The 71141-nt window shown below is 30.6% G+C and overlaps 8 protein-coding genes and 1 long non-coding RNA gene across 12 annotated transcripts in view; 5 read left to right on the top strand and 4 right to left on the bottom strand.

Moving 5' to 3' along the window:
* LOC118034943 (uncharacterized) overlaps positions 1-733 on the bottom strand; it is a 1930-nt gene extending 1197 nt beyond the window's left edge. The window contains exon 1 of the mRNA XM_035040401.2: positions 1-733. This exon is cut by the window's left edge and continues 1197 nt beyond it. The gene's annotated coding sequence lies outside the window, so the exon portion shown is untranslated.
* A 295-nt stretch (positions 734-1028) lies between these two features.
* On the bottom strand, positions 1029-4488 carry LOC118034936 (BTB/POZ domain-containing protein POB1). The gene is made up of 6 exons (XM_035040390.2): positions 4129-4488; positions 3214-3369; positions 2969-3090; positions 2825-2888; positions 2320-2599; positions 1029-2041 (listed from the first exon to the last, which is right to left on the bottom strand). The coding sequence occupies exons 1-6, from the start codon at positions 4376-4378 to the stop codon at positions 1228-1230; spliced, it is 1686 nt and encodes a 561-aa protein (XP_034896281.1). The 5' UTR covers positions 4379-4488; the 3' UTR covers positions 1029-1227.
* Positions 4489-21678: 17190 nt separating this feature from the next.
* Positions 21679-24095, top strand: LOC118034921 (uncharacterized). The gene is made up of 7 exons (XM_035040367.2): positions 21679-22024; positions 22113-22297; positions 22419-22521; positions 22871-22987; positions 23068-23238; positions 23535-23658; positions 23737-24095. The coding sequence occupies exons 1-7, from the start codon at positions 21767-21769 to the stop codon at positions 23889-23891; spliced, it is 1113 nt and encodes a 370-aa protein (XP_034896258.1). The 5' UTR covers positions 21679-21766; the 3' UTR covers positions 23892-24095.
* LOC118034929 (uncharacterized) lies at positions 23589-24991 on the bottom strand. 2 transcript variants are annotated; one of them, XR_012169331.1, is made up of 4 exons: positions 24681-24991; positions 24337-24469; positions 24124-24242; positions 23589-24034 (listed from the first exon to the last, which is right to left on the bottom strand). XR_012169331.1 is itself a non-coding variant. In XM_035040379.2 (3 exons), the coding sequence occupies exons 1-3, from the start codon at positions 24845-24847 to the stop codon at positions 24186-24188; spliced, it is 357 nt and encodes a 118-aa protein (XP_034896270.1). In that variant the 5' UTR covers positions 24848-24991; the 3' UTR covers positions 24030-24185. The 2 variants fall into 2 exon arrangements, 1 of the variants encoding a protein (XP_034896270.1); XM_035040379.2 differs by having other exon boundaries at positions 24030-24242.
* A 4583-nt stretch (positions 24992-29574) lies between these two features.
* LOC118034899 (uncharacterized protein At5g41620) lies at positions 29575-33899 on the bottom strand. 3 transcript variants are annotated; one of them, XM_035040340.2, is made up of 3 exons: positions 33087-33899; positions 32047-32172; positions 29575-31368 (listed from the first exon to the last, which is right to left on the bottom strand). In XM_035040340.2, exons 1-3 carry the CDS (start codon positions 33528-33530, stop codon positions 29860-29862), a joined length of 2079 nt encoding a protein of 692 aa, XP_034896231.1. In that variant the 5' UTR covers positions 33531-33899; the 3' UTR covers positions 29575-29859. The 3 variants fall into 3 exon arrangements, with proteins under 3 accessions (XP_034896231.1, XP_034896247.1, XP_034896239.1); XM_035040356.2 differs by having other exon boundaries at positions 32047-32168; positions 33087-33227; XM_035040348.2 differs by lacking the exon at positions 33087-33899 and having other exon boundaries at positions 32047-33072.
* A 10818-nt stretch (positions 33900-44717) lies between these two features.
* Positions 44718-50681, top strand: LOC118034889 (cation/H(+) antiporter 18). Its single transcript, XM_035040328.2, has 4 exons — positions 44718-44995; positions 46217-46426; positions 48041-49042; positions 49155-50681. The coding sequence occupies exons 2-4, from the start codon at positions 46220-46222 to the stop codon at positions 50358-50360; spliced, it is 2415 nt and encodes an 804-aa protein (XP_034896219.1). The 5' UTR covers positions 44718-44995; positions 46217-46219; the 3' UTR covers positions 50361-50681.
* Positions 50682-51417: 736 nt separating this feature from the next.
* On the top strand, positions 51418-53476 carry LOC118034881 (uncharacterized). Its single transcript, XR_012169469.1, has 3 exons — positions 51418-51501; positions 51590-51840; positions 52558-53476. It is a non-coding gene; the product is annotated as an uncharacterized lncRNA (long non-coding RNA).
* Positions 53477-54576: 1100 nt separating this feature from the next.
* Positions 54577-55386, top strand: LOC118034861 (disease resistance response protein 206). The gene has a single exon (XM_035040297.2). It carries the CDS (start codon positions 54610-54612, stop codon positions 55204-55206), a length of 597 nt encoding a protein of 198 aa, XP_034896188.1. The 5' UTR covers positions 54577-54609; the 3' UTR covers positions 55207-55386.
* A 9741-nt stretch (positions 55387-65127) lies between these two features.
* On the top strand, positions 65128-65903 carry LOC118034870 (disease resistance response protein 206). Its single transcript, XM_035040305.2, has one exon. The coding sequence runs from the start codon at positions 65235-65237 to the stop codon at positions 65784-65786; it is 552 nt and encodes a 183-aa protein (XP_034896196.1). The 5' UTR covers positions 65128-65234; the 3' UTR covers positions 65787-65903.
* The last annotated feature ends 5238 nt before the right edge of the window (positions 65904-71141 follow it).

Genomic DNA, 71141 nt, shown 5'->3' with positions numbered 1-71141 from the left:
ATGATGCCTTTTCAAAGCACGCTTATAGCGGGACCCTGTAGGAAGGTCTAAAAAGTCAATTTAGTTTGACTTCAAGCCACTGCAATCCAATACGTTGAGGTGAGTATGTTTTCTAAAATTTAGCTCATGTGGTTACCACCCTTGGAGGCTTGACACGAGAGAGAAGTGGGTTTGTTCCTATGTTATATCAGTCAATGTTAAAATCGAAGCAGAGATTCGAGAGAGTACTTTTTTAAAAAAATACGTGAATTGAGGTGCGGATGAATCGTCAGAAACTCTAGCAAAAGAAGGCTTTAATCTTGATATGAAAAGGCTGCATCGATCATACCTCGTTGCTTTAAGAAATTGCTTTTTTTGTTAGACTAATCATTTTTTGGTGGATAAAAAAAATAAAAGAGAGTAACACGTGGATTTGTATTAGCTATAAAAGCATTCCCTGATTGCTCTCCTCACTGTGGAAGCAACTTGGCATGTGGAATTTGATGCAAAAGCCCGCCCTGTAATTGATTGATAAAGCAATTATAGCGACCTAGTTGTCCCAATTTAAACGTGTCATGCCCCATAAGTGAGAAAAAGCAAGAGTTTTTTTCTTTTTACATGAACTGGAGGGGTCAAGCTTATTATAGCCGGGTACCTTTGAATTTCTGGGTTCTGTTTAACGATGGCTGACGGCAAAGCAGCGTCTTTGTTCTGCTTTTACACGGCATTGACATAGAAATTCTAGATGGGTGCCAAATGCCAAAGTAGCTAAAGCACGTCCTATATGTAAGTACATAGATATATTATATATACACTCACAAAAGATCTTCATGATCATCACAGGAGATTAGCTTGATTGCTATGTTGTTTCCACTCGAATGATATATAAGACTCCTTCCTCACCCTGAATATTTGAAAATTCCCTGTTAAAATCATGAGCTCAAATGCATCTAGGTCACCAACAAAAGTATCCAAGTCAATATGATCTAAGCTCTAACATCCCCCCTCCTCCCCTGTTTTTCCTCCCCTCAGCAGAAAGGAAATGAGCATGAAAAAAATAAAAAAATAATTGCTCGATCAGTAACTACAATTCATCTAGCGAGGGTCAAAATAGCATCTTCGAATGTTGACATATTACTTTCACCATCACAACGTGGCATGACTGGAATGAATATATCAAATAACAGCAGCCTGGAAAACCCAAAATCAACCTGAGCCTCCAAAAAGCCATGTTTTGGAGATAAAAACTCATTGCCTTATGGTAAGCTCAGCCCTGAGATGGAGGATGCCATTAATAAAATTATTGCTGTCATCTTCTATAAATGCTTTCCAGTGTACACCAAACAGGTTTCGATACCCAACTGCCTTCCCACCTGTGAAAGTGTAGTTTCCTTTGTACTTGCTCACATACTCCTCAGTTTGCTTTGACCTGGCTGCAAACTCATAGTCGACAGCAAAGCTCACTGAACCTTTTTCTTGCATTCCCAGAAAAAGTCCAAAGCAGTGGTACGTGCCCTGTTGGTCCATGTTGCAGTGAGCAGACAAGAAAAATCCCTGTCCACCCAGGTGAAATGCTTGTGAGTACACCCGGCCAGTTGGAAATAGTTGTGCACACTCCTCCCGCTTCAAGTCCAGGTAGACCACACACTGCTGATGAGGAAGTTCAAGCTCAACCACCTTGACTGGTCGATACTTGTATGCCCGCTCCACAAAGCGACGATTGACAGCATTTGGCTCCTCTGCTGCAATAGCACGCTGCCTATGTGATGTTTCAGCCTTGAAAAACAAGGCCTCAAGCACAACCCTGGATGCAAGTTCTGGGTGAAACTCATTGCAATTTAAAACCTTCTTCAGTTTTCGACAGGTCATATAAGGGAAACGGATTAATCGAACTAGTTGTTTGGCAAGAACTTCTTTTCGCTCTTCCAATTTTGGATAATGAGTACGAGCCCACTTAAGCACTAAGTCGTAAAGAGTATCCTCTGAAGCTGCCTGGAGATCATCACTGGATAGCACTGCCTCAATACCAGCCAAAGGCAATTTAAGCACCTCTTCCTGAAACCTAATCAGAAATGAAGCTCAACAGAATGTCTCAATAATTCAGGACATAAATGACAAAGAAGCTTAAATGCATTTTCCACATATTCCACGAGAAATTAGTGCTGCAAGCAGCTGAAAAAAATAAGCTCAAATATTTCTTGTTAAGCAAAATTTGTAGGCAATGCCAAAATCAATTCTTTATCACAGAACATTGGCATTAAATTACAAGGATAATTTCAAATAATAACAGGCATGCCATCAATTACAATGAAAAATGAGCGGCAAATAAAAGAGGCTTACTTTGATATTTCTTTGTATTTTACAGCAAGAAACTGCTTCGCTGCATCTGTCAGGGGCTGAACTGCTTCTGCCATTAAAATACTTGAAGGAAGGTCCAAGTAGAGCAAAGCAGATTCACAGGTCATTGGAATGCTGCGCAATAACCTGCTGCAATATCTCATACATGATGCAACCTTGAATTTGTCAGCAGCCAAGAGCACATCCAGCAAAGCAGTAGCTCGGGTTGCCGATAAGGTATTACAGTACATAAAATTAAGGAGGTCCAATAAGGCCTCTTCTTCTGTTCCAGCAGAGCAAATAGGGGAAGAAGAAAACAGCGTCAAGTCAACTTCATTTACGTAACATTGGAATAAAGAAATAATGACAACAATGATGGCTCATAAATGTGTAGAGGTGCAGAACTAACACTGGAAAAATTATATAAATTTTTTTTTTAGAAAACAAATAGCCATCAACAGGCAGTAGTAACCAGAAGTAGCAAATAATCTAAGGCTACTGTATTTACCAGAGGCATGTATCTGTACAGTTACGTCTCGCTGCTCTGACTCCTTTATCCCATTTAAAAATAACTACAAGAAACAACATAGGAAGTTTATAAGGCACAAAGTTCAGTCAATAAAAGTAGCAAAAACAAGGCACAGCTTCTCACCTTGTGAAAAAACAGACTCTTGGCTGCCAATATTGCAGAGCTAATATATATACACTTAACTCTTAGAACTGTTGAACAATCCATGCTCCAGGATGAGTCACTGCTTGGACCAGCAGCATCACCTACACAATTAAAACAGCCAATCATACAAACAGAATGATGTTTTAACAGGGCAATCGCTAAAGTTTACATGCAAGTGACCATGAAAGAAAAGATTATAGAATAAAACAAAATAAGAAAAATACCACGTTGATTAAAATCCAATTGAGCATCTGTAGGAGACCCCTCTGTCATGACTACAGCTTCTACATCTTGATTTTCAAAAGCCACATTATTCTCTGTGTCTGGAATATTAAAATTCAGTACCTGCTCGTCCTTGTTTTGCCCCACAACTTCCACAGCTAAAGGCCACAAAGTGTAAACCAGTTTCTAAATCAGTAAAACCAATATCAACATGGACAATAATTAAATTATTTTATTATAAAAAAGAAAATCAAAGAACCCAATATGGTTAAATATTGGAACTTTAAAGTAAACTGACAGTTCCAAATGCAACAACTTCATCACTGTTTATACATAAAAGACATTATGAGTATGTTTCTTATTGTGGTACAGTGAGGTTTTTAAAAGTACTTTTCAATTGAAAATACATCAAAATGATATATTTTTTTTTTATTTTTTACATCAGCACATCAAAATCATCTAAAAACACCTAAAGAACATCAATTTGATGCTTTTTCAGAGAAAAACAGTTTGAAAAAAAAGTTGTAAAGCAAAAACAAACACTCAGGTAACATCAAAATCCCATTACTTAAAAAAAAAAAGTGATAACTCTAAATTATCCAATGACACTTAAAAACGCTAAAGACCAACAATTATATCCTAAATTTCCTTACTTTGGAAACATAACGTTCAAATTCACATAAAAATTCAAAAAAAAAAATCATTTTGTAATGCCAACAATTAGACATTAAAGTAAAACTAATGGTTCCCGATCAACAAAAAAAAAACTACTTCTAATCCAGTTAACACATTAAAACAAAATTCTACAACTTTGGCAATACTAATTTCCAAAGATCATCAATCCAAATATCTCCCAATTATTCAAATTCACATAAAAAAAAAGTTCAAAAAGAAAAAAATAAAAAACAAGTACTGACCTTTATCTTTCATAATATCCTCTCTTCTTCTCTTTCGGTTACGGGCCCACTCAGTGATGCTAGAACAACCATCACCGACTGATTTTGCATCTGGCAAATCAGCAACGATCTCAATCTTTAAGACCCTATCGGAGAAATTACTGTCATTGAAAGCGAAACCGAAATCATAGTCAGACCGACACTCGACCGGAGACAGGTCCGAGTCCATTCCAGTTCGAGGACCGAAGAGGTCTGCCCCTGGTAATCTCATTTAAAGGAGAGAATTTTTAGGATTTTTTGTTTGGATTTTAAGAGATTTTGAAACCTAGAATTTGGGGATTTATTTATTAGTTTGGATTTGATGTTAGTTAAGGAAGGTGTGGGAAATGACGAAGTTAGTTTGAGCGTGAAGACGGAGGTCTAATGTATAATTACCAAAATAGACAGTATTTTCGAGTTCTCTATTTTTTAAAGAAATATTATAAAATAAAATTCTCAAATACTAACATTAACATTATTAAAAAATAAACCAAAAGAGGATGGTATCAGTATTTTTTTTTCTAGTGTTTTTTTATCTATAACATTATATTAATTGATAATTAAGTTTTATAAAAAAAAAAATTATTTTTTATAAAATTACATTAGTTTTATAATTCAAACCTTGAGTTTGATAAATTAACTTAAGTTTTTTTTTTTCCTGATTGAATTTTTATTTTAATCTTATCCTTTAACATTAGGTTAATTGAAAATTAAATTTTATAATTTTTTTTTGGTTTGTTTTTTATAAAGTTATTTCTGTTTTATAACTCGGGTCATGAGTTTGACAGATTTATTCAAGTAGTTTTTTTGTATTTTTTTAAACTATTTTTGATTTCTTGATACTCATATCCTTCTCACCATCCATTCGGTAAGAAATTTAGATATTCATAAACTAGCCATTAAGTTTTGGGTGTTCAATAGGTATCCATTATCTACTATTATTTATTAATCAATAAAAAATAAATATAGTTACTATATATTCTACAAATATATATTTTATAATATAAAAATATTTTTTGGATTAGGTTGAGGCGGGTTTCAGGTCGAAATTGACAATATTTATACCTTACCCATTATCTATCAAGTCCAAAAAATTCCTATACATTCAGGTCAAGTTGGGTTGGCATCCTTAGGTTCAAATTAAATTGTCATCCCTACTCATGAATCAAGTTGCGGGTTTAACAAGTTATACCGAGTTGACTTTAATCATTTTTTTTATTTTTTTTAATTAATTTATTTTTTTTAATTTCATCCTTCAAAACTTAAAATTATTGAAAATTATGTTTTATAATTTGTTTTGATTTATTTTTTATGAGATTATCACGATCTTATGACTTGGCATACAGATTAGAAGTTAACCCAAATTGACCCGAATCAATCCAAAGTGTTATCATTTCAATATTTATACATAAAAAATCATTTTCAATATTTATTTTGAGTCAAATTATATTTTTACTGGTAATTTAAGTTGCCTTTAAATCAAAATGATCGAATCATATTAGATCAATTTTCACTTGGTTTAAATTTATTTTCTACTAGAAATAGCAATGCCTAGATATTTATTTTCACTTTTAAAAAATTGACATGATCTGCAACAAATATAGTGTCTCACTAATTTGTATACTTACATTTTATTCTGGGTGGTCAAAAAAATTTAAAACAAAAAAACAATATTAAGGTTTTAGAGAATTCTTTGATATTTTTATTAAACACAAAAATAAAGTTGTTTTGATTTTTTTTTTTCATCAAGATAAAAATTTTAATCGATGTATTTCTTATTTATCTTAAAGAATGCAATGTTTTTACATGGAATCAATGTTTCTCTTAAAAAAAATATATTTTATAATTGTGAAAGTAAGTTAACAAAAAATATTAAAATAGAATGTTTATATTTTTTTGTGTAATTGAAAGCTAAAAAAATTATAAATATGATAAAATCATGTTAAAAATCTATTTAAAAACTTTAAAAAATAAAATAAAATAAAATAAAAATTCATATCCAATTTCCATGAACAATTTATTATTAATATTATTATTTTCATATCAAATAATAATTGATAACAAATTATTTAAATTTAAATGAAAATTTATAATAGTAATACCAAATTAGATATTGGCCTACTTGTATTTTTTTTCCTTGAGAATGGGCCTAGTTATTTCTTCAACAAGCCATCTGTGAACCAAAAAAAACCTTTTGAATGTAACTAAGAAACATACATACCTCATCAAATAATGTAGAGACATCATTTTGAAAATTACAAAACAACTAAAATAGAAGGTAAAAACAGTGAAGTATTTCTCATATTTTTCTATTTATCATTACAGGATAGTGATTTTTTTGTCTTCTCAAGAAAAAACCACTTGCCTTTAAATCAGGAGTATTTTATATTTTTATATTTTCATACTATGTATTAATTATGAATTTGTTTGAGAATATTTTTGTCTATTTAATATATTTAATAATAAAAAAACTTAAATACCCTTGAAAAAAAAGCTAACATTGTAAAACACATGTGTTTTTTTTTTTTTTTAGAATACAATAAAATTACGTGTATGATCTTAAAAAACAAAAAAAAAAAGCCATTGAAATAGGGGTATTGGTGTCTTTTTCTCATATTTGTTTATTATTATTATTATTATTATTATTGGTTCTGGGTGAAACTCATTGCAATTTAAATTTTTGAGTTTAGTGTATTCTTGTTTCCCATGTTATTTTTATTGACATTGAATTAAATTCTAACAAAATCAGATAATGCACGTGGTAAATTGAAAAAATTATTAACATAGAGATGAAATTGAGAAATTTTGATAAACATACTAGCGAAAATGACAGGTTATATAAAAAAATCATAACTAAAAATTTTAAAAATAATTATAATTTTTTTCTAATTTTTCAAAACCCAAAACTATAAATTAAGAAGTAATGTAAAACTTAGAAAACATAAAAATATACCATAAAGAAAACATTTAAAACATTTTCATGTAAAGTATATTTTAAATATCTATGACACTTTATTATGATATTACCGATTTAAATTGTTAGCAAAATCAAATGCATGTATGTTTTTTCTGATTTATTGTATCGATGTAAAAATATATAATATCGAGAGTAAGTCTGTGAATATTTATTTTAGATAAAAGATAAATAAATATGATGAGATATTTTAATTTTTTATTTCAACATAAAAATGAATAATTATTTTTAAAAATAATGAAATGATCAAATAATGTTTTAAAAAATTATAAAAGCAATAAAAAGAGGGGGAACATGTCAACCAATGCAAGGCACAGTTACTGAAGAGCTACATTTGTGACATCGAACCCTAAAAAACTCGTCTTTTTTCATCCTCTTTAAAGCAAAATACCTTAAAACAATAACAAGGCACTTAGAAAATGATTTCAATCCACTTTTAAAGCATTAAAAACCATATAAAACTTCTAATTTTTTTTTTTTAAATCTATCCTTTGTTCTATGTAAAAAGCGTACACCATTTATAATAAACTCCATATGACGAGAGACGTTCCATGAGACATCCATCCCTTCTTTCTCTTTCTCATATATAGCTCTCTCTCCTGATACAACTAAACCAGGGGCTATATTGATTTATGTGTGAATTTATATTGGGATTGGTAATGACAGAGTCAAGCTATACAGATCATATCTTTTGATTTATCAATGTCATTTTCTTTTTGGAAGGGGTCACAATTTATTATGTAAAGAGTGAAAATATTTAACTAATTATCTAATAAGTAGCTAGTGATAAGAGATTGGAATTAATAGGTATGCTTTTACTGTGATCTTAAGTTCGAACACTATGATTGCTAATATGATAATTATTTGAGGCTTACATGGTCATTAACTTCAAGACCTATAAAATTAGTCGAGGTACGTATAAACTGGCTCGGACAACCATGTTTATTAAAAAATAAAATAAAAGATGAAAATCCCCCTTCATATTATTTTTTAATAATTAATTTTGGCCTTCCCCATGATTTTTGCTCTTTCTGTCCTAGCTCATGTGACCCTTTTGATTTTTCAAAGGTCAATATGTTTTTACTAATTTTTATTTAATTTTATATCTAAAGAATTAACAAATAGTTATGAAAAGTATAAAATCTAACTTTTTGAAAATTTGATTTTTGAAATCTTAAATCAACAAAATTAATTGAAGTATTTGTCAAATCAATATCTTTTAAGGCATAACTAGATTAGTTTAAAATGATTTTCAATTCAATTCAAATTAATATTTCTAGAAATTAAAAGTTTTAATCTAATTAGATTTTTTTAGCTCAAATTAAAATGGACCGGACTGTGATACATTTAGTACAATGTTTTTTCCTGATATGCTAAAAATTACTGAGTTTGTTTTTTTTTTAAATATTGAAAAACTTTTCTTTCATATTAAACTCTCATTTCTATCATTATTGTGAATTTTTTTTTTATGAAATTTTTTTTTTTTCATAATAATAAAAAGTCTAAACAAAATTCTTGCAACATTGCCAAAAACTCCGTATCCTTGTCAGTGCACTGTTTTGCTAAATAATCTCATAATTATTTTTTATCCTTGAACTCTATACCCATACTAACATAGATACACACATAGATACGCATTCCTGTAACTTCATTTTTATTTTTTTTTCTTATATATTATCCTTTTTTTATTTATATTTATCAACTTAAACATTTAAACATTGGAGGATTTCTTCGTTTATTAGAGAATTAGTTTTTCGGAAACAATCTAGGCCACTTTATAAACATGTGACACAATAATGAAAAACTTAATTTTTATTTGAAATTTTTTCACGAATTCATCAATATAACATTAAACTCATTCTGTAATATCCATGGTCTCAAATCAACTTTAATTTTTCAATAATTGGAAAAAGTTTTCTCAACTCTAGTCGGTATAGTAGCTGACCGAGGGAACATAGCATGATCAATTATACGCATAATTGCATGGAAAGTGAGATTGTTTTAGTAAATTCATATATAGGTGTAAAATGAGGTGTGATAAACAAATCAATGTCGGTGTTTTTGATACTGCTAAATAAGGTAAATGAAAACATTTGATATGGCTAATTAAAGTAAATGGAAACAATACACAAAGAGAAGATAAACTAGTTGTATACTTGTATATAGTTTTATTATTCTGAAAAACTTGCCTTGAGTAAGGCCACAAGTCTTCTCACAGAGGAGGAAGAAAAGGAATCTAGTCCAAGAGTCCAGGAGGGTGCAAGCTTCCTTACAAAGACAGCCCATAATAGTGTATGGGAGGGTACTCACCTATTGAAGGATTGTAGTTATTTTAATTTGTGCTTGAAAAATAAAATATCACTTTTTTTTTTAGGGATTATATATATATATATATATATATATAATATATATATATATATATATATATATATATATATATAATGTATGAACACATCTTACATTAACAAAAAAAAAAAAGGTCTTAAACCAAAAATATTCTAATTTTACAAAATCATATAAGGTTTTTATATTTTTTTTTTTATCATTTATTTTAAAATAATGTGCATATATCAAAGAACCATCTTAATTCAATAATTTAAACTGTTAGATGAGGTTCCAAGATATAATTTATATTATTTTTTAACACACTTCCTTAAGTGAAAGTCTTTGAGTTTGAAACTTGCACAGACTCACATTACCCTATACTTAATTTTTATCAAATAAATAAAAATGATAAAATTCAAACATTAAACCACTCGATGATCAAAACTCTAATATCATATTAGAACACATCCGCCTACTTCTTTGACAAGAAAAATCCGATTGACTCCAACCAAATTAATATCAGGAGGACAAAAATAAAACAAGGATGCATAAGGCTAAACTTGAGCTAATCCGCCATTGTGCACCCTGTATAAGCTTTGAAACTCAACAGCTCAGCAACTTTACAAAATAAATCTTTCGCATTTGGATTCTTTCTCTACGAGACATTTTGGTGGAATATTATAAATGGGTAATACCTAAAACATACAGTGCCATTTTAAAAAGCATCTTAGATCTGATAATTACGAATAAAAGTAGGCATTCGAAGAGAATTATTCATCCAATTATTATTGTTTTTTTAATACTGATTTAACATGTCATCAAGAAAAGAACAAAGAACAATAAAAAGAAGGATCTATCTTGAAGAGTTCGCGTTAAGCCCCCAATTAGTTCCAAATACAAATTTTTCTATTTAACTCAGTAATTCTTAATCATCACCAGGTGATTAAGAAGTATCTCTGAAATGTCAGCCAGATACAGTTAATCGTGTGGGGATCTTTCCTTTGATGATCTAATCTCCTCCTTTCTTGTTCATCACTCTCGTTACTTATGGCTATCGGTTTGCGTACAGTTGAAAGGAAACAAAGTGGAAAATTCTGCTTGTTCTTTAAGATTTCAGAAGGACCACCTTTTCTGTGAATCATAAACTTGTTTATATTTTGAAACTCTTTTCTATTCCCGACTCCGGCAGGAAGAATTTAAATGATGCCCTAATACCAAAGTTTTTAGGTTTACACCTTGTAAATAATCATCTTCAAAGTACCATTAGTGATGATTTCATGGATACAATTATATAGCTATCAGTATCAACATAAAGCCCCCACAATTGCAAGATTAGACTTGTTAAGTCATTTCAATTAAAGTTGCTTTTAATGGCATCCATTAATACTGTTTTTTTGCTTTTCTAGAACGTGAGCAATATTGAAATATTGTAAAGAATATTAGTGGTGCATTGTAAACATGCAATTTCAAAGAGGAAGAGACATGCTGAAATGTCTTTTTCTATAATGAGAATATTATCAAAGAAATATTATTTTTGGATTGAAATAGTTTTTTTGATATAATATCATAATTTTATTGATCAATTAGTTATGAATTTAAATTTTATTATTTCCATTTTAATTAATAAAAATTAAGTTTAAGGTAATTTGAATTTATGTAAATTTAATGAGATTTAAAGATTTTTACTTGATGTAGTGTGTTATAAAATAATATAAAAATTATTTTTTAAAATTTATTTGACAATTTAAATTTTTAGATTGAGATGATTTTTTAATATAGATTTGATTTAACGTGAATGTAAAATTTTCTTTTTATAATTTGCTAATAATTCACATTTCCCATAATTGTCTTGGAAATCAACAACAATGCTTAACAAATTCTACCAGGATCTTCTATCAAGATAACATGATATGGAAAATTTTGAAGTGATTCATGATACTTATTTTATGGATATATTTTGAAGGAAAAGAGAGATAATGAATGAAAAAAAAAAACATTTAAACTCTCTTAGACTTGATATATATGTTAATTTGATCACTCCTCCCTGTATTTATCTCACTTGTAAAATAATTATTAATACTTATTCCAGTAGCACTTTAAAATTTCTCAGAGAAAAGATGGTTTCATTAGTGCTTTCTCTAATCAAGCTACTTGATCGGGGGATTAAATCCATATAGTAAGCGTAAACCTTATTTAGTTTATTTTCTTTCTTGAACGGATAAAACTTAAGTAGTAAATCTAGATTCTTGCCTAAAAATGTGAGTAAATATTTTAAAAGAAATTGTCCAAAAATTGAAAGGTTAATTTATACTCTGATTATGTGAAAAGAGGTTGAAAATTAAACAGTAAATAAGAAAGAGAAGTGAAAGAGAGGTCCAAAGACCGCTCCAAAGCATATCTATCCAGGTGCAGAAGAGAGAATATTAATGAAAACATCCAAGTACCATAGCATGTGGGCATGAATGAATGATTCTGGCTAAGAGCCCATCATGACGAAGGGAGAGATTTCAGCTTATTTGCTAATGTAATTATAGTTATTTTTAAATATTTTTTTATGTTAAAATATATATTAATAATTTTTTTAAAAAAAAAATTATTTTTAACATCAACATATCAAAATAATTTGAAAACATTAAAAACATATTAATTTAAAATTAAAAAAATAAAAAAAAATTAAATTTTTTTAAAAATATTTTTAAAACGTATAAACAAACAGGTCCATAAAAGATTATTAAGAGTTTTTTAGTTATTTTTTTTAAATTATTTTTTATATTAATATATTAAAATAATTTTAAAAAATTAATTTAAAATATTTTTAAAACACAAAAATAAACATAATGATAAATCATGAATTTGTGTAAAAGATAACAGGAAAAAATTGGAAAGAAAATAATAAAAAAAAACAATTAAGGAAACACAGTAAAACGAATTACGTAGAATTCTTGATCGTTTACTTTTATTAGATGATTTTTATTGTTTTCATTATGTATTCCTTGATTTCTTTTAGGAAACAACTAAGCTTTTAAATAAACTTTTTAACTTCATACCAAACGCAATCTAAGTTATTTAAAGGTGGGAAATCGACGATCCAACAACATGTACAGCGAGAAGCTCACAGTGAACTGAACAATTAGCTTGGACTCCATGCACAAGATTGAAGGAATACTGTACAAGAAATCAAAGCATCAGAAGATTCTGAACAGTACAAAACCGGAAGTAAAAAGAACAAATAAAGATTGAACAAGCAATAAAAATGATGAAGAGGAGAGAATTTCAAGCATTAGTGACAAAATATGATGATGAATTTATTTTTTTTATTATTAAAATGGGTGTTTAGGTTAATTTATGTATATCTTGATTAATTTTAGGACTCGTAAAATTTTAAATTAATGATTATGTAAGTCTTTAATTACTCTAAAATTTATAAAATTTTAATTAATAATTTTTAAAAATTAAATTTAAAATTTAACCAATTTAACTATATTTCCACATGCTATAATTTCAATTTTACTTGTTGAGATCTATGCAATACGATTCTGTATGTATGGGGAAACTATTGGGAACTGTGTACAATTCTCTGACATCATGGAAGACGAGACCTTGAATGGAAAATCTTAACAAAATTCTGTCTAGTTTAGAAGAGGAACTTTGACACCTATTATCTTCGTAGATAAGACAGCAATTCTGTATACGTGGCACGATGATTTCCTTTTTCCAAATAAGAATCTTCTTCACTTGATTCAGAAACATCTGCGATCCAAAATTTGATCTTCAGTTAACCTAGATATAGTTTTTTGTTTTAAGAAGCCAAGCAGAAACCTCAAGATATAAATAAATCTCAAAGGAAAAATTGAAAATTATGGACATACGAAACTAATAAAAAAATTACATATATATCATCATCATATATTGATGCACCACCTTATCTTAAGTGCATGTTTAGAAATGTGATTATAATTGTTTTTCAAAATACTTTTTATATTGAAATGCATCAAAATGATATATTTTTATTTTTTTAAAATTATTTAAAATCAGTGCATCAAAATGATTCAAAATATACAAAAAAATTTTAATTTTTAATAAAAAATTAAATTTTCTAGAAATACGGATATATACAACTGTGTTTCCAAATAATTTTTTTAGTTGTGATATCAAAATCTTTTTTTTATTTTATGCGGATATCTAGGCACCAAAAAGTTTGCCAGTAAAACCACATTATGATCGAGCATGATTTTTTTTTCTTTTTTTATTAATTGAATACTTTTTTATATATTACTTATACATTACTAAACTATCTTATGATTACATTAAATTCTGATTTGATTTATATTCATATCCACAATATTATCCACAATTTCTTTATGTCCAAATAAAGATTTTTTACATTTTATTCTTAAGTCTCTTTTACATCATTAAAACTTCATCCTTAAATTTTATTTGTCAAAATATTTAATATAAGGTTAAAATATATGTTGAATTATAATATGAGAGATAATTATAACGTATTTTAAAGGATGTTTGATGTACTGTTGGAAGGATACGTCGCAGTGGAAAGTCTGGAAAGAGATAAAAAAAAATAATTAAATGATTAATAATGAATAAAAAATTATTTGGTGTGTATTTCGAAATATAAATGAGGAAAGAGACTAAAAATAATTAATATTGCCAGTGGGTATGGAGGTGTAAAATTTATAATTCAAAAACTGCTGTTTGGAAGTAATTATTATTCTCTTAATGATTAACCTTTCCAAAATCAAATAAAAAATCAAATCAAATAAACTTTCAGAAAGAAGTGAATGGAGGGTGATAAGCCCAAATTTAACACAATAAAAAAAAAACCCTCTTCAACGCCTAAAATGAGTTAAAAAAATATGCCTTCTAAAATGAGTTTACTGCAGCAAATTTCTCCTTTAAATTCAATAAAAAAAACGTTGTTTTACGTGTAAACTTTAATATGGTAAATGACTCATCTTTTAATGGGTTTGTAAAAAATATATACCAATTTGATTATTTGTTTTGCAAGATATAAGTTTCTGTTTTTTTTTTTTTTTCTCTCAAATAAAATAATAATATATATTAATGTGTTTAATTCTTTTATGATATAATAAGTTTTCTGTCAATGCAATTACCGATAAACTATCAATATCATTCTCTATGAAATTAAAACAAGCTTTTTTATTTAACAAATACAATCTTACACATATTGAAAAAAAAATTCTCGAACTCTCACCCTTTTTTTTATCTACATTTTTTTCTCTTTATTTTCCACACAAAATAATCATAAGCTAACTTACTATTTATACACAAAATGAAAGGATGAAAAACCAAAATTTCAAATGTGAATGGTGGTGGTTGGTGGCAGTGTAAAGGTTGCTGGATGATAGTGACTAGTGGCTGCTGGTGAATGGTTGGTAATTACCATTCTTGACCTTCTAGGATGAGTTTACATAGCGTATATAACCCATAAGGAGAGGAGAGCAAAGTTCCTTTACACTCATCTACTTTTTCCCAGGTTTTTGCTTCAAATATTGACATTAAAAGGAGAATTTAGAAAAATTAAATGTTTTTACTCCTATAGGCAACAAGTTATGAAACAAGGGCTCCCTTTTTCTGAAATCATATATTATCTAGCTAGACACAAACCATTTGCAGTTTTTCCGCCATATTTAAGCTTAATGCAGATAAAAAGAAAAAAGGGCCCAAGACAAACGCAAGGAGGTTTCAATCTTGGAGTGTAAAAAAATAAAACCATGAGCTAAAGAGAACTTTAAAGTTTCTTACTTCATTGATCATCTCTTTACGGTCAAATTAGACCAGTAAACAAATAGCAAATTAATTCTTTTGCCAAAATATATTTCCTTCAAAAACCACCGGACTAGTAACGAGCAAAAAAAAACTAATTAAATTGAGAAAACTGGAAAGAAATTGAAAAAATCGAACCGTGAAAAAACCTGATTAAACCAATTAAAATTTTTTAAAAACCAACTAGTTCGATTCGGCTTGGTTTTATAAGTCTGAAATTAAAAAAACCGAATCGAACCCAAACAAAAAAAACAGAGCCAAATCCAAAAAGAACCGAGCCAAACCGGGAAAAAACCAAGTTAGATAAAAAAAAAAATTGATTTTTGTTCTAAAATAACATAACCGAACCAAAACTGGTCGGTTTGAACCGGTTTCAGTTTTTTCTTTAAAAAAAACTGGTTTTATTATTTTATTTTATAAAAACCAAACTAAAAATGATTATTTCTAGTAGGGCCCGCGGTTGAGGTTGCTTGTTTTATATATATATATATATATATATATATAAACCTTAATTAAGGATATTTAAGTAATTCTACTTCTGGGGGACATATCTAGCCTTCTAGGAACTTGTTGCAGTTTAAGAGCAAGACCCAAGAAGCTGATGTCGTGGAGCGTGAGCTTGTGAGGACTTCCCCCTCATGCGTTGTTGCCTTTGAGCAAGAAATAGCTGCAGCTTGATCAAAACTCTAGAAACCCTAGTGTCCAACTTTCGATTGTTGTTTCCTTATTAAGAAAGTTCACCTGCAAGTTTGAATGGTTAGCTGCCTAGCCAGTTCGGCCAAGTTTGATTCAAAATTTGATCAAATCGTAATGAAATCGAGTTTTCTAGCCACCTTTCCGGTTTTCATCCCTAATTTCCACTTCTGGACTGTTTTTATAACAAAAAATACCAAGATAAAAATAGCATGCCAATTGGTGATTTATTTCACGCTATATTTTTTTTTATTTTATTCTTATAACAGATTGGATGCTACATATCTTAGATATTTATAAGCAGATCTTATTACAGATTACACAACAAAGATAAACTCATAGTAAAAAAGTCGAGATATTCAGGATATTTATATATAGACTACTCAAACAAAATGGACAAGTTCAAGGTTATCTAGTGTTACCTCAGCATAGAATGATTTCATGCTTTCTGAAGAATATATGTACAGCATTGGCCGCCAGACATACTATATATATATATATATATATATATATATATAACCAAGAGAAACGATTATAAAATATAGTATAACAGTAAAGGGAGCTCCCTTCAGTCCAATGATAGGAAGTTTAAGATTTAATTTGTCTCCCGCATCATTCATTCATTTACTGGGTAATCTTCTCGCTCTTAACTCAGCATTTGGATGAATGAGTCGGTAGCTAATTAAATCCTATTACTATCTATAAATGGACCGGAGAAAGCTCTCTCATCTATTAATCATCATCTACACAACAAAACATCACAAACAAAATGCAGTGCATGGTTAAAGAAAGAGAGATTCACTAGATAAGAAATTCACAAAAGATTCATCGGTGCTAAGGCGAAAATCTTAATGTAGATCTATGCAACTCTTATATTGATGCACATATCCATCGTTTATGACGACTCCGTGTAACCCCTCTAATCATACTAGCCAGACACCATCGATCTTCGAAAATATCACAACCAAGTTCGAAAAGGATATATAGAACTGGTGATCATACAAGTTGAGAGTGGAAACTGCGTGTGAGAGAGGTGGGGTGGGAATGAAGAGAGCAGCTGTTGAGAAAATTAATCTCAAAAAGGGAAGATAGAGAATGGAGCTCTCATAATCACAAGCTATGTAGCTGATGATTCAGACAACTCATGAATATTTGAGAAGAGGAAAGGCTTTATATATAGGTAAATGGAAGGCAGGAACCGGAGAACAAATTATTATTAATATTATTTTAAAAGAAAATACCATTAGTAAAGAGACTTATTCATATTCTCCCTTTGCTTTTTCCTGCTTCCATGTTATGAGTGTACAATCCTCCTGCCAATCCCTTGCATTATGGACAGTCCATCACTGCTTTGCATATGCCCTTTTTTTTTATTTATATATATAATTGATTTTATCATGAACTGTATTCTTTCTTAATAATGTATATCGTGGACTGTACTTGTACTTATTTAAACAAGGAATTGTACTTGCATTCAAGCCCTATTAATCTAGGGTAAATTTTTTAGTCCCGAGGGACAGAATCTTGTTTATGTAAACAGTCTGGTCTAGAGGTTTAAATTCATTTTTTTAAGTATCCAATGTTCTAAGGAAAACGTTCCAAGTTTTAGATTAATTTCTAATTTAAAGTTTCAAAGCTGAATCCTAAAAAAACATGTCGAAATTTAAGAGCTGGGATCCCAAATAACCATTATTAATTTTATTCTCTACAGGTATGTTTATTGTAAACAACAAGGGTAGTCCTCTTCAATTCTTTTTATTTTTCTGTCCCTTCGTTTTCTTTTCTTTTCTTTTTTAGTTTTCTTTCTTATTTAACTTATTCCTTGTAATTAACCGCGTGAATAATTTGGATTGTGATACAAATTAATTACAAGTTCGTAATATTTATTCCCATTCATTTGCAGGGCTTAAGTTGTTACGTGGATTTATGGTAAAGATATTTCATTTAGGGGTTTGTTTTTGTGTTTAAAATTGTTGTTTTATGATTTTTTTAAAAAAATTTACTTGAAATTTTTTTTAATGTGTTTTTTGAGTCATTTTAATATATTAATATTAAAAAAATTTTTAAAAATAAATAAATATTGTTTTCATAAAAAAACTTATTTTAAAAAATAATCGTTATTATATTCTCAAATACTATTTTAAACCTTCAAAAAATCTTAATCATTAAAACCCTAGAAAAAGATTAAGCTAAAACCAACATCTCTATCAATTCTCTGTTTTTCTAATTGATTTTCCATGTTAACTCCCTCTTTCAAGGATGCCAAGGAAACTAACTGATTTTAAGCCCATATATACACATGAGCGATATAGTAAGAACGCATTCTGAAGCTTTAATACTAGGTTATGTTTGGTTGGAGAATTAATTATAAAGCTTAAAATTTATATTTGTAAAAAGAAATTCTGATACGAAGGAATGAGAAGGGAAGGGATGAAAAGGTGTTTACCCTCCATCATTGGGCCGGATAAATAAGAAGAGAAATGTATGATAAACACAGAATGTTTTAGGATAGAAAAAGGAAATATTACATAATTAATATTAATGAAACAGATAGGATGAAATAACAAATGAAGTTGAAAATTAATGTTTATTTATTAAAAGGAAATTAAGGTGGATTTTTTCCACCATCTCATCTCCCACCCCTTCCCACGAAAAAAACCTAAACATCAAATCAGAAAAGACTCTTCTCCTAATTAACCAATGATAATCAAGCCAAACTTTAGACATACAAACTATATTTTGAACGGTTTCCTTCCTGGATTGATTTTTGGGCTCGAAAGAAAAGCTTTTCAAGTATAGCTTAGTTTAGAATATCTTCATTGCCAAGAAAATAATAAAGCTTGGAAGGAGATTTGGATCTTCGATCGCACCTTTAGTTTGTACTGTCATTGAATTTCTTGTTGACTCGGTGGATTAATGAAGTTTCGTTTGGGATTTTCAAGCAAAGTGTGAATGTTGCAAAATTTGAGAGGAATAAGGATGATGTGGAATTGAAACTGTTTAGATCGAGTACCCAGATGGATAAAAAAGTTCTCATAAACATTCAAACTGCGCGACAAGAGAACTTATTCTGAAGTTGTAAGCTCGCAGCAACCATATTGCAAGTCTAAAGAGGACGTTACGGTGAGTTTTCAAGGCATATATAGAAGATATATAGTATCGAATGGTTAAGAGAAGTTTGGTGGGCATTATATTATATGACATTAATTATGGTTGTTTAAAATCAAGCTTGATGGATTGTAGTCTGGATTCTTTTGCGTTTAGAATCCTTGATGGTTTACAGGCTTTGTTAATTTTTGATACATTTTGATCTATATCATATATGGTGTATGGAGGAGTCATGGCATGCTTTCGAATGCTTCAATTCATCGTTTTTCTTGGGTATTTATAATAGGTCTGCCATTAGCTAGCTGGCACAAACACTGAACCACCAAGCAAAGATTCAAGGATTTGGTTTCTGGAGAAAGGGGAATTTGAATCCAAAACCAATTCTCAAGTGAAGAGGTATATGAAGGATTGAGCAGTGCAAACTTGGACTCTTCGAGGGGGGCTCAGGATATGGCCCTTCAAAAGAATTACGATAACGACGGGGTTATAGAATGCTGGCAGTATGGGTTGCACACTGATACTGTTGCAACTCCTGAGGATCCTGAGGATGTCGTCGACAGACAACTCTATTCCAGGCTAATCTGAGGTTACATAACTATATATACCACCTTTGATGTCGAGTCGGCCGAGGAGTTCTGCTCACTGTATTTATAGCAGACATAAAAAATGCTCAGGACTTCGCATGTAGAATTCCTGATGATGGGTAGATGCTTAAGGAGCCGGTTGCTATGGATGAAGTCAAAGCAGAAGCTTGAGACCATGATGGCAGAAAAAGCCCCATTCTTTCTGTATCTTTGAAACTAAATAATACATAAATCATACAGGGAAGGGAATTAAATTTAATTTCACTTGTGATTTCAATTCAATCATAACTTTTTATAGTTTTTATGTTTTGAATGAGATATAAAATTAAATAATTAAATTTAATTATATTATTTGAAACATTGAATTGAATTAGTAATTTTTAACTGTTTTGCCTTCAATTCAGAACTAATCATTTCATTTTATTATATAAAAAAAACATTTTTTTTTGTCAAAGTGAAAATAGAATTTATAAATTGTTTTATGATAAATCATTATGCTAGGTATAATAAGAACAATAGGTAACACTAATGATGTATAAAACATTATTAACCTATGATTTTTGTTAACAACAAAAACATATTATTTGTTTTAATGATAAAGATATTCTCATATGATTTTTCATATGATTTCACACAATAAAATGATTTCATCTACTTTTAAATAAGCTATTTACTATTAAAAATATATATTTATAAAAAATTATTATATTTCAATACCACATAACAAATAAACACATGTTCAACTGATAACTTTCTCTTACCTATATTATTTTTAAGTGATTCTCTCACTTGTCTCAAACTTATAAATCAAAAAATAAATAAAATTATTTTTTGAACCTAAACTACAATTTCAAAAATTAGAAGGACTGAAAAAGTAGACAAATGAACATAGGAGGGCCAAAAAGAACTTTTTCACACCAAATTGAAATTGGCCAAGGGGTTTCTCCTTGTTTTATACTTTGATTCTTTTTTTATTATTTTTTTCAATCTCTAAAAAATTAAAACAAAATGGTCAATAAATAAAGCTGCAATTAAAAAATTAAAAAGTGTGAAGATTAAAATGAAAAAAAAATTGGATTACAATGGGTTGCTACAATGTTTTAACTAGGCATTTTAGTATATTTTATAATTATTTGAATTTACAGGTTAATTTTTTTAAAATGAAGATTTAATCTTAATTACATCAATTTTTAAATATAATTATGATAAAATTATGTAACATTAAAGATACCTATAATAAATTTTACTAAGATCTTAGTGACATTCAACATAAGTATGGTTATAAATTACATCATATAAAAGCCTATTTTAACCGGGAAAACTAATATTAAACTAAATAATTGATCTACACTTTATTATTGATTGAAATAAAAGTTTTTTTTAATATAAAAAAATGTGCAAACATATTTATAATATTTTTGTTTTATTTGAAAAAACATGTTGACTATAAATTTAAAATATGGTGCAATTTAAATATCAAGATGATGATAATTTCAACCAGGCCAACCTAAGAAAAAAAATTTCTTACAGCAAATTACTACAGAGATTATTTGCGAGCTTTGTTTGACTTAAAGTTGGGATGTTGATGCAGTGAGCTTTTACATATTTAAGTTAAATATTGTTTAATGATGAAATAAGAATATGTAAAATTAAATGAAAAGGGATAAAATGCCTGCAACTTCTGAACAAATTGCCAAAATTAGACTTGATTTTGAAAAAAAAAGATTAAAACAGGGGATTGCGCTTGCTGGGCATCGTCTAAACCATGCCTTCCAAATTGGATATTGGACGAGTCATCTTCGTAGTCTAACCAAATCATTTACAAGAAATCTTTTTTTTTCCCCTCAGAAATCTCAATTTGTATTTAAATCCAAAATGTTAATATGAGAAAGAAATTCAGTAATCAACCAATCACGGGAAAACAGAACATGTTCATCCTTTCCAAATTTCAAGTAGCGGTAACGGTCATTTCAATTAATTTCATGGGAAACTGTGTCTGATTGCTACTTTGGTATAAAACAATAATATGTATGCTCACATGTGAAGATAATAGAAGGGATAAGATACCCTTTATCACAAAGTTTAGCCACATGTAAGTTGCCTTCTACGGGAGAGCTCTAACATTGGAGAAAAAATGTTGGAGATGCTAGAAATTGGACCCTGTGATAATCCCTACCAGATGGGATTCTTAACAGGGCAGAGGTTTTCTAAAAAGATTAGAAGCAGGTTATCTTCTGACCTCGTTCTTCAAAATCAGCTCCTTCCTTTTGCTAAAACACCAGAATCACAGGCACTGATTAAAGCACTCACCATTAACAACCAAAAGAAATTTCCAAAATACTGGGATGAGCTATTAGGGACTGCAGAAGGAAGTGGAGTGCCTGTTCTTTATGTAATGATCATCAATCAGGTTTATCAGAGCTGTATTATATCAGCACCTAATATAAAATTAGCTAATAATTGTTCATGTATGTATGCAGATGATATTAATCAACTTCAGAAAGGAGATTCTTCCGTTTCTTCCAAAGAGTGCTGCAGCAAGTTCAAATGTAGACACCAGCCTTTACAACACGCCGGATGACTGTTCTGATGTTCTTGTTGTTAGTGATACTATGGCCATTGCAGCACATAATGAAGATGCAAATGTTGCCCTAGTTGGCCACACGTAAGCTTTTAATTCTAGTATATCCTAGGTTTTTCGAGGACTAAATCCATTTTATTCAATTCAAGAGTTTCCTTTTCTTTTCTACTTTTTATCGCGCGACATTTTCATGTGGCGTTTGCAGGTATATAATCAAGGCAACTTTGCCAAATGGGTTATCCTTTGTTGGCTACACGTATGCAGGAGAGCTTCCAAGCTGTGCGTTTGGGTTCAACAGCAATGGACTGGTATGTTTTTTCACCCATCAAGATCCTATCGGGGACCGGTTCCCTGATTTTGGCTGCGTAAATCTGTGTAGCCGACAGAGGAATGGAACCCTTCTACGCACTACAGGGCACCAAGGCTAAGACCTCACACGTTGGACACGGTTGTTCAAAATTAGAATGATCATCAGATAATAGTAACTAGAGAATGAACTGGCCTCCCAAAAATCTAACACCAGAAGAGAGTTGCCCTGGAACTTCCTGCAGCAAACTCCAGTTCCCCCTGGTGTTTTAGCTATATTTGATTTGTTAGTACACTTTATTATACTTAAACATGAAAATCTAAACTGCAACAATCGTGTCATCTTCTTAGGCATTTACGCTAAACTCAGTGCCCCCATCTGAAGCTGAGATTGTCGCTGGTGGGATTGGACGGAACTTCATCTCACGAGACCTCCTGGAAGCAACAAGCATCGATGATGCGTTGAGTGTAAGATCTAGTAGTCTTAGGTTTTTCATTATGTTGAGATTAGTTACTTCAGGTATTTGACAGCCCTGCTTTCTTTCCAGAAAATACAATCTTCAGAGGTTTCTGTAGGGCACAGTTATAATCTTATTGACATAGGAACGCGGAGGATTTTGAACGTTGAGACCGCATCAAGGAATCGAGTTTCTGTTCATGAAGTTGGGGCAACACCATTCTTCCATGCAAACATGTATCTCCACCTTCAAGTTGAGCAGGTAAAATAAACGCAACAAATACACTCTGACCAAACAAGGAGTTGAATTAGAGAGCCATGCTCTTCCCTTGTAAATAAGCCAATTCTACCTCACCGTATCGGCCATAGCATAGCCTAAAACAACACTGTCAATCATATACTTTTCCCAAACACTATTTTTGATGTGGTAAATCTCAATTGGTTTAAACTTGGTATGGAACCATGGTGACTTCTACCCTTAAAAGCAATCTTATCAGATAAAAAAACGCCAATCAATTTCTCCAAGTGAAATTATGGATTTGATGCAATTTTGCTAAGGTCGATGATGATAACTCGAAGGGCAGGCAAGAAAGAGCAGCTGTGCTACCGAAAAGATCAAAGGATGATTTCCTGTCACTTCTTGGGGACACGGATCATAAAAGATACCCAATTTACATGACAGGTATTGAAGGAAAAAAAAAAAATACAACCCTTTCTCTTCTTCAGTAATTTTTACTGACCATACTGGCTGTATTTTCAGGTCCAACACTATACACTCTATGCACAGCTATGATTGATCTGGACGACAAAACACTATCAATTATTGAAGGAAATCCAAAGAACGGAAAAGTTGCCTACATTTTCTCCATGTCCTCAAAAGAGTTAAGTCACAGAAAGATCAACCAGTATGACTGAAGTCGATGTAGAAATCACTTGTATCTGAAGATCTTATGCAGTAATTTTCACCTAGAGCCCCCTCTTCTTCAGTAATTTTTACTTGCCATATTGGCCGTATTTTCAGGTCCAACACTATACACTCGATGCACAGTATGATTGATCTGGACGAAAAAACACTATCAATTATTGAAGGAAATCCAAAGAATGGAAAAGTTGCCTACATTTTCTCCATGTCCTCAAAAGAGTTCACCTCACAGAAAGATCAACCAGTATTACTCAAATTGATATAGAAATCACTTGTATCTGAAGCTTTTATGCAGGTTCATAGAGGCCCAACATGTGGCCATCTATACACCGCATTGCTGCAACCTGATCAAAAGCAATTTGTACAAGATCTTAAAACCCTATATAACAAGACTCCAAAAAATATTTTAAATATGCCTACTGATATTGAGGTAATTACCTTTCCATGGATTTCATACTTGATGGAGCCATCTAATTCAGCACCTAAGGCCATGAGTTTTGTCACTGTCGTGTTAATGTCAGTTACCGTGAATGACAGCAAAGAAGAATACCCTTTCTGCACAGGATGATTGCTGTAAAAACAGGGTTAGAAGCTTGCACCAATTAGAGCTCAAAGCAACCCAGATGACAAAACCAACGAAGAGTGCATGCATTTACGGTGAAAATCTTCCATCAAACAGATACCAAAGCGTGTGTGCTTCTTGTAGACATTTCATCAAACAGATATAAGGCAAAAAAAAAAGAAAAACATTGCTAGCAGAACACATGAGAAATGGTTCTTACTTGTGGGATTGCATGAGAGCTAGCTTAAGAGATCCAGATTGAATTTCAGCCCAACGAAGAGTGCATACATTTACGGTGAAATCCAGTCCTTCAGAGTAGAAACGAGCTGCTTTTGGCACGTCCTTGTGAAGCTGTAGTATCCACCTAAAAGAGGCCGCCCCTGCCATCTCTGTGTGTGGCTAATCTTGTGTAAACGGGGAGCAGAAAAGAGGAGAAGAAAGGGAATTAGGGAGAGAATCAGGGTGCTGATGCATGCGAGAGAGCAAATGGGGAAAACAGAGGAACCATGCCACCATGATACGCTTCAGAGCTAACTCTATAGTCAAGAATATAAGCCAGAGACCAGGCCCACAAACAAGCCTAATTGCCATTTTGTCTTAGAGTCCAATTGGGCCTTTCTAGATAATAAGCCTGAAAGATTGAGAAAGAATGATAATAAGAGTGTGTTTGGTATTGTGGTAACTGTTGTGGTTGTGGTTTGAAAAAAATTATTTTATAAAAAGTATTTTTAATTGAGGTTGGTTTGAAAAAATAGGTGTTTGGTTAAAACTGTGGTTGAAATTGAGGTTAAATAAAAAGTAGTTTAATGTGTTTGTTTAAGAATGCTTTTGAAATTAAAATTATAAAATAATTTTAAAATATATATATTAATATTGATGGTTTTTAATTTAAATGTTTTATATTTAAATATTGTTATTATTTCATGAAATAAATAATACTTTATATGAAATATTTTTTATTATTCCGTTAAACCATCTACAATTCAATTACGTACAAAATTCATCCGACAAGAACTATAATTTCTATAATTTTTTGAGTGTGCAATAAAATTAGATAAAATATTATCAAGAATAAAATTAATTTGATATTACAGTGTGAGTGAATTTAATTCACTCTAAACTAGTTTTTCAGGAAACAAAATATTGTTTACATGACAATACAAGTAAATTTAATTCATTCTAAACTAGTTTTTTTTTTTTTTAAATGTACAGAAAATAAACATATTGAAAAAAAAAAAAAAACCAACCTCACGCGAACAGTGCAAGTGAATTGCACTATGCACATGAGACCTCAACTTTAAAAAACAGCTCAGAGCTGCTGCACAAAAATCACGTTCAAAACATGAATTGTCATGGGACCTACTAAATTTAAATTGCGTTTCTGATGTAACCAAACATTATGTTTGCTGTGATTGCTTCAAATGCAGAAGTAATCACGCAAACAAACGGACTCTAAATTTACTGTCCTAGTATATGTATATCGGACGGGGGATAAAAAATGGAAAAATGAAAAACAAATGTCATTATTTTTGTGCATTTATTTACAGGAATTGCATATATGTGGCTGCTCGGGTTGGTGTTAGATTGAGTCATGTTCATGTTATCTGAAACTATTTTATTAGATTGCAAGTGTCAATACAACTACTCACCAATGCATATGCATTTTTTTTACCGCAATACACTATGGGTTAGATTATTATTGTTTTTAATTTTAAAAAAATATAAAGGTATCAAAAAGTAAAAAAAAAAAAATCAAATGCAAAAGGAATAAAATTGAAAAGCATGAGTTTAACAAAGAAAAAAAAAACCAAATGAACTTGGAAGAATCTCATAAATCTAAGGTTAATCTCTCAAAATTATAATTTATTAAATCTTAGAATCAGGATCAATGAAGAAGTTTAATATGATATTAAAGGATGAAATCAAAAAAATATTAATTTAAAAAATTTATCAAGATAAAAAAAAAATTCAATTAAAAGAATGAGAATAAAAATCTGATATGTAAATATAATAAAGAATGATAGAATTGTAAAAAAATAGATAAAAAACTATCCCAAATAAAATAAATAGTAACCAAAAAGATGAAATAAAAAAAAATCTAATTTCATGAATTAATTCAATTAAAAAAAAATAGCAACTAAAAAAACATAAACTAAATTTTTTAAAAAAATAAATTGAATGACTGTGAAATATTGTAAGGTAAAGCATGAAAACCAAGAAAGTAAAAGAAAAGAAAAGAACTCAACCTCTATCACACCAGGAAATTTCAGTACACGCGTCATTCAAGAAGATAGGCCCACCATGAAGAACCAAACAAAAAGAAAGGAAATGCATTTTTCTCTGCTGTGAACCACTACACGCACCACCTGAAATTAGCAGAGTGGCTCACTCGTTGGCATATTCCACGCACCACTAACTTTTTCTTTTTTATTGATTAAGTTACCAAATCAGCCTTGGAACCGCATGAATATTGCAAAAAACCAACGTGAAAATGACTAATATGTCAATAAAATAGCTTAAGAACTTTTTATTGCAAAGGCAATAAATTATTTATTTATGCATGGTAAAAAAAAAAAACTTTAAAAAAACCTTAGACAAAAGTTTTTTTTTGTTTTGTTTTTAAGGATAACTAAGTAATTTAACCATGTAAAAAATTGTGAAAAGACTGAGCTATCCCTGAATAATTCTAGAATAACAAATCAACTTCGTGAAAATACTCTTTTATCCTATAAGGCCAATTCATTCATTTTTTATTTGTGAAGGGAAAAACCTATTTTACTATTATGATACATAATGAATCACAAAAAATATATAATGTTTGCCTACACCAATGAGGTTTTTATAATTTTTTTTTTAAAAAAATTTTCATTCCTCTCGTTTTCATTCATCCCTTTTAATTTTTGTCAAACACAATGTTTATAGCCTTTTAATTTAGGTCTTGATTGTTTGTTGAAGATTGGTTGTTTTTCCTACAAAATTTGATAAATATAAAAATCTCAATTAAAAAAAGAATAAGAAAAAAAAATAACAATTAAAAGAATAATGATTAAAATTGATATAAAAATCAAATTCTAATGGATGATTTTGAAAAAAAAAAAATATTAAAAAAATATAAAGAAACTAAAAAAATTGAAGACTAGATTTGATATAATCAATAAATAAAAGTATATTTTTTGATTTTTTTACAATTTCTAAAAAGTGTATTTTGCTCAAAATAAAAAGAAAAGATTTTCTTGAAAATCAAACCAAAATTTTTTTTTGATTGAAAATTATTTTCTATTGACTAACTTTTTAATAGTAAACAAATATGAAAAAATTTGAAAAATAATTTTTTAAAAATCACTTTTTATAAAATAAATAGAGCTTAATTAACAAGTTAGGGGATTCTTTTTAGTTAATTTAGTAATATAAAATCATTTTATTTAATAGCTTAAGTTTTTTTAAAAAATATTAAGCTTACTTGAGGTGAAAATCTTACTCACTTGTTAAACATGAAATCAGAATAACGTATAACATTATCAAAACTACAAAAAGAACTAGGTTGGTTCATCTGTTCTTATAAACAATGAACAAGATTAATAGATTTTTTTATTCTTATAATAACTCTGTATCGTAGCTTAAATGGTTAGTGTATATCTTATCATAAGAGTGTGGGTTCAAGCGCAGAGGAGCCAATTTTATTTTTTATTTTTTATTTTTTGGTGACAGACAACTTTTTTTTGTGTTTTCTTTCTTTCTTTCAAAAGAAGAAGGGGGAGAAGAAAAAATTAGTGGCCACGAGTGCAAGCTTTCCTTATACCCACGCCTGAGCTTTGTTGTAAAAGGTCATTGCTTCTTTTTCTTTTTGCCTTTAGGTTTTTGGCCCTTTTTTATCTTTTTTTTTTTAAAAAAATTTTATTCTTGAATTTTATCATTTATATTGAATTAATTATAAATTATTTTTTATATTTTTTATTATATAATAAAATAAAATAAAAACTTATTCAACCAATAAAATGCATAACCCAAGTTGCAGGCTTGAAAGGTTAACTAGGATTAACCTAGTTTTTTTTTTTTCCTTTGATTTTTTTCCTATAGACATGCCCAGTGAACAAGGTTATGTCGAGGCATCTTTCGTACGATTTAATTTAAAACTCGAGCTAAATAAAAAGTCGGTGGTTTTTAATTTTGAACCATTGTACCGAGTTTAACGACAATGTCAAAAAAATTTTAATTGTATAGATATTTTTTTTTTAACAAGGCCATGACTTTTTTTATTGGCCCTTTGATTATTTTTTTTGCTTTTTTTATTTTTTTTAATTTTATCATTTAATGTTAGGTTTTTATTATTCAATATTGGACTTGATTGTAAATTAATTTTTATATTTTTTATCATATAATAAAATAAAATAAAATTAATTCAACCAAGTGAGATCTATAATCTAGATGGTGGTTTGACTAGTTGAACCTATTTTGTTTTTTTTTTTTTTTTTTTTTTTAGATCTATTCAGCTGACATAATCAAGTTAACACAATTTACTTTTAAACTTGAGATAATTAAAAAGTAAGGTTGATAATTTTTAAGTTTAAATTATTATAGCAAGTTTAATTGAAAATGTCACAAAAAATTTCTAACCGGCAATGACCTAGTTTTATATAATTAACTTACCATTGTGAGAAGCTTGCCCATCAACAGTGGACATGCTTCCCACAGACCACCGTTGACGAGCGGGAGATGTTTAAACAACGACTGATTTCCGAAGCAAATAGACTAATTTCTGGCAGGTATACAACTTGAATAAGTTTGAATAGAAGGTTAGCCTAGTTTTTTCTGTTTTTTTTTTTTTTTTTTTTTACGGTGATTTTTTTTTCGTTTTTTTTTTTAATTTAACTCTTTATTTTTTTTTAGTTTTCTTTCTATTGGAATAACATTAAGTTTAATAGTCTAAACAGACTTAAGTATAATTATTTTTTTTTTTTTGCTGGTTTTTTTTTTATAAATATTTAAATTGCTAATTTAACCAATGACTACAAGCTTAATTTTTTTATTTTAATCTATTACTTTTTTTACATTAAAAATAAATTATTCTACCCACGAAACAATCAGACAACATATCTAGTATTTTCAAATCTATCTAGCTACAAAACAGTATATCGCTCATATTTACAGACTTGAATATCAAATTACAATAAGATGAATATTAAGGAGAACTTAATGTTCTAGGATTCGCTTTGAAAAAAAATTATAAACATAAGAGGGAGGGTAAAATTTATGATCCATTAAAAGTGATAAAGATTATAAAAATATATCCACCTGATATTCACAATCAACAGGTTCCTGATTCTGAAGGTCGGTGCAGCCAATTCCCTTGTTTCCAACCGTACTTCGTAACCAATTAAACTGAGAGTTTTCACCATAATCTAAGAGGAACCTTTGAAGATTTTTAAACGAGAGCGTGAACCCTTCGACCGTGCTTCAAGAAGCTTCGCTTTCAATGTATTTTCCTTCAAGTTTGTTGGCAGTTTTGTAGAAGACTCAGAAATGTCAAGATCTGAGGTAGTGAGTTTTGACATCCACCATCGAACTGGACTAGCATTCCTCCGAGGTGGGTAGCTGCAAGAAGCCTCGCCAGCATCGTTCTCAAGGTGCAGATTAACAGCTTCTGATGATGAGATATGACTTTTTATCGAGTTATCAATCACATAATTTGAATTTGAGCCATGAATCTCTTCTGGTTTGCTCTTTCTTTCTAGACTGCCACCTTCAGTGGCCTCACAGTTTTCAGACCTCCAAGAAATACTCACTTCAGTGGGGTGAAGGGGGTTACCTTCACCCGTTTTTACCTCTTCCAGGTCCACCACCTGGGATTTCTTATTTCCGTTGTATGTCATAGCCTGAGTCATATGCTCTTCAAATTTAACTTGCAAGTTGGCTGGATTTTGGCCTCTAGTCCTTTCAAGAGACGCAAGCTTTTTCTTTGTTAGAGCGGATTTGTCCATTTCTTCAGTATGACCAGCTACAGCTTCATCTTCATGCAAGTGAAAGTCACCATTGCTTGGTTTGTTAAGCTCAAAACAGTGTGAATCACTGCCTGTTGAATCCTCTTCATCGCCCACATCTTGTGGAGCACTTACAACCTCATTCAGAGGGACAGATTCCATTGAATTGCGCCCTTCCCTACACTTAAAATTACCCATTCCTTTAGTTTTAAGGAATGTCTCTATTTCAAAACCCAATTTGTCCACTATTGAGTCTTTTTCAGAAAAACCATGTTGTGCTTCTTCTAGCCTCATCTGCATCCGCTCATCAAGCCATGTTTCAGAAATATGGAGAATCAAACGATCACCATCATCCCTTCCAACCCAATCCCTGTCAGATTCTTTATTTAGAGCATGCACTTCCTGTTCATAGTCTTTTATTCCCTTAGCAAACTCATCGCAGAGGTCTTCCAACAACTTTCTAGATTTTCTCTCTCTTTCCATATCTTTCAAAGCATTAGAAAAAGAGGATTTCACCTCAGAAAGGTCTCGAGCTAATTTCCTGCGTAGGCTCTCTGATCGTTTCCTTAACTTCCTCTCATCTTCCAGCTCATCCCTAAGAGACTGAATAGCAGCATGCAAACGATCCTGCTCCTTACTCTTCCGAGCTAGTTTATCTTCAGCAATTTGCTTCATTATATCATCTATCTCATGCCGATCTGCTTGCTGGTCCCGAAGTAGTTCTTTGATCCTGACACGGGCACGGTCTAGCTCCGTTTTCAATGCTTTTATCAATGACATATTAGAAGCATGCTGTTCTTCAAGGCTCCATATTCTATTCAGTACTTTTAGTAGTTCTGTGGATGTTTTGAGACTATAATGTGACTCACCAATCCTTCCTTTGAAATCCAACGAGCTGGAAGGAGTGACTGCAGGGTTATAAGGTGCCACCTGTATAAGAAAAACATGTTGAATGATGAGGAAGGCATAATAAGGCCAGTTATTTATCTTTACGGAAGTGTCATGGCCAAAAAAAAAGAAAGAATGATTATGCAGATAAAGGCAAGATGGAAAGTCAAAGAAATAGCATATGCTACAAGTCAAGTCTCAATTACATGTAGAAAAGGCAACAAACTAGTAAATTAGAGGAGAATCACAAGAATATGAATTGAAATTTTGTATCAATGGTTATGCCAACTCCTCCATTCCCTGGCCCCAGCCTCTTTCCACATAATAGATGAAGAAAAAACAAAAGAAAGAGATTTTATGAAAATGGAACTGATATGTTATCATTCATATAATTCCCAAGATACAAATCTATCATTCATAGAGCGGGGGACAGGATGAAACTATAAATTTGCCCATATACTCTAGTCAATCGATGCAAAGGAGAAATAAAAATTAGGGGCTCAAACAAAAACTTTATGCAATTTGAGTAATGTGGTTCAATGCGCTAGAAGCTTGTGCAGGAGTAATAATGGACTCAAGGTTTGATAACTAGTCTTCCTCTTGCTACTCAAAACAACTTTTACTGCCCTACTGGATCCAGAAACCAAAATTTGTTTCACAACAGTATCATAGATCTCTGCATATTCTCCCAGTGGTTAGTAAATATACTTTGATGCTTACCTCCATAGAACTACCATAACTTGCTGGAGATACAGGTTGTAGAGCACGGTTACTTCTTCCTATTGATCGATGATGTTGAATCAGAGATGAAGCAATATGTCTCCTCAAACTGCCTGCACTTTCTGGCTGGTTAAGAAATGACATAAAGATTAGCAGCAGAAAAGAACAGTACAATGTAACATATTCTAAATTAGGATCAAGTTAATGCACATCAGGTGGGATGATGGAAAAGGTAACTAACTAAGCCACTCTCACTGGTTGTCATCAACCTGTTAATTCGCAAAGATAATCGTCATCAACCTGTTAATTTGCAAAGAAAATCACCACTCGACAAGTTATAGAGTCACACAAAATATACATCACATAAGGATTCATGAAATATTTAGATATCTCAAAAGGTTTTCCAAGTTGAATTAAGAAAAAACAAAGTGTTAGATGACTTCTGTTGGATTAGTTAAGGTGAATCACCTAAATAACGAGTGAAATGCTTCACCAAAACATGGCCAATTCATAATTAACCATAACTGACACTCATTCTGGTAGAAAATATAGCAATCGGAGAAAAACAGAGTGAGCAAACGGTCAAAATAAGATAGGAAACAAAGAGTGGCATTGCATTGAGAAAAAAATTCAAAGCAAGTAGAAGAGCTTAACTTAAATAATACATTAGATATCCTCCCTGTACAAAACCAATCTGTATATAAAAAAAACTAATCTTTGCATTTTATGATCCAAACTTTGAACAAATCAAAACACACTAAAAACAACAATTTTCATTAATCAAAACGGAATCGAACAATCTATGATATTTGACAAGAAATTTCAACTAATAGGAGAACCTCCATCAACTAATCTCTATCGACCATAACAGAGCCAGCATCAACTTAGTTTTCCCATAACATAAACAAGAATCGAATATAACACCCTAAAATTCAACAACCAATAAACATTAAACAAAAACCCTAATTAGCCAACAAGAAATGGGAAGAAAAAAAAACAAGAAGAAGAAGTTGTGAAATATTATAAGCTTATGTATAAACCTGATCAGGAGAGGTAGGAGTTGGGTCAGCCAAGAAATGAGAGAGGTCAAGTCCCTTGTCCTTAAGAAAATGATGGCGCTTTTCGTGGCGGCGCAACCTAGAATCACCACCACCATTATTAATATGCACGCCCCTGTGCATTTTAGAGAGACTAGGCAAGTAATGGTTAAACTCCCAGAGAGCAGCAGCAAGCTTTCTAGCAGAAACAACAACAGTATTGCTGTTGTTAAAAAGCAGAAGAGGAGGCTCCTCCTGCTCCTCTGGATGACTATTGGTACTAGCGTTATCAATGATGCTAACATGCGCAGTAGGTAAAGGTTTCCAAAGTCTAACTGGAGTGCAAGAAAAAGGGCCCACTCTTTTCCCTACCAGGACACCTCTCTTCAACTTTTCCCTCAAACTTTCCTCCTTTTCTGCTTCCCTTTCTCCACTTTTCCCTCTCATTTTCTCTTTTTTATTTATTATTATTCTCTCTTGGAGTAGTCTTGGTTTCCTAGCTCTTCTTCTCTCATTCTTTTAGGGTTTGTTTTTTTTGTGTTTTGTTGTTGTGGGGTGGGATTTTCTTTCTCAGTAGACTTTACCGGTCAGTTTATAAGCTTAAGTGGAGAGAAAACTAAGTTCATTTTATGTTGTTGCTTGCTGCTGCGGAGATGCAGTGAGTTTTTGGTGATCTCCGTGCACAAAAAGAAGACAAAAGGAGGGATGATCATGTAAAGAGAGAGAAAGGGGCAAAGTGGTTGGATTCCCTGTCGATGAATTTGGTTGGGTCACCCGCCAATTTATTACTGTTGTAATTAGGGAAAAGGTTGGTATGTTTCTGTTTTTATCAATCAACTTTATTTTTGGATTTGAATATTTACTTTTTTTTATATATCTTAAATATAATTATGATTATTTTTAAAGTATTTTTTATATTAAAATAATATTTTTTTTATTTTTTAAAAATTATTTTTGAGATCAACGCATCAAACAATCTAAAACATAAATTTTTTTAATAAAAATAAAATTTAAATTTTTATAAAACATGGATTTACACTATATTTTCAAACGGTGTAAGTAATATGATACATTCCAGCTCATGAGCAGTTTGGAGAATGAGTGTATTGTATTAATTTTTGTGGTTATTATTTTAAAAAATAAATTTTTAGAAAATACTTTTAAGTTTTGAAAAATATATTTTAAAAAATATATTTAGTTAAAACTGCTATGAAATAAATTTTGCATGTAAAATAAACAAAAATAAATCTTTATAAATAAAAAAAATAGATTATTTTAGTTTCTATAAAAGTAAGGTTTGCAATATAATTATATAGGAGATCCAATAAAAAAATAGAAACTACTTGATTAGCTAAATAATTTTTTTTATTCATGATTAAAAAAATAAAAAACTATCATAATATCAAATAATTTTTTAATTATCAAGATATCCTTAAACTCAGTTATGTGAAATAAACAAGGTTTTAAAGCATACATTAATAAATAAATTATAGTTTTCAAACCTTAAGGAAGGTTTTATATAATTTTAGAGAAATTTTTTATTATTACTTCAAGATATAAAGTTATTACATATCTCTTTACACATGTTTTTTTTTATATATATTATATATAATTTTAAAGAAATTATTTATTATTATTTTGAGATATAAAGTTAGTACATGTCTCTTTATATATGTATCTTTTATATATTATATACATATAATAACTTTATATCTCAAAGTAATAATAAAGAATATATGTGTGTGTGCACGTGTGTCATCTAGTATACAATATTAAGTAACAATTCATTTATTCTAGATTTATTTTTTAGTAATAAAATTGATTAATATGCAACTAAGATTTGCAACAACAAAAAACACACTCAATGGAGTAAGTTTTTTTTTTTTTTTTTTTAAGAATATTTACATAAAAAAATGACATATTGAAAAATTCCATTATCTTTTCGGTCAACTTTTTAGGATAAAGTCCATTTATGGTTTATTTATTTTAGGTTGATAAATGGATAATAAAATACTTAATACATATCAAAATTGGTATTAAAACATTGAATATAAAATATGAGAAATTAAAACAAAAACAACACATTAAATAAAAATATTAACAAATCAACTCAAAAGCAACACCAGCACAACAAATCAAGATAACATAAAAATTCAAAAATAAAAACACCATCCAGCACAATAAATCAAAAGCAACATCCCTACACAACATAACAATTTGAAATCCACGCCAACACATTAATTTTCATATCAAGATCAAATCATTATGCTTTAAAGACTTTATTAGAGTATTGATTTTGACATTATTCAACCTTAAAAATAAATTTTCTAGCTAGATTATATTCCTGAGGCTGCCATGCATCGATGTGGACCAAACATTTTAAATATTTCATGATAATAATAATAATAATAATAATACACATGAATAAATCAATAATACATAAAAAATCCATGTGAGGTTTGAAATCAAATTTTGAGAGCCTTTGAAATTTACTTCGAAGCTATTAGCAAAGCCTAAAATAGTGGAGGAGCATGGACCCACATGTTCTTGTGACTGTCTACATGTGAACTCATGCATTACCTTTATTTAGGTACATTTTAAAGCAAATCGACAATGCCATTCCTCCCTCTTCTTTCTGGTATCAATGATGAAGCTCAATGCCACTGAGATGGGAGATCAAGTCGCTTGAAGATTTGACTTGGTTGTTTCTCTCTTCTTCTATCATGATTGCTACTACTATTGTTACTATTGTTTGTTGCTTCCAGTATTGTTGTTGTGAGACTGGTTTATTCGATGAATGTTTGTTCAGTAATGATCTAGAGTGGCTAGAGTTTTATTGATGTAGATGAGCTTTTAGAAGGGTTATTGTTATGGAAGAATATGATTTTCAAGTATAAATAGAGAGGCCATGACATATGAAAATGGTGGTGGGTGTGGTGGTCTTATCATTGTCTGCGGTGCTGTGGATGTGCGATCGTTGGTGGGTGATGGTGTTGGCTGGATCTATGGTGAAGATAAAAGGAAAGGGGATGTTGTCGTTTTTCTTTCTTCTATGTTTTTTTTTGTCTATTTTTAATTGCACACATTTTCCTCTCTCTTGTTAATTGTTTTTTAATTTACCTTTTGAATGTTTTAACTTTTTTTCTTGTTTTATTTCTCTCATTTTTATTAATTTTTTTCCTCTAGGATTCTCTTCTTCTTCTTTTTCACTCCATTTTTTCCCCTCAAATATTTGTTATCACTTTCTTTATTTCCACCACTTTTTAAATATCTTCTCTTTTTTGTTATGGAACCTTTTCATTTATACCCTTCTCATTTTCTCTCTTTCTTTTTATCTTCTCAAACCGTCTCTTATCTTTAGCTCTTTTCTCTGTTTTTTTTTTCAACCTTATCTCCTAGTTCTACGGGCAAGAGTTAGCTATGTTCACATTAGTTCCCTGTCTCTTCAATTATACTATGCTCGCTAAACCTTTTTTTTTATTGATTTTCTTTTTTATGATTTTTTAGAAAAAAAATTATTTTAAAAATTCATATTCATTCATTTTTTAAGAAATTTGTATTTTTTAAAACTGTTTATGAAAATATGATCGAAAGATGGGGTTAAAAACTTAAAATTGAGTTATAAAATATACTATTTATACTAACTTTATAAGGGAAGGGATGAATAATTTTAAAGGAGAAGTTCTCTTATTAAATTAATCACTTTTCTTTGACATTTCTTATTTGGAACCACAAGTATAGTATTATTTCAATTTAAAATTTGATTTGATTTATATTGAGATCCACCTTTGATTCTATTTTTTCAATTCGTGCAAAATGTTCTTAACACTTTATCTCTTACTAGTTTTTATATCCTAAACACTTTATAATTAAATCTTATTTCTTTAACATTTCTTCTTCAGAATTTTAATCTTGTACCAAACGTAGCTCCTAAAATTTAGGTGTCAATGTTAACTTTTGATGGATCATTGTATTTTTAAATTTCATTTTTTGGTCTAAATTGCCAATGACATGGTGATAACCCAACATTTCTGTCAAGCCTGGATGACATAGGTCAAGCTTGCTTCCAGACCTAATAATATTGGATTCAGCTACGTGTTAAGCTCAAGTACACGTGGGTCTAGTGAATTTTCAGATCTAATATCCTTGGGTTTATCTACATGCTGAGCCTAAGTACATGTGGGACTGGTGAGTTACCAAATCTAATATATATGGGTTCAGCTACACGTCGAGCTCAAGTACATGTGTTTGATGAGCTATTAGACTCAATGTTCTTGAGTTCAATTACGCACTGAGTTCAAGCATACGTGGTTCTGGCAAGCTGCTAGACCTAATATTTCTAGGTTTAACTACGTGCTGACCTCAAGTACATATAGGTATGACGAGTTGTCAAGTAGCTATGCATTGAGCCCAAGTACATATGGATCTGATAAGCTGTCAAACCCAACATTCTTGGAATCAGCTACACGCTGAACCCAAATAGACGTGGGTTTGAGAAGTTGTTAGACCTAATATCCTTGGGTTCAGCTATGTGTTGAGCCCAAATATACATGGGTTTGGTGAGTTACCAAGCCTAATATTTTTTGGTTCAGCTACATACTAAGCTCAAATACATATATAGTTTGGCAAGTTTTCAGAACTAATATCCTTGGATTTAGCTACATATTGAGCCCAAGTACATGTGGGTCCGGTGAGCTTCCAGGCCCAATATCCTTAGGTTTAGCTATATGATGGGCTTAAATACATACGAGTGTAGCAAGTTGCCAGGCCCAATATCCTTAGGTTTAACCATGTAATGAGCCTAAATACATACGAGTTTAGCGAGTTGCCAGACCCAATATCCTTGAGTTCAATTATGCACTAAATTCAAATACATATTGCTAGAGCCAATATCTTTATGTGTGTGTGTGTGTGTACATACCCAGACGACACACAACTCTCCATTTTTATAATAATCTTATCAACAAACCCTAAAAATTATTAGAAATCAATAAAATTCAATAACATGCTTTAATTATTTATTAGTGAATAAATAATTTATGTTTTTTTAGGTTGAGCCCATAGATTTTTTCAAATTAAAATCAATTATTTTCAAAACATGCATATAACTAATATCTCTCTTTGTTTGCTTGAATTTAAGGTAGAAAGCATGAAGTTTCAATCTTTTTAGTCATTGATGCTTGTCAACTATTTATAAAAATATTTGAACCAAAAACCTACTAGACCATGAAGTGTGTTTCATGGCTATGTTTCATAATTTTTAATTTGATGGATTGTTTTAGCTACTTATTTTTGTGTTAATTTTTTTTTGAAAAAAAAAAGGTGTAGGATTATCAACTTTTTCATCCCTCCTCTTTGAAAAAATTCTTACAATTTGCTTATATATTGGCTGCTTCAATCTTAACACGTTATTATTTAGAGTTTGTTTAAGAAACATGTTCCTTTAAATTTCAATTATTTTTTTAGGTAAATTGTTTTTTAATGTTTTTAGATTATTTTGATATCTTATCTTAAAAATAATTTTTTAAAATTAAAAAAATATATTATTTTAATATATTTCTAAATAAAAAATATTTTAAATCACAATTAGAACTGCAACCATAATCCAAAATAAGCATCTAGTCTCGCTTCCGTTTCCATTGATTACAAAAATGGCCTCGCTCTACTGTCGAGGGCTTTTCCTACCAAAGCATACTGATTAAAAGACACCCTGTTTATTTATTTATTTCTGTCTTCAGAGTAAGGATGCATTTTTTGTCTTTGGATTCCAAACAATCGATGGGCTAGCTTGGCTAAAACTGGGATTTGAATTGTACAGCACATCTTTTTTGTCTCTCTTCAATCTTGACAGACATAACATAAGGGTGATCGCTGGGGTCAATTAACAGGTGACAAAGAAGACTCTAAAAAATAAAAAATGCGGACAAGGTAACCTAAGAAAAGAAATTCATGTTAATTGAACCGTCAAGAACATCAGCAGACAATTAGGAATTGAAGTTTATAATTTTTTTATTTTATTTTTAAAAGATTATTTTGATTTTATGGTACAAATCATAAATTTAATATATTTTTTAAAAGATATCATTTTAAAAAATTTTTTAATTAAATTAATAGTTCTTTGAACTTATCCCAGAAAAGTGGCCAGGGGAATTACCGCCCATGAGAAACATTCAACATATTTTTTAATGATTATTCAAATTATATTTAGAACTATGATGAATCTCCACATTATTTAATATTTTTATATTAAAAAATACAGAAGAAACCTAGACATTTTCTTATATTAAAAAAACTAAAATGAATACGTGCCAATAATCTATTCTTTTACCATATCAGTTTCTTTCTCATGGTGTCATGGACAGATGTCGGCACGCTTAACACCCAATGAGCATCCATTGAATCAACCCTCTTTGTTTAGCTTTAATTTTTGTGTTTGCGGTATATATAAAAAATAGTATATACCAACTGGGTTTTAGATTATGAGTACTATTAAAAATTAAGTTTGAAATATAATTTTTATAAAAAAAATTTATATATTTTTTTAATTGAAGTTTTATAAAATTATGTTTGTATTTTAATTTTAAAAGCACTTTTTTTTTAAAATTTGAATTTTTTTTATTTTTTTCTCTACAAATTATTATTTTTTTATATTTTCATATCATTTTAATGCACTGATATCAAAAATAATTTTTTAAAAATTAAAAACTATTTTAATGCATTTTCAAGTAAAAACTATTTTTGAAAAAACAACTACAACTAAACATTTTATACGTTTTTTTTTGCAGCATATAAATCCCAACCAAATACATTTTTAAATCCAACTAACCACACATGACTATATTTTTAAAAACTTAATTTTTAAAAACCACATACACAAGATATCTTAAAAAAAAACACAATGGCTACAGCAAAGGTGATAGACCAGCAATTTATTGGCAAAAGCTAAAGCAATCACATAAACAAACATCCTCTAATGGTGGTAAAGAGTGGCGTAGATTTGTGCAGAAACCCACCCATCGATGCACCATAATTAACAAGTGATCGATCATCAATCAAGCACATCATTGAAGTTAAATAATCGAGCAAGCATGCGAATGATGTTAATTTTAACTTTAAAATATATACAAATTAGCACAGAGCACTGTCATTTGCCAATCATTCTAGTCTGAGCATACGTGCTCTTGCTTATTCATGCACGAAAGCAATAATTGCAGGTTCCTTCCCTCGTCTTTCTTCTTCTCTGAAAAAACCTGTACGACTCCCTGGATCAGTTCCTTATGCAAGTTATGGTATTATTTTTTTTATATTTTTGAAAAAAAAAATTTTAAAAAAATTATTTTTTATTTTAAATTAATATTTTTTAATATTTTATACTTTAAAACATAATTACAACCATATTCTAAAATAATCATACCTGGCAAAATCAGTTTTTTTTTTTTAGCCCCAGCTCAGAGCGTGGTGCATACAGCATCTAGTCACCATTCCGTGTTGCAAAACTCCTCTTTCATCTCCCCTTCCTATCCAAATACAAGATCTGACTTTTGAGTGGATTGGACTGTTTGGGATAGCTTGAGTAATTTATTATTGGCAGGAAAAAATCGGTGACATAGTATCAATAATTAATTATAATAATAATAAAAATATCATATTTGATTTTAAAAAAACTAATCTATCAATAATTGATAAAAAAAATTTAGCTTCGCTTCATGTCAGCCCTGAATAAGTCTTTTTTTTTTTTTTTTTTTAATCCTATATATATATTGAGTCCATACAGCTGATGTCAGTCATTGAGTTTCTTAAATAATACTATCCTTTAATTTATTAATTAACAAAAACTGAAACATGTAGGTTAAATACCACAACCTTTTTTACTGCTTATCATCTCCCAATTCACACTGTAGATTGTAATAATGATTTGTTTTCAAAATTTTAAATTTTGACAAATTTTTTTCTTGTATTTTTGAGATATTTTGAGCCCAAATTAGCATCCAATTGAATGTTTATTTGGAGGGAGAGTCAAATTGAAAGCTAGGAGGCTAAAGTGAAAAATATTGTTAAAAAAGGTGGCAAATTTGAAATTTGTTTGAAAAATACATTTTAGTCCCCCATCTTTCTAAGCTATTAGGTGACCGAACCCTTTAATTTTTCAAAAATTCATTTTGATACCAAACTTTATTTTCATCATTTTTTAAATTATTTTTGGGTGGAAAAGAGAGAAAGGCTTGCTGGATTCCGATCTAGAGAGAGAAAGTTGTCATTGCGACAATTCCAACCACTAAAACAGTTAATTTTTGTGTCAAATGGTTCCATATGATGATGAGAGTTCATATTTGATGTCTTTTTTTTAAAAAAAAAAAATCTTGAAAGTGCATGGAAAAACAGATATGAGTTTGGAAAGATTTTTTATTTTGAGTTGATTTTAGGTTTTGTTATGATTTTTGTGTTTTTTGAGATCATTTACTGGTTTAACAAGGTTCCTAGGGGTTTTTTTTATATGTTTTAGGTATTAAAAAAAAGGTTTTTAGAGGGGAAAAATAGCAACCTTATTTTTTTGATCACTACAATGGCTGAAATCCAGAGAGTACTAGATAACTCATCGTCAAATTTTTTCAAAATGAATTTTGACAAATTAACATATTATTTGTCCTATTAGCTAAAAAAAGAATAAATTATGCATGCATGAATGGGCTTGCCCTTGTAGGCTTACACGCAAGCCTTTCTTCATGGCCAGGTATTATGCCTAACTTACTAGACTTGACAACGCCTGACTTTATTATTTAAAAAAAAAATGTTTTGTTTTTATTAAAACCTTTTTTATATGTATTTTTTAACAAAATTTAAGTTTATATTTTACTTCTCTATGATTTTTTTTCCTTCTTATTTAGCTTTTTTGGAGCAGTGATTATTTTTTAATTATATTGGATGTGCTTGATTTTTAATGAGGCTCGAATAATTTATTTTTGAAACAATTATATAGATTAAATTGGTTTTTTAAAATTTAAAATATGTATTTTTTTCATATTTTTAATATGTCCAACCTTGTACAATATTTTTTTTCTTTTATTTTACTCAATAAATTTTATAAGTATATCGATTTCTATTACAAATTGATTCTAATAAAAGTTTTTATTAAATACAACCAGATTAATGATCTGTATTGTGATATAAAATATCTTGATTTACATTTGTGTCTCGGTTTTTTTAATTTTGTTTTATTTATTGTTAATGATTTGTTTTTAATTTCTTTACACAATGTTTCTTGATTTATTTCATTAAATATTTGCATAAGTTTTTTGACTTACATTTAGGAATATTTTTATGTAAGAAAACATGTTGAAATATTTTATGTGTTCATTTTTTTTTATCATGTATTGATGTTTTCAATTTGATCTTCTTTTGATTTTTGATTTTTTTCCTTGATTCTTTTATAAATTTTTTTAATTTCATCCTTTAATCCAAGTTTTATAGTGTAATTTAACATGAAATATTACACATGTTTTTAAAAATCAATTAAAAATGAATGAGAAATTGTTAATAGCTTTATGGATTGGATAATAGACTTGTGAGCTCACGAATTTGAGCTTGAGTTTAGTTAATGAAACATATTTATTATTATATTTATGTTTGATCAGTAAGTATATGAGCCAATATATTAATTATGTGATGAAAATTAATGTTATTATGAATAATTTATAAACTATGAATATTGATCATAATTAATAAACATTCATGAATTATGAGAATTAATGTTGTGGTTTTCAAATTTTATATATATGTGTTTTGGATGGGTGGAAAATCATATGAAAATTTTCTTCACTTTTGTTGCAGAGCTCGCTGCTTTTCATTTTGTTAGGAGTAGGTGCTTGCTCTTAGTTGTTTTTGTATAGATATATCGAGTGTAATTCATTTAAGTTTGTTGATCTTACTTAAGAGTATACGTAAACAAGGTGCTGGGGTTGGAATTCCAGGAGGTTCACTTTTAGGCCTTGTTTGTTTCCTGGAAAGTAGTTTTCGGGAAACTATTTTCCAAACTTTCCTGTGTTTGTTTGTCATTAGGAAAGTTGGTCAACGGAAAACAATTTCCGGTCAGCGGAAAACACTTTCTAGTCAACGGAAAACACTTTCCGGTCAGCGGAAAACACTTTCCAGTCAATTTTAGTAAAAAAAAAATTAACTTCATTTTTAGGAAAGTGTTTTTCTTTTAGCTGTGTTTGTTTTCCGGAAAGTGGTTTCCGGGAAAGCACTTTCCAAACTTTCTTGTGTTTGTTTGCCAGTAGAAAAGTTGGTCAATGGAAGACACTTTCCAGTAAAAGGAAAATTTGGCTTGATTTTTAGGAAAGTGTTTTCCTGAAAAATTTAAGGGGAAAACACTTTCCGGAAGTTGTGAAAAATTTAGAAATGTCATTATTTGCTGATTATATCAAATTTGATCCTCAAACTTTTGATTGCTATATATATTTTGTTTTGAATATTTATTTTTCAATTTCATATTTTAAAATTTTATTTTTATATTAACTTTGGTCCTTATTTTTATAATTGCTATTTGTTTTTTTCTTATCATTTTTTTATTGAAATTTTTTATTTATCAAATTTGATCCTCATTCTTTTGATTGTTACTTATTTTATTTGAAATAATTTATGAAATGTTGATTATTATTATTTTAATTTCTTCATTTTTTATTTTTTTTTCATTTTTTAGATTTGATCCCTGTTATTTTGATTATTATTTGTTTTATTTGAGATAATTTATGAAATTATATTATTTTTTTCAATTTCATTCTCATTCAACTTTTTAATTTGTAAGATTTGTTCCTCATTATTTTAATAAACTTGAGAAAAATAAAATATTAATAAGTTATTTTCCAGCTCATTTTCCATAACATAACCAAACACTGGAAAGTGTTTTCCAGTTCATTTTCCATAACACTATCAAATATCGGAAAATACTTTCCCGGAATTCACTTTCCAAGAATTCACTTTCCCCGGAATTCACTTTCCAAAAAGAATTCACTTTCCTGCAAACAAACGGAGCCTAAAGTCCTTTACAACAAGTGAGAAATAATAAGGTTTTAATGATAAATAATTGTTATCTGACATTTAGCCTGAGCTTCAAAAAGCAATTGATTCACATGCTATTACTTTAAATATTACTCCAGTATATGCTCTAATATGCATACCAAAAGTTAGTTTTAGTCTCTTATGTATGAAATTTATTTTTACATGCATTCTAGTTTTATATTATGATTTAAAGTTTACACGAAACTTATAATCTTGCATTACTATAAACTAAGTTTTTTAAACAACAATATTTTCTAGTAGTATTATATTAATTAAAAAAACCTATATACACTGATGTATTAAATTACAATATTTTATATATATTACATATTGATTGAAAATTTTTCCAAAATACAAAGTTTTTCGACCAAGAAACCAGGTGTAACTAGAATTCTACCTCCAGGCAAAGTGATAACAATTGTTTCCTGTCAGATAAATTAAAGATCGGCACGTGGTGTTGTCAACTCCTAAATTTCTTAGGGGGTCTAATGGCAATTAACGTAATTATTGAGACACACGATGGCAGCTATGGAATTGAGCAACTCTCGCGGTGCTATAAATACAGACGGTGTTTCCTCTCCAGCATCGCGCACTCTTAATTTGCCTCTTCTCCTGGAGTGTTCATCCACGTACTAACACACAGATCTCCATAATTTGGGTGTTGTGGTATTTTTTTTCTTTCTGACTCTTGAATTTTCTCGAGAAACAAACAGAACCAAACTGTGTTTTATCTTTTTTCCTTTCTGTATGTCGATTTTTCCGGAGAAACAAAATAGACCCAAATGAAGAGCTGAGGAAAGAACTGCACTTACTGTATACCGCAAGTATTCTTGCATATAAAGCTGAATATTCAGGTGATTCTCGATCCGTATCTTTTCTCGATGATAAAAAAGTCAAAATCATTGCGTGTCTCTTTTTATTCTTTCTTATTTTCAACAATAATTTAAAGTTTTTTGCATTTTTTCTGTGTGCAAATTCTCTCTGAGCTTTGTAGTTAATTTGTTTCTCTCTGTGAAAAACTGAAAAATCAGAAGAGAGAGGATCTGCCATTGTTTCTCTACGTTTGTGTTATGATACGCACGTGTATACAAATGATTTTATTTTTTATTTTTTTCCTAAGTTGCAATTTTAAATTATCCATAATCTAATCTTTGTGGTTTACAATTAAACCGGTTAACCCTCCCTCTTTCACCGTCGTCCCGGTTAAAGAGTTCTAGAACATCCGATAGGACCTTATTCTGTGTTCCACCTCCGTTTTGTTATTTCTTTTTTTTTTCTTTTTCTTTTTTTTTATGGCAGTTTAGTTCCGCGCAATAGGATAGTTGTACTTCGAAAAGTCAATTGTAATGTATAACTTTTTTTATGGCAGTCCGTTATAAGAAAAAAAAGTCAATTGTAATGTATAACTTTTCTTTCTATACCTCGAAGATCTCAGTATTCATGAATATCGAACTACTTGCAGCCATACAGTAGTTTCATTGCCGTGTTTGTGGAATTTACTTTATTATTTTTAGGGAACAACCCCGTCCTTTGCCATAAAATAAAAATAAAAATAAAAAACCGGGTGGCGCCCACCTGAGATTCCTTTCTTTTTCCTTTTTCTTTTTATTGACAGGTGTCATCGTATCGCTTTTCAACAGTAACTCGTAATAAATTCATGTATTTTCTTACAACTTATTGTAAAAACTTGAAAATATCACCATATCAAATAATAATTGTTTAACGTAATTTACTTTGATTTTTCATTTAAGATCTTGGTTTTTATTTTTGTTAGCGTAATACAACAATAAATAGAGTATAATAATAATAATATATTCAAACAATGCTTAATGTATAATTTGAAGTCTTAATAAAAGGCGATAGCATCTCTGCTAGTTCAGGTAATCCTGAGTGGTTTCAAAAAGGATTGTGAAAATATGCACTGTATGTAATTTGCTTACCATGTTTTACTTTGCTATGGACAGTCAACCGTCATTATTAATATATACCAACACAAACCGTGTTACTAAAATCTCGTGGGGTGAGAACCCCAATTTCCTGGCGGTGAATTCAGTGTTTTCTTTGGTGATATACAGATAATGGCGGCCTTGAATGCCACCGGAACAACGTTGTCATGTCCTAAACCGATGACAGCTACGTCTAATGGTGTGTTTCAAGGAGACAATCCTCTTGACTATGCATTGCCTCTAGCTATCCTCCAAATATGTCTTGTTGTCTTGCTCACTCGTATTCTAGCTTTTCTTCTAAGGCCTTTACGCCAGCCGCGTGTGATCGCCGAGATTGTTGTAAGTTGCTAGCTCCTTGTTGTTTACTTTGCCTAATATAGACTCTTTGTCAATGTTTTCATTTTAGGTGGCTGCAAATTTGATCTTGACCAAGTCTAAGTTAATAAGGTTCCATATTTTATTGGCTCAATGACTTTTTTGCATCAATAGAGATTCTAAGGGTTGTCTTTGTAGCTGAAGCTGTTTCAAAGTGTTTTTTAAAATGAATTTTAGATCTTTTTCAATGGTTTTGATATACCGATATCATAAATTAAAAAACAAAATATTTGAAAAAAAGCATACGCGACTTGGATAATTTTCTTGCGGAATTAGATAAATACATACACAACTTTATGATTCATTAACGGATAAATATAAAATTCTTTTGTCTTCGAGTCATGTTCTTATTGTTTTTTTAATGGTTAGAGGTATCCTCAACCAGCTTTCACAAATCATATTCCTGTTAATTTAAGAATATAGAAAAAAAAGATTGACTGGGTGTTCTTTTTCCATGGTGTTTGATGGTATATTCTTTGGAATAATTGACTAAATATATAAAATTCCCAAGTGGGGAATAATAATTTGTGCATACGTTTCCTGGTTGAGGATTTTCTCATGGTTAATATGACATATATTGTGGCGTATCATGATTTGATTTCTGTTTACTATAGTAGTTGGTAAAGCTTGTGGATCCAGCTCCAGCTGTTTTAGTTATTTTAAAACATGTGTAAGGCGAAGAATTTTCATCCTGGTCTCTACTTGATAAGACAATTGATTTAAATTTAAGAATTTCATAACCTGCAAAGAGAGAAAAAATTGGACCTTAAGGTTATTTTGAAAATAAAATTTTCCATAATTGTTGTTAAGAAAACTAGAAATCTACATGCAACCACGTAGTGATCCTTGTGACAATTGATTTCAAGCTTGAGCGTGTACAGTTAATGTTAAAGTCTGTGTGACAGGGAAGGACTAAGAGAAAATTCAATTTGTGATGAACTTCTTAAAAATGGCCGCTTTTTATATCTATTACATAAAGGATCTGATAGACAACAACCTGTAGCAGAGTTTGACATTTGCCTCAGTAGTTAATTATGAAATGGAGTCTTTCTGAATGCATGTATAGTAATTTTTGTTGCCTCTTGTTGATTGATGCATTAGATCGGTAGATGTTAAAACTATCTAGTGCGTGGTTTCAGAAACTCTTCGCATCATCTTCTGGTTCCCTGAGCAATCTACTAGTAGCAGAAGTATTAGCTGTCTTAATGAAAAGAACCGTGTATTTAGCCAAGAACCATAATTTTTCTAACCTAACCTTGTTAAATCAATTGAAAAGCTGAATCAATTGGATTAATAGATGTCTGGAGATTTCACTTCCACAGCTTAAATTGGAAAATAGTAGCTTTATATGATTCATCATTCACTTTCTAGAACAGGTTCAGGTGTCCTATTTTCTTATTGTTTTGCTAAATCTTTTGGATGGTTGTTACTGCAAGGGATGCAGCAAAAGAAATTCTCAATGAGACTATTAACAGTTATTTTTTGTGTTGTATCTGTACTCTCATGCATTAAAAGTCTAATCATAGTTAATGAACATAAAAAGGTAAGATTTGAAATTTGAATTTTTTTTTTTGAAAGGGAGGGATACTACTCGGTCCATCAGCTCTGGGTCGAAACAAGCATTATCTGGATAAAGTTTTCCCAGCTAAAAGCCTCCCGGTGTTGGATACTTTAGCAAATCTTGGTCTGCTTTTCTTCCTGTTCCTGGTAGGCCTTGAGTTGGACCTGAAGTCCCTTCGTCGGACAGGGAAAAAAGCTTTATGCATTGCTGCTGCGGGGATTAGCTTACCCTTTTTATTAGGAATTGGAACATCATTTGCCCTCCGTGGAACTATCAGCAAAGGAGTAGATAAAGCTCCATTCCTTGTCTTCATGGGGGTGGCCCTTTCTATCACTGCTTTCCCTGTCTTGGCTCGTATTTTGGCCGAACTTAAGCTTTTAACAACTGATGTTGGTCGAATGGCAATGTCAGCAGCAGCAGTCAATGATGTGGCTGCATGGATACTTCTTGCTCTTGCTATTGCCCTGTCTGGTACTGGCCATTCTCCCCTTGTATCTTTATGGGTATTTTTGTGTGGGTCAGGGTTTGTTCTTTGTTGCATATTCATTATCCCTCCTATCTTTAAATGGATGGCAAATCGCTGCCCTGAGGGTGAGCCAGTGGATGAAATATATGTATGTGCTACTCTAACTGCTGTTTTAGCTGCTGGATTTGTCACCGATTCAATTGGAATACATGCTCTCTTTGGTGCATTTGTTGTTGGAGTTCTTATCCCAAAAGAAGGAGCATTTGCTGGTGCTCTTGTTGAAAAAGTTGAAGATATTGTATCTGGTCTCTTTCTCCCATTGTACTTTGTCTCAAGCGGATTAAAGACCAATGTAGCCACAATTCAAGGGCTTCAGTCCTGGGGTTTACTGGTTTTGGTCATAACTACAGCCTGTTTTGGGAAAATTGTTGGCACTGTAAGTGTCTCTCTTCTTTGCCGAATGCCTTTTCGGGAAGCTGTAGCCATGGGGTTCCTAATGAACACTAAAGGCCTGGTGGAGTTAATTGTCCTGAACATTGGTAAAGATAGGAAGGTAAAGTCGAACTTGTTCTTAACTAATTTTAATCCCAAAGCCTGTTTTAATATGCTTGTACTCGGTATTCTTCCGTTCAAGACTATAATCATTTGGTTGATTGTTACTGCAGGTTTTGAACGATGAAACATTTTCCATCATGGTTCTGATGGCTATTTTCACAACTTTTATCACAACACCTTTAGTTATTGCAGTATACAAGCCAGCTAAACGAGCGAGTAGGGCTGACTACAAAATCAGGAAAATTGAGAGAAATGACCCCAATACTCAGCTCAGGATTTTGGCCTGTTTCCATTCAACAAGGGACGTTCCCACAATGATTAATCTCATTGAGGCTTCGCGTGGGACTGACAGGAGGGAAGGACTATGTGTCTATGCCATGCACCTCATGGAGCTCACTGAGAGGTCGTCCGCAATACTTATGGTACACAAGGTGAGAAAGAATGGGCTACCGTTTTGGAATAAGTTGCAGCAGTCTGGTAATAATCAAGTAGTTGTTACTTTTGAGGCTTTCCGGCAGCTGGGCCGTGTGTCTATACATCCAACAACTGCAATCTCACAAATGTATGACATGCATGAAGACATCTGTGATAGTGCTGAACGGAAAAGGGCAGCGGCTATAATCCTCCCATTCCACAAGCACCAGAGGCTGGATGGGACGTTTGAGACAACTCGGACTGAATTTCATCTGGTTAATATGAGGGTTCTTGAGAATGCACAGTGCTCAGTCGGTATCTTGGTGGATCGTGGGCTTGGTGGAGGCACACATGTCCCTGCAAGCAACGTCTCCTATTCTGTAACTGTTTTATTCTTTGGGGGCCGCGATGATCGTGAAGCCCTTGCTTATGGCGCTAGAATGGCCGAGCACCCTGGTATCAGTTTATCTGTTATTCGTTTCACCGCAAGCCCTGAGATTGTCGGAGAAATTGTCAGAGTTGATATAAATGATGACCGCAATGTTTCGACGGAATCAACTGATGATGAATTTATAGCTGAGTTCAAGAAGAAAATTGCAAAAGACAGCTCGGTCAAATATGAAGAGAGAATAGTGAACAATGCTGCGGAAACTGTGGAAGCTGCTAAGGATTTTAGTCGCTGCAATCTGTTTCTTGTTGGCCGAGTGCCTCAGGGCCCTGTAGTTGCATCTTTGAATGTAAAGGTAGAGTGTCCTGAACTGGGGCCAGTGGGACATCTTTTGATTTCTCCTGATTTCACGACTTTAGCATCAGTCTTGGTGATGCAGCAGCATGCTAGCCCAGGATCACTAGGTGGTTCAACAAGGGTTACAGAGATGCCTGCGGAAGATTCAGAAACTTAATACAATTGAGTTGAAATGATGAATCATGACGAAATAGAGTAAATTTGATTAAATAACTTTCACGGGGGCTAATTTATTGAATTTGCACAAACAAAAGGACTAAACTGGGGGAGTTTTTCCGAGAGTGGTGCAATTTTTCTAAAGCCAGGACCAAGGTTCCGTCTAGGCCTCCTTCAGTCTATCGTTAGTTCATTATATTATTCTGAAACGCCGCCAATTAATTAGCAAACTACTTCGTTAAATCAGTGTATTCATGCTAGCAAAACCGCTATCCACGGAAATAGGTTTTTTTTTATATATAATTTCAAGATATTTTTTTTTATCTTTTAATATTTAATATTGTATTTAGTAATTTTTTTTTTATTTTGTATACTCACAATAAATGCACTATCAAGTATTTATTTTCTTGATTTTAACATTTAATATTTGATTCGTTAAAAATAAAACTTTATAATTTTTTTTTTATGAAGTTATCATGTTTCTATGATCCATGTTGTGAAATTAATAAATTTATCTAGGTTGATTTTGATTTTTTTTAATTAATTTTTTTTTTTAATTTCATCTTTCAACATCGACTAAATTTAAAAATTGAGCTTCATAATCATTTTCAATTTGTTTCTATAGGGTTATCCTGATATGAAGTTTCCATGTTTCCAACATTCAACGAAGTTATCATAGTTTCATGATTCATGTTATGAATTTAACAAGTTTACTTAGGTTAACTTTGGTTTTTTTTAATTAATTTTTTTTTTATTTCATCCTTCAACACTGAATATAATCCTTTTCAATTTGTTTCTATAGGGTTATCCTATATCATAACTTGGATCATAAGTTTAACATGTTGACTTGGATAAGTTTTTTTTTCTTTTTTATTATTTGTTTTAATTCAATCCTTTAACATTGGATTGATTAAAAATTAACTATTATAATTTTATTTTGATTTATTTTCTATAATGTTATCATGATTTTATTATACTGGTCACAAATTTAATAGCTCAATCCAAGTCAATCAAATATATCATTTGAAAAAATATCTTTCAATATATCACCATATCAATATTTAAAAAAATGTTCAATATACATCATATTTGAGTTTATGATTAATTTTTGCCAGAATTTCGACTCCTTTGATCTTCTACGGGTAATCTTGCCTGCCTTCCAATGCCTTCTTCTTTCTTTGATACCAATAAATTAATAGAGAAATTAATGATGTGCATTTTTTTTGGCAGGGAGTGAAGGAAAGATTAGATTTTTTGAGTGTTTTGGTAGAGTGATATGGTTTCAGTGAAAGCTACATCAGGGCATACATGCCCATCTCTGAAGCCCACATCAAATGGGGTATTTCAGGGTGATAATCCTCTTGATTTTGCACTCCCCGTGGCCATTTTACAGATATGTTTGGTGATTGTGGTAACAAGGGGTCTTGCTTTTCTGTTAAGACCATTGAGATAGCCAAGGGTGATTGCAGAGATTGTTGCATGTACCTTTCTCCTCCTCTTTTTATAAGTGATTGAAATCTGATATGCTTTAATTTGCTTTCGCTTTTGCTTTTGTTTATCTGCTCTTTTGTTTGTGTATGTGAAGAGTTTTTTATTCTTTTTTTTTTTTTTTTTATTTTTATCCTAGATGTTAGTTTCCTTTTTTAGAATTAATAAAATTGGGGAGAAAGATGATGCTTTATTGAAAATGACTGATTCTCTATGATTTTATCTTTTCCATACAAAAGTATCAGGCTGCTCTTTATTTTTGGCTCTGCTGTTTGATTCTCTCAGGTGGGTTTAAATTAATGGTCAAGTAGAAAACTTTTTTCTTTCTTTTATTACTATGGAGTCAAAAGACAACAACTGGATATGTTAATATGGCGTCAAAAGATGATGAAGTTTGTGGATCTACATCCACCTTTTGATTTTGTTTTTGGCATTTTGATTATTCTGATTTTGCCTTTGGATGTGTTTGGATCAAGCCTAAGTTAGATAATTGCGGTTCTGCATTTTCTTTTGCAGAACAAATTCATCAGGTTGCTTGAAAAACATATATATTTTAATCTTATGTTAGGCAGGTGAAAATGTTCATAGATAGAAGTTTTCAAGAGGCATAATGCAATCATTGCGTATAGTTCATCAATCTAGCAACTAAAAATAGTGTTGCAAGTAGAAGCTGTGATAAGGTTAACCTTGAGAACTTTAACTTGTGTCAGGGAGGAGTTTTACTTGGGCCATCTGCATTGGTTCGAAGCAAGGGATATTTGCAGGCAGTATTCCCAACCAAGAGTCTTACAGTGTTAGATACTCATGCAAACATTGGCCTCATTTTCTTTTTGTTCCTTGCTGGACTAGAGCTAGATCCTAAATCTCTTGGTTGAACTGGAAAAAAGGCCCTAGTTATTGCCATGGTAGGAATTGGCCTGCCTTTTGGCACATCGTTCATTCTCCGTTTAACCATATCTAAAGATGTAAATGGTACTGCATTTCTTGTATTCATGAGGGCAGCACTTTCTATAGCAGCTTTCCCTGTCTTGGCACGTATTCTGGCGGAGCTGAAGCTCCTAACAACCAATGTTGGAAGAATGGCAATGTCAGCTGCAGCAGTAAATGATGTGGCTGCATGGATTCTCCTTGCTCTTGCTACTTCCCTGTCTGGATCTAATACTTCTCCCATTATTTCATTTTGGGTTTTCTTGTCTGGTTGTATTTTTGTCATCTGTTCAATTCTAATTGTACCCCCAATCTTCAAATGGATGACTAAGCGGTGCCGTGAAGGCGAGCCAGTTGAAGAGATGCATGTATGTGCAACATTAGCTGCTGTTCTGGCTGCTGGGTTTGTAACTGATGCTATTGGAAATCACGCCATATTTGGTGCTTTTGTTAATGGAATTCTGGTCCCAAAGGAATGGCCATTTGCTGGCGCTCTTGTGGAAAAAATTGAAGATCTTGTATCTGGACTCTTCCTTCCGTTGTACTTTGTCTCAAGTGGACTAAAGATCAATGTAGCAACAATTCAAGGGCTCCAATCTTGGGGCCTTCTGGTTTTGGTAATTTTTATGTATAGGAGACATATTTTATTGTATAAATCTTTTGTTTATAAGATTAATGAAGATTGAGAGATTTTCCTGTAAATGCTATGTGCTTTTTAATTTATAGCCAATTATAGAAATCTTCCTGCATGAGCAAAACACATAATTATAAGTAAATACAGTAAAAAAGATGAGGTAAAACTTGGTCTGGTTGGGACAATACTGTCACGTTTGGCTGAATTCTGGGGTGAAAAACTCAACTCTTCGACAACTACCATCATTAAATGTCATTCATACGTTGGAAAAATACAGCAGATTAATTAAATGTTGAAATGAAAAGATCTTGAAATTTGACTTGCCAAATCTCCTTGTGACGAAGGTGGGTTGGAAAATGTCATTTTCGAAGCCCCCGTGTATCATTAGTGAGCTTGACACTGATCACAATCAGCAGAATCAAACCATCGGCGTAAAAGGAAAAGCCTTGTTTGTGCAACTACAAGAATATAGTTCCTTAAGAGCAGCCATGAAGGCTAATTTAAAAATATAATTGTTTCTTCGAAGCACGAAGCAACACTTCAGTAATTAATAATATTTAATTATGGCAAGCCCAGATAGGTAAAATGCTCATCAGTTTGTTCTTGCCTTTACGGCCACTATTGTTTAACCAAAATTCCTGTAGTTTTTGTTCCTTTTCTATACTTTCAGGACCACGAGTTCTTAGTGCTTTAATTAATGGATGACTATTTAAGTTTCCATGGCTGCGCCGCCGACTCCAACCTCCCATTTTAAACAGGCAGAAGCAGCTAACCACATGAGTTGGAATCCAATTAGCTCAAGTGCAACCTAACCAGAACTTGGTGGGATAAGCTTCAAGACGGCAATTTCTTCACCTTATCTTTTTCCTACATATTTAACCGGAAACACTTGGACTAACATAAGATCGTTATGTGGCTGTCCATTTTGAAACTTCCATTAAGTAGGACCAATCAAATCAAATTTTCCACGGAGGACCTCACCAGATTAAACGAATATGTCACCGTAATATCGATAAAATCTATTAATAAGACATTAAAACATGACATTTCAGCTAGTGGATTTGCTTATTAACTTAACATGAACAACAAGCCATCAAATTTGATTTGGCTCTCATTTTTTGACCCTATAGGATCTAAGTTTCCCTATATAAGGACAGTTAGTATAGAGGGAACCAACAAGTTCTAGTAGTTCTGCTCTTGTATGCTCTGCTTCTTTCCTCTTGAGATCATCTCTAGAAAGAAAATGAGAACTTCGGGCTTCGTTGCTATTTTCTTCCTGATATTCCTTTCTGTATCCTCAGCCTATCCAGGCTGGAAGAAGCAGTACAAACCATGCAAGCAATTAGTCTTCTACTTCCATGACATTATTTACAATGGCCAGAATGCTGCTAATGCTACAGCAGCAATTGTGGCAGCACCAGAAGGTGCTAACCTAACCATCTTAGCAGGGCAGTTTCATTTTGGCAACATTGCAGTTTTTGATGATCCCATTACCCTCGACAACAATCTTCATTCTCCACCAGTTGGTAGGGCACAAGGCATGTATATCTATGACACCAAAAACACCTTCACTGCTTGGTTAGGCTTTACATTTGCTCTTAATAGCACAGAACACCAAGGGACCATAAGTTTCATCGGAGCCGACCCAATTTTGGTGAAGAGTAGAGATATATCTGTGGTTGGAGGCACCGGAGATTTTTTCATGCACAGAGGAATTGCAACCATAATGACTGATTCATTTGAAGGTGATGTGTATTTCAGGCTCCGCGTCGATGTCAAATTCTATGAATGCTGGTAAAGTAGAAGATAGAATATTGAGTGTCGGTGAGTTAATATTAATGTATTGATTTGTTTTGTATTCTCTGCTAGAAGTGTTCTTTCAGAAGTGCAGCAAACTAAGCTTGCTTCTTGCATGACCAAATAAAAAAGTTTGAAATATAATCCTTTTTCTGTTAGTAATACTTGGTTTTTTCTTACACTTTCTAGATGAATTTCGCCATTGTTTTTCTGAGTATTCCACTAATCTACGGTGGTGCAAAAGAAAAGAAAGCTTGATTAGAAATAATTGCTTAAATGTTCCCATGGCTGGGCGGCCGCACTTCGATTGGCGCAAGGCCAAACCATTCCGCAATCTCCCATTTTAGATATAAATTGTGAATCGTGATCCGAATTTAACCTCCCATTTTAGATATAGATAGTGATCAAAATTCTGTAGTTCTCTTTATAACACCAGAGAGTTGTTGAGGTATACCATCATGCTATGCTGTAAGACAATCACTAAAAATTGGAAATTACTATATAAGCTGAAGATAATGGTTCAATCTAGCACAAAATTGAGGACAATCTCAGCTGTGACCACCATGAGAGATCTTGTATTGAAATTATTCTTCACTCTCTTCCTCCTCTTTACCCTTTCAGTTTCTTCAGCAAAAAAATCTTTAAAACCAAAACAACCATGCAAATCTTTTAAATATAATGGCTGCGGACTTGAAGACGGAGGAGACAAGGGATTTTTCTGTGGTTGGAGGTACAGGAGACTTTTTCATGGCCAGAGGGATTGCTACAATTCATACTAACACTTTCCAGGGAGACTATTATTTTCGTCTGAAGCTATTAGGCATTACGAATCTTTTCTTTTCTTGTGGTCATATGTGCAAGATTTGATGAATAAAATGAGTTCTTGTGTGCACTCTTGCAGTAGACCTGGGAGTCTCAATATCCAAATAAGTTTCTGTGCACCAAGTCCTACCAGTTATGTATCATTTTGGATTTTTTTTCCATGCTTGTGAACTAGTAAGAAATTAGGGAAGGCACAAGTTGTGTTCATGCATATTTCCCATCTTGATTAGTGGAAGATGCTGACAGATCATTTATGTCTCGTTGCCACTCGTGCATATATATATATATATATATATATATGAACCTTTTTCTGGTAATGATTACAAGAGCGAGCAACTTTGTATACTCACAAAAAATAATTCCTTTGAACAAAAAAACAAAAAAAAAAAGATCCTTCTATCCTTTTTTCTTACTTTTCTGGCTTCATTGTCTTGGTAAATTTGTTTTTATATTAGTAAGTGACATATTACATGTGGCCAGTTGTGCGATCTTATTTCTTCTGGGGGCTTATAACACAACATTTATTGGGGGTGAAGAAAAAAGAATTGATTCCAAAAGGATTCTTGGACAGTTATTTACGGAAAATTTTATGGTATTCAAAGCGTAATCAATAATATTTCTAGAAAAAATAATAAAAAATATCTTCATTTAAAATTTCTTTCTCTTACCTATAACTATTGATTTATTTATTTTTTAGTTTTAAGGGGTTAAAAATACATCAAATTAAAAAATAAAAAAGAGGCCATACATTAAATTAAATTATATTCTATGAAAAAACATAAAAAAAATTTGAATCCTTTTCTTTTAAGACAACAAAAAAATTCAATAAAAAAACAAAATTAAAAATAAAAAAAATTAAAAAGACAAAAAATATTCATTAATGAACCAAAAAAAAAAAAACTCATGCATGCAGGCCTACCTTGGATGGCCAACACACCTAGGTTTAAAAAAAGCTTGTCGCCTGCCACAATGTATTTTTTTTAAAAAAAATAAGTAGATGAAATCTTATTTGTTCCTCCCTAGATGGTGACCAAAAAATCAAGGAAAATATTACTTTTTGTCAAAAAAAATCCTATTTTCGAGTCTTTTTTTGACCCCAAATATCTAGGAAATTCTCTTGATACTTTGATAAACTCATTCATAATATTAAAAAAAATCCAAAAAACCATCCCAAAACTTGAAATAAACCCAAAATCAAAAACATTTCTAAGCTCATATCTATTTTTTTAGACAATTTAAAAGCGAGAAAACATCCAAGTGAAACTTTCCTCATCAAATGAAATTTGTTAACACAAAGATCAACCGTTTTGATGATTAGAATCGTTATCAACAATGATTTTTTTTTTTTTATTGCCAGGATCTCTCAAACTAGGTATTAAGAAATAAGGAAAATAAAAGTCTGAACCAAAATTAATTTTTTTTTGAAAGTTTGGAAATTGGAGGGACCTAATTTTTACAGCTCAAAAAGTATGAAGACTAAATTGAGTATTTTTCCAAAAAGTTCAAAAAATCACCCATCTCCTCCGTGTTTTTCACTTTGATCCTTTAAATTTTAATTTTTCCATTCCTTAATAATTTTAGCTAAATCAGCCTCCAATTAGGTCTTTAAAGGGCAAGATAAAGAAAAAAAAAGAAGAAAAAGAAGAAAAGGGACGGAAAAAATCTCATGGGCATAGCAAATCCATAGTGTCCATGAGTATATTATGCCCTTGAGCATGTGTCCTCGGTGCAAGAGAAAATAGTATTTTTCCATGCCTCATAGAGTATTGTTAACTGCTAAGTTGATAATTAATGCCTAACAAAACCATAAAATTGATTTATTATTTACGGTGTCAGATAAATTTGATAACTTAAAAATTGTAATTGATCATCAAACTATCAATAATTTTTTTAACAAAAGTAGACGTTATACAAATAAAAGAGGGAGGGAAGAAAACAATCATATTATGTTCATGAAGTAGTAACAATTATAATAATGAGCAAATTTGCAAATATAATTTTCTAAATATTTCTTTTTGTATTTTATTTAATTCTCTTTGACCTTCCCTTTTCTTTTCTTAAGAATTTTGTTTTACTCCTAAATATTTCCTATATTTATCCTAGATTGACTTGAATCTTTTTGGGTATTTTTTTTTTCATTTTCATCATTGGACTTTAGATTAATTAGAAATTAAACTTTTTTAATTTGCTTTTTTATAAAATTATTTTGATCTTATAACTCAGTCATGAGATTGATAGGTTAACTTGGATTGACCCAAGTCAATCCAATATATTTTCATCCCAATATTAAAAAAAAATATCTTAATTTTTTTACAAAGTCAAACTATATTTTTACTGGTTATCAAAACTGTTTTTGAATTTACTAAGTTTACCATGTCATATAGTCAACCACAACATAATTTATTTATTTTATATATAAGAAAATACATAAGTAATATCTATATATTTTTTATATTAAAAAAATTAATCTAATTTATAGTGTAGTGCAGACCAATAATCAAGTAATATTTAAAACTAAATGGATTAAGCTGGTGGCATGCATTGAAATCCTCACCTTATAAAAAATAGAAAAGAAAAAAAATTCAATTCATTACAATTTCTTTATTTTAGTAAAATGATTTAGGTAATAATGTTTTTGATAAATTCTTCTGTGTTCCATCTTTAAACAGATTATGTTACTATTCTTAATGAGATGCGATGTGAAGGGTAACATTGAAACTGTCAGACAACTTTAAGGGCAAAACTGACTTAATCCACTGGTATAGGTACTTTGTTAACTAGCATAAAGGTAAAAGGCATTTTTGTTGTTAATCCAAAATTATTTTTCAATATAACTTTTTTGACACTTCTTATAATATATTTGATGAGAGGGAGAGTGCTAAAATGGACAAAGAAATCTTACTATATTCAAGTTGTAATTAGTTAAATCCTATAAACTACAACTTAGTCCCATTAATTAAAACATACGCCATATAATTAAATAATTAGAAATAATACTTCATCATTAAACAGCACACAGCCACACAAACAATCTCCATCTTTTAACATGCTCTGCCTCTCAATCTCATTAAAAATAAAGATTGATAAAAAAAAAAAAAAAAAACACTTTGTTCATTGAACTTTGAATCTCAGTACCACAAATAATCATGTTGTTTAATTATCTTTAATTAAAAATATTCAAAAACCTATATGCATATCAATATTGTTAAAAAAGTGAATTAACTCTAAAATTTTATAATTTTACAAATCAACATGTATCTAATTTGTATATCTAACTTTTATATATATATATATATAAAATCAAAGTGGATGAAAAGTCTAAATTATAACTCTCTCTCTATATCTTTATAGATCCGACTTGTAATTCACTCTCTTTATTAATTAGTAAGAAAACCATCGAAAGCTTACAACTTTGATTTTAATTCTTGGCTTTTCCTACTTTATACCCATAAAAATTCTAAACTAATCAGCACCCATTTTCATGGTCAAGTTTTTGTACGTAATTCAAATTCATTGATGGCTATTCCTTGTTTCTACAATTTGGGCATCAAATCAAAACACTCATACAGTTTTTACATCAACAAAGAGAGTTTATCGAAACATAAAAAGCAAGTGGAGAAGAAGGGACCAAGCTAGAAAGTGAGAGATAGAGAAAGTTGAAAGAGAGTGCTTTTTTTTTTTTTTTTTTTTTTTAACGGCATGACATCTTTTTAGTGGGATATAATAAAATTTCTCCACGCCGACACGACACTTATGCAAATTAATGACAAGGTAATTTTTTACTTACAAAATTAGCCGTTTCCCCTTAACATTAAAACACAGTAACTCTTTAACTTTGAGCTTTTAAAAAGTTAAATGTTATATCTTATTGCGAATAAATAAACAAGCTCAATATTAAAAAAAAAATTAAAAAAATTATAAGTTTACAATTATAATTGATTTATTGTCCAAATTGCCCATATAAGTGTTGCTATGAAAAATAATTGGTCTTCAACTCTCTATCTATCCACAATCTCCCTTCACCACAGATCACCAGTCCTTCTCTTCTCTATCTGACTAACTGCACCACCTACAAAAATTTAATAGATTTTCATATATATATATATATATATATATATGAGATTGGTTTAGTTCCAAATTCTCTCAACAATATTAAAATTTAAACAAAAAAAAATATTTGCCCCCCTTAAACCGATCCTTAAAAACCCAAGAAATTCTGTAAGATTATACAAACCGATGTTATGATGTCACTGCCGTTTTCCCGCCCAGGTGCCACTAAGAACAGTGGCCGATCTACAAGCTTATTTTGCTACCATTGAATTTCAAGATAATTTTCTTTTTAGGCAAATCCCACAATAATATGGTCTTTCTAGCGAGCTATAAGCCTCTGATATTGTAATGTGACGAAGAACAAGTTATAAGCGATCATTTGCCAAAATTCAGTGGAACTTCCCTAAAGGAAATTAATAAGAATATTCATGGGGACCCTTTACATCGTAAAGAGAGTGGGTTGTATTTTTCAACTATATATTGCTGGTTTGGTGAGGAAATGACTTGTAAATTTAGCTTATGTTAAATAACTTTTTTTAGTTCAAGTCTGAAAATTAGTATTAAATCTTTTTATTAAAATCTTCTAATACATGAAATCGATGTGAGAAATACATTATTAATTCCATTCAAATAAAAAAACTTGGTCTTAATTCCATTATTAATTTCATGATTCTGCCCACGTCCTAAGACACTCACACATGCATAAACCTTGATTTGATCACTCGAAAACTCAAATGGCCGCTGGTGCTCCATAGCACGACAAGCTACTTCTTCAGGGATTAAACACGAATTAGGCAGACAAACTCTCAAAAAAATGCAAATCACATTGACTCTCAATTGGGTCTTGGTCGTCTTCTTGTCGTTCCACGCATGATCATTCTTTCTCCATTTTAGATCGATTGCTACATGAGATGCATGTTGGAAACTTTTGATGTGGATGCTTTAGCATCTTTGACCATTCCTCTCACAATCTCCATCAATCACAACCGCGTAGCGTTTGGCTTGGGAGAAAAGGAGTTGTATTCATCACCCCGTCTAAAATTCGCCCCATGCCACAATAATGTCGAAACGACTTTGAAAATAAAAAATTTAAACAAATATTATATTAAAGTAATTGATACGGCAACTTATCCATGTGAAGTCCTGTAGTTTTTACTTCACCAATCCGTTCGTTTCATGCTATGGTACTTCACCTACCATTCTTTTTTTTCTTTTTATTTTTCTCATGAATTGACTCTTGAGGCTAGCCTTATTTTACAAGCTTGAAGATGTGACATGTCAAAGAATTCAGTAACTAATGATCAATTCAATTATAAATTACGCGCAAATGATTGTCATCCTTGAATAATATTCTATACGTGAACAATAACTATATACACAAATAACTTTTGTACGTTAAAAACATTAATAAAACAACTTTGATATCATTGTTAGAATACTGACATGCAAGCTCGATGAATATTAAGCTATGGTGGCGCACATAACCACGTCAATTTTAGGTCCCATTGTGTTAATTATAACTTAATAGTGTAATAATATTCAAAACTAACTAGCGATCGGAAATTGAACCTGGCAAAGACAGCCTTAGTTGGATCATGTCTTCCTCCAAGTCGTTACCGACTAGAATCTTAGTTGGTACCGAAATTGCATTTCAAGGGATTCGGTGGTGGCACAATCAAAACTCTGTTATTAAATTAACAGAAGCAAAATACTTTTGGAATTGCTAGAACGTCCTCTTGTTGGAAAGAGCTCACCTACCATGCATCCATGGAATGACCAAACAAATTGCCCATTTTTTCTTGAAACAGCCACTTGGATGAGACAAATCAACACCTACCCCCACCAATCTTCCACCAGAATTGATTATTAAACACACAAGGGCTTCATAAAATAGTCAAACATAGGACCACATTATGTGCATTTCACTAGTGGATGTTGATTTTGATTCAAGAACATCGCTTTTGTTTTGAGCATTGAGTTTATTAATAAGCTATGCGGATTGAGTTGGCTTAGACATTTCTCCTCAAGTTGATGCTGCTTTTACCAAATATTATTCTCACCTGCAGAACATTATGCAGAGAGTGAGTGGATTTCTCGATTCATATTTCTTTCTCGACTGATATTTCAATCAAATAATCAAAAAAATTAATATCTATTCAAAATAGTAATGTTGCATTCCATAAAATAAGAAAACATATTAGTAGAGATAGATAGAACTTCCTTGAGAAACGTATGATACCCAAGGATATGTTTTTGTTTGCTTTTAGGCAAATATCCTATTTATTTCTGTATTTCAAAATTAATTTTAAAAAATTTGAAATTTTTTATTTGCTTCAAAATAATTATCATTTTTATGTTTTCAGATCGTGATGATGTCAAAAATAATTTTTTTAAAAAAATATATTATTTTTAATGCATTTTCAAACAAAAAATATTTTGAAAAACAATCATTATCATAATACTTAACATACTCTATTGTCTAGTTCTTTTCTTAATTATTTATCACATATCAGCTCATTTTATCTATCACATGACATAATATATCACAGAATATTTTTTAAAGTGTTTTTTTTTTTTATTTTAAAAAATATTTTTTAATTTTTAACTTTTTATATCAACATATCAAAATAATCTAAAAATATTTAAAAAACTAATTTAAAAAAATTAAATTATAAAAAAACGTTAAAACTCACTTTCAAAAACTCCTTCCAAACCATGCGATCCAACCACGGCACCCAGCCTGTACATATGAATTGTTTTCAAGTAAAGCTTCCCAGCTTTTGCGAGTAAAATCTATTCATTAACATAAACAATTTTTTGTTTTTTAAATAAAATTCTTTTCTAATGTTTTTATTGAGCATGAATATAAGTTTTTCATCAAAAAAATATAATTAAATTACAACTTATTTTTCATAAAAAAAAATTAAAACCATAATTTATAATAATTATTTTAATATTTTATATTTTTTAATGGAATATTAATTTTATTTCATTCAAATTAATAATTATGATGAAAAAAATAAAAACTCAAATCATGCCGTTATATAACCTTTTTCTGTGAAGTACTGTGGACTGCCCTATTGGCTATCAAACCTAAATTATCATCATGGCTATCTTAATTATTTATCACGTGCCCGATTTTATCCAACAAGTCAAAAAAACACGCCACCTAATATTTAAATTTATTTTTTAAAGTATTTTTTATTTTAAAAAATATTTAAATAATATATATTTTTATTTTTTAAAATTTATTTTTAATATAGAATATAAAAATAATATGAAAATATTAAAAAAAAAAAATTAAAACTTGCTTCGAAACACTCCCTCCAGCTTATGTGCTCCAACCATGGCCCCCAGACTAAACACGTGAATTGTTTTAAAGTACAGCTTCCCATCTTTTACAAGAGTAAAATCTATTCATTAACATAAATTTTTTTTTTTTTTTAATTTCTAGTTTTTTTTTATAAAGAAAAACTCCTTTCTAATATTGTTATTGAGAATCGATACGATTTTTTCATCAAAAAAAAATATATTAAGATTATAACTTATTTTTCATAAAAAATGTTAATTAAAACTGTAATTTATAAGTTATTTTAATATTTTATATTTGTGATAATCTAATTATAGAATATTAATTTTATTTCATTCAAATTAAAAATTATCATGAAAAAATTTATATTGTTAATTGAAAATAAAGAAAATCTTTATGTTAATTGAAAAATAACATTTATAATATTAACTAAATATGAAAATAATTTTAGTATTTTACATTGCTAAAAGGTGTTTTTATATAAAAAAAATTATTTCTCATATTTTTTCATCATTTTAAAAACATTAAAAAAGTTGGAAAGAAAAACTAAGTAGAATCTATAAAATATATTATATAAACTCGGTTTAAATTTAAAAACTTGAAAAGCTAATTTTTTAGTCTTTTCATATATAAGAAGAAATATTTCATTTGAACAAAAAAAAAAATCTTGCTTTTGATTTTTCTGACTTCATCTCCCAAAAAATTAAAGTATTACTTTGTTTATGAAAAATCCTTAAATATTTGTACAAATTGTGAACGGATTACATATGCTATTTTTGTCGATTATCAGTAGCTAAGAGCATAAAAAAGAAAAAAAAAAAAACTTCAAAGGAAAGAATCTTGTTTCTTTATTATAGTCGGTGAAGGTTCTTTTATTGGTTTGCAAGTCATGATTTTCCCAGGCTGCTTGCTCGATGGCAGACTAATAATGTCTGCTGAAGTCATTCTCGAAATAATAATAATTTCGAGAAGAGAAAGGGTTGCTTATCGAAGACTGGTTGGCTTCAAATGAACTATCTATCCTAATTGATTACTGTAACCAATTTAGAAATTTTTTAACTTGTTTATCAATCCCACAAGATGACAGTTCTATATAATTAATTAATTAATTAGCTGTAAAATGAATGATAGTCTCGATTGATGGTTATGCCCACCTTCCCACTATCCAAGTGCTGTGTCCTCTTTAACCTGTTAGAGGGACAGAGGAACAAGCTAGCTGAACATGTCTTAGTTCAAATTAATGAACTAGTTCAATCCACTTTCTACCTTAGTTCAATCGAAGCTAATTTGAGTACGAGAATCATAAAATTAATGAACTACCGACGGTAGTCGAAGAGTCCTGAAGTGCCTCCGACGAAGTTCTAAATTCAGTACTATTTATTATTTAAGAAGTAAATTAATTTGATCACTGTGAGCGAAATGCATGATTATCCATGCCCTTTGATTTTCTAGCCATCTCATTCAACTTGTAATGTCAATTTTGTTGCCTTCCTGGGCCATGGTGGAAATGGAAGTGGATCTCCAGGAGAAAAATCTTCGGAATTTCTTTTTTCTTATTTTGATAAAAATGATGTGTAGTAGGTAGCAAAGTACTTTATAGACAAATCCATTTCATAAAATTAAAAAAAAATACAAAATTCAACTGACCGTATATTAACAAAATTCGATTGGCCCTCGTTTTTCAAATGACCAGCTTCCTCGAAAGATCCACAATGTTGCCCTTATATAAGGAGATGAAGCATGGAGCTAAGTACTCACGACTAGCTCAATCATCCAAATCTTTCTCTCTTTTTTTGCTCTTGTTGCTTCATTTGCCTCAAGATTGTCACTAGCAAAAACAAATAAAAATGAGAGCAAGCTGTATTCTTCTTTGTTTCTTTATGTTTCTTGCTGTATCTTCAGCCTACCCAGGCAAGAAGAAGCAGTACAAACCATGCAAGGAGTTAGTCCTATACTTCCATGACATTCTTTACAATGGCCAGAATGCTGCCAATGCAACATCGGCAATTGTGGCGGCGCCGGAAGGGGCTAACTTAACCATCTTAGCAGGGCAGAACCATTTTGGCAACATTATAGTTTTTGATGATCCCATTACCCTCGACAACAATCTTCATTCACCACCAGTTGGGAGGGCGCAAGGCTTGTATATCTATGATAACAAGAACACCTTCACTTCTTGGCTCAGCTTTACATTTGCTCTTAATAGCACAGAACACCAAGGGACCATAAGTTTCATCGGAGCCGACCCAATTTTGGTGAAGAGTAGAGATATATCTGTGGTTGGAGGCACCGGAGATTTTTTCATGCACAGAGGAATTGCAACCATAATGACTGATTCATTTGAAGGTGATGTGTATTTCAGGCTCCGCGTCGATGTCAAATTCTATGAATGTTGGTAAAGAGCAACACACATGTATGCTTTCTTAAAGATGGAGTTAATTATTGAGTGGAAACTCGGGGTATGCTTTTGTTGTAGTCCCTTTTCATCGAATAAAACATCATATATTTAAGTGTTATCCTTGCGTTTTTTTAATTAATTTCATCTTCACTGCTTCATGGCGATAAAGTCTTGAAGCCAGCTGAGGCACTCGATGGCTCTTCATGTTGAAAGAGGAAAACAAAAACCATTGAGCTCAAAAAAGAAGAATAGTTGGAACTTAAATTTCAAACCCTCGTTATGTTTAATATTTAAGAGGCTTTTTATCGAGGGAAATAATTAGAGAGTAATATAAAAACCATTTATGAATTAATTTAAGCTACATTGGGGCACTTAACTTTTTCAAGTATGAGATTATAAAGTCAAGAGAAGTAACTTTTCAGCTTTAAAAGCCGTCAAGTTCTCATCCAACATTTGGTAGATAAAAATTTGAGTGGGAGTCCTCTATGGACCACCCTTAATTAAAAACTTTGTTCAATTGTCAAAGCCACCGGTACGATAGCTATAGTCAATCTCTAAACTAAATGCATGTTTTTACTTGTTATTTCAACTTGGTATTTGAGTTTGGATTTAAATTGTTTTGATGGGTCATATCTTAAAGAAAAATCAGTCACAGCAGATTATATTTTTTATTGGTTATATTGCATGTAAATATCTTAGGGAGCTCATATTTAAAAATAGTAAATTTATAGGGAAAAAATAATCATCTAATTGTATTTTATTATAACAAAAACATTAATTAGTTTTTAGAGTTTCTGGGTAAGGGATTAATTATGTAATATAAAAAATAGATATCACCATATAAAAGATAGATATCTAGAATAAGTTATATTGTTGTATGTTTTCAATAATAAATATGTATTCATGTGGCTTGTCTAAACCATGCTATATGTATTTTAGGGTATTGTCAATATCCATAAAGCACCGTTCAAAGGGCAATACCTAATGTTAGACTTTACCATTTTAGATCATTTGATGAACGACATTAATTGATTATATTATTTGTTAACTAACATTTGAAAGACATGGCCTATGATGAGACCATTTCATCCTAGATCATTAACATATAATACAATCATTTAATGTAAAATTTGGACATGTATGGTCGCCGTCAAACAACTAAACATCCAAAAGTCAAATCTAATTTTAAACCATTCCATCATAGGTTATTTGGAAAATAATGAATACATCTATTTAGTTTTGTGATTTATAAAATGAGACGTAATTATAAAAGATAGGGTCTAATGATAGACCATACCATCTTGAGTCAATTATCAACTAATAAAGCCAATTAATACAAATACTATTTTTATTTATTTAATCTTGTTTATTAATCAACATCCAAAAAACAGGGCTTGGTATTTGATCATTCCATTTTGGGTTGATTAACAATTATTATGAATAATTAAAACAAAGGCCATTTTTTTATTTTATTATTTATAAAACGAGCATTGTACTCATATGGATGAAAAACAAGTTTTTACTCACATTATAAGCGATCAAAGAATTTGAGAAGATGGAGAGAGAGGTTACGTTGGTACTGGTCTAGGGAAGAAGGTTGCACTCGTAAAGCTGTAAAGAAGAAGAAAATGGAATGACCAGCAAGAAAGGAGGGTGAAGGAGGCCCATCTTTTGGGATTCCAAGCCAAGAAAAAAAGTGAAGAGAAGGGAGCCCTTCCTCCATGAAGATTTGGAGGCAAGGGAAGAAAAGAAAGAAAAAAGGTTGAGGGGGTGCGATGGCTAGTATAGGTTTTGCTGCCCCACCCTCTTTTTATGTTTTTTTTTCTTCTTTTTCAATAACGTGTTTTTTTTTTGTTGTAATGTCTTGCCTCCTCTTGTACATGCACTGGGATCTGTATTTATAGTACAAGAGTCTCATTGCAAATAAGAAACAAAGTTGCAGACAAACTCATTTTCTTTTTGAATTTTAAATTTAATAAAAAATCAAATTTGAAAATGAATAACTATCATTATCTTTATGATAAGAATAGAATGACAAAAGCACATTAAAGTCCCTAGTTTTCATGCAAGTTGACAAATCACACTTTTCATCGAAATAAATCTCTAATTTTTTAATTTTATATTTTAACCCTGTAAAATTAAATTAAAAGCCAACGGGCCTAAAATTAGGTTATAACACCAATAAGAAAATAAGGGTTGCATAGTAATGGGAGCAGCTTGGTTCATACTAAGAAGATGTTGATACATTTCTTCTAAGAATATAAGGAGTGGAGGGAATTGTTCATGGGTTCCTTAAGTTTGGGTATTTTAGTGATTGTTTTATGTGTTGGCTTGATTTTTAGGAAAATAGGTAGAGAAATTTACTTTAGATATGGGCATGGTGGGTGTTTAGTAAGAATTTTGGTAATCTTTTTTCCTCTTGTAACCTCTCTTTTCAATGTTGTTCACTTCGTCTATTTCCTTATTCTTTCCGGTAAATGGTTTTTTATTAAGACTAGTTAACTAATCCCTACATTATAAAAAAGTACAATTAAAGAATACAACATGTGCATAAGTTTTTTTATTAGAATCAATTTTATGTTATAAATATCACATGAAATCAATAAAATAATTTAACAATATAATATTTTTATTTATTTACCAACAGAGCCAAAAAGTATTATTGTAACAAATTTGTGTTCTCCTTGATCATTAACATAATTTAAAGCACAATTATAGAATTATTCACATTAAAATGATTCATTAGCAAACATATTTGCATAGTTCCTTGGAACATCATAATACGATACAATAACAAAAAACAATTCAAGGGAAAGAAGAGTTTGTCATAACTTCATCTTTCCAATTCAAGGGAAAGAAGAGTGTACCTTTCCAAAAAAACACAGTTTCTTGATTACTGCAACCATCGATTTCACAGTTTTGTATTTCGAAAATGTTTTCATTTTTTTATCGACTTCTTTCTATTTTTCCCATTTCTATTCTCGAAAAATAAAAAAACACATAGAGAAGAATATTAAATTGATAACTCATATAAAAAATTATAGGAAGAGATAGAACTCCTATATGTAAAGATAGTAAGAAGGGTTCCTAGATCAAGTAGGAATCCTAGTATAAAAGGATTTATGTTTAGAATATTTATTATTAGAATAATAGATAGTTTGAGCTTATCTTTATCCTATAATCTTCCTATAAATTTAAGGGTTATTTATTCAAAATTCTATATGGTTAATGTCAATAAATAATAGTTTGAGAGGTGAAATTCTTAAGTGTTTAGTGTTTTTATTAACCATTGATATCAGAGCTTAGATTGATTAGAAGAATAAAGATGCAATTGTCTTCATTCAGCAACAAAAACTCCTTTGTTTCGTAGCTCAATGTGTAGCAACATTCATTGCAAAAATGTACAGTAAGCCAACGCAGCTGCTCAACCTCAAGCAGTTGTAGATTTTCATGGCAACAACCTACTCCTTTCGCAACAATAGGCCTTCACTAATAAAACAAGCCTTCGTCATAATAACTAATCAGACCAATAACAAATAATAGTAGATTAGCATATCTCGTCATCGAAAACAAAAACTCACAAAGTAGATGCAGATTAGATGTACAAATTCCAACACCAGAAGTCACCCATCAACTTCAAAAATAGCAAAACAAAATGTAGAAAATGCAACAACTATTGCAACTTCAATGTAGCAAAACAACACCCAAAAGGTAGAAAATCAACCTTCAATCATGGCAAAAAAAAGCCTCTAAACAAATTAAATCATGGCTTTTAAAATAAATATCAACCAGTCATTCCATGTTTTGATGGTCATTATAATCATCAAAGTATGTTAATGGAAAATTGCTTAAGGTCTAAAAAGTATTGAAAAGTCATTTTTTAAGGAATAATTTAACCATCATCCAAAACAAGAATAAAATATGTGTAAAAAATAAGATAAAAGGCAATGATTAAAAGTATTAAAGTCAAAGAATTATATTTTTCAATTTATTAACTGATCAATCTTGGAAACTATTGTTTGGGATATTTAGGATTCCATGACAAAGTAGTTCTAAAGAACAACTAGAGCAAAAGGCAAAGCACCTTAAATGGATTTTGAATTGTTTAGGATAAAAATAAATGAGAAAGTTATAAACTATTTTTCATAAACGATGGCAATCACTAATAAGATGTAGATCCATGCTGATAAAATGAAGGATATCACCATTATTAAAAAAAATCGTTGAGACAACAAAAATATAATTTTGTTGTGTGTTTAGTGTAGGAATCTAAGGATATTAAGGATTCTTCATTGATGCAATTATAATAAAATATTTTCACATAAAACAATTTAGAGATGACCAGTCTTCCAATTCTTATAAAAAAAAAAAAAGGAAAAGAAATATGATAACAATACTTGAACCTTTTACAGGCCAACAAATAAAAAATAGAATGCTTCAACTATCATAGGTATGGATATTATAAATTAGAATATCAAACTAATTTGAATAGAAATGGCACTGGAAAATCTTGTTTTAGAGAAGTAAAAGATGAAATGTTTTTATTAATGATTTGTCAAATGAACGAGAAAAATCATCAAAATTTATAATGCATGGACACTAGTTGTAGCAATCATATAAGTGAAGATAAGTCAATCTTCTTTGATTTAGATGAATCTTATCTAAATTTATAAAGTTTGGTGATAAGTCTAAAGCTTCTATTATGGGGAAAAAAAATTATAGCAATTCAAATAAAAAAGAATTTTGTTCATACTATCTGTCACTATCCGACATAAATCAGGATCTCCAAAATTAAAAGGAAAATTAAAAAAATAGAGTTACCACATAGAAATCAAAGGAAACTAGAAATCCTAAATTATGCACTAGTTCTAAAGATTCAAATGAGGGGTTAATTATACTTAAGGAAATATGGACATCACCCTTTTCACATTCTTTTAAACGAAAAGTTACAATTACTATATGTTTTCTTTTAAATTTATTTTCATGCCATCAATTATCCTAATTATTTCTCAAGCTTTATTTACAATGAATTCATTGTCAGTTTCTAAAAATAAAAAACTCATCAACTATGTCATTCACTAAGAAATTAACATCCAACCCTAAAAGTAGGAGATACGTTAATTAGGCTATTTGCAAAAAACTTAATGACCATCTCTAAAAATAGAAGAATTATGGATTAGGATATCCATGAAAAATATGACTTCCATCCTTAAAACCAAAAGACTTGTCAATTAGGCCATTCAAGAAATTTGACAATCATCCCTAAAATAGAAGTCTTATCGAGTATGTCATTTCAAAAATTCATCATCCATACCTGAAAATAGAAGACTTGTCGATTAAGTCATTCATGGAAAAT

Source organism: Populus alba, chromosome 3 (genome assembly GCF_005239225.2).
Source record: "Populus alba chromosome 3, ASM523922v2, whole genome shotgun sequence".
NCBI lineage: Eukaryota > Viridiplantae > Streptophyta > Magnoliopsida > Malpighiales > Salicaceae > Populus > Populus alba.
This window is presented reverse-complemented; position numbering and strand designations above follow the sequence as displayed.

Coding starts and splice junctions, on each gene's coding strand:
- LOC118034936 (XM_035040390.2), bottom strand. CDS start 4,378: ATGAGATTACCAGGGGCAGACCTCTTCGGTCCTCGAACTGGAATGGAC. Junction 2,889..2,968: donor AGAGTCTGTTTTTTCACAAG/GTGAGAAGCTGT, acceptor TGTTTCTTGTAG/TTATTTTTAAATGGGATAAA. Junction 2,600..2,824: donor TGTACAGATACATGCCTCTG/GTAAATACAGTA, acceptor CTGCTGGAACAG/AAGAAGAGGCCTTATTGGAC.
- LOC118034921 (XM_035040367.2), top strand. CDS start 21,767: ATGTTGGAGATGCTAGAAATTGGACCCTGTGATAATCCCTACCAGATG. Junction 22,522..22,870: donor GGTTCAACAGCAATGGACTG/GTATGTTTTTTC, acceptor TCATCTTCTTAG/GCATTTACGCTAAACTCAGT. Junction 22,988..23,067: donor GCATCGATGATGCGTTGAGT/GTAAGATCTAGT, acceptor CTTTCTTTCCAG/AAAATACAATCTTCAGAGGT.
- LOC118034929 (XM_035040379.2), bottom strand. CDS start 24,847: ATGGCAGGGGCGGCCTCTTTTAGGTGGATACTACAGCTTCACAAGGAC. Junction 24,470..24,680: donor GCTCTCATGCAATCCCACAA/GTAAGAACCATT, acceptor CTGTTTTTACAG/CAATCATCCTGTGCAGAAAG. Junction 24,243..24,336: donor AGTATGAAATCCATGGAAAG/GTAATTACCTCA, acceptor GCTTTTGATCAG/GTTGCAGCAATGCGGTGTAT.
- LOC118034899 (XM_035040340.2), bottom strand. CDS start 33,530: ATGAGAGGGAAAAGTGGAGAAAGGGAAGCAGAAAAGGAGGAAAGTTTG. Junction 32,173..33,086: donor CTCCTACCTCTCCTGATCAG/GTTTATACATAA, acceptor TTTCTTAACCAG/CCAGAAAGTGCAGGCAGTTT. Junction 31,369..32,046: donor GTTATGGTAGTTCTATGGAG/GTAAGCATCAAA, acceptor TTTCTTATACAG/GTGGCACCTTATAACCCTGC.
- LOC118034889 (XM_035040328.2), top strand. CDS start 46,220: ATGGCGGCCTTGAATGCCACCGGAACAACGTTGTCATGTCCTAAACCG. Junction 46,427..48,040: donor GTGTGATCGCCGAGATTGTT/GTAAGTTGCTAG, acceptor TTTTTTTGAAAG/GGAGGGATACTACTCGGTCC. Junction 49,043..49,154: donor ACATTGGTAAAGATAGGAAG/GTAAAGTCGAAC, acceptor TTGTTACTGCAG/GTTTTGAACGATGAAACATT.
- LOC118034861 (XM_035040297.2), top strand. CDS start 54,610: ATGCTCTGCTTCTTTCCTCTTGAGATCATCTCTAGAAAGAAAATGAGA.
- LOC118034870 (XM_035040305.2), top strand. CDS start 65,235: ATGAGAGCAAGCTGTATTCTTCTTTGTTTCTTTATGTTTCTTGCTGTA.